Consider the following 69,994-nt stretch of genomic DNA (forward strand, 5'->3'; position numbering starts at 1 on the left):
TACGAGCCTCAGTTCGCTGCACAGTGTGAGTGCAGAGCTGAGAGCCGGCCCTTTAAGAGCCCCTCCCTTCTCTGCTCGCTCTCTGCCATCTGTGTAAGAGTGGAGAGCAGAGGAGGATTTGGCAGTTTGACTGTGAAACACAGTCACAACTCAGCATATGTTGGTCAAAAGTGTAATGTAAAGACATCAGTGCGTAGAGTTTTTTGTCAGGAATTCAATGGCGTACTTTCTGAAGGTGTGAGTGTTTTAGTTTAGAAGCTACAAGTGTTTGTTTGAGAGTATGTACATGAGGGCAGAGACCCTCCAATTGTGGTTTCCATGACTACAGTAAACAAATCTCTGCCATCTGTGCCTGAGTGGAGAGCAGCTGAAAAGTGTACATTTTTAGTGTGTAAAAAGGAAATAACTCTGCATTTGTTGCTTGGAAGTGGAATATAATACCATATTTTTGTAGAGATTTTTCTCAGGAATTGACTGGTGTGTTTTGTGAAGCTGTGAGAGTTTTAGTTTAGACGTGAGAAGCATTTGTTCGAGAGTTTGTACCATGAGAGGACACGGCCACCCCATTGACTTCCATTGTAAGCGTGAAACGTGTCTCCCCGACTTTGACGGCTTATAAAATCCAAACCGAGCGCGTAGTATATTAGCCTTTAAAGATTTTTGAAGAGCAGTGTTGGGAGAGTAATGTGTGAAAGTCTGGAAGCTGTGCCATTTACGGTTTAGGAGGAGATAGATTTTGTTCGGGGAGGAGCAAAAGTCCTCTTTTTGACAGTTTTGTCCAATTTGTGGACATTGTGTTGTAGATAGGCGAGAGGTCAGAGCGTATGAAATTTTTGTCTTGATGAGACGAGTGCAACGGTGTTGGTCCCGTGTCTGTGGGACATTCGTACAAGCAGTTATAGCGCTCCAAATTTTTTGCGAGTTTTTTGGCTCCCTAGGTGGCGCTATTGAGTTTTTGCGAAAATTTTTTTTAAAATATAAAATTTTTCGCCAGACCGGACGTGTGTGCAAAATTTCAGCGAATTTCATGCATGTTCAGGGGGTCAAATTAAGCCTCAAAGTGGCGGGAGAAGAAAGAAACAATAATAAGTCAAGAAATTTTACAATTTCAGATAAAATTTTTGCCACCATAGGTTTCAATGGGGGACCTCACCCCCCGGTCCCCCCCCGGACCCCCCTGTGATGTTTTTAGAGGCCTGTGATGCTCCTAAGTGTGTTTTTTTACTGCTTTTAGCGCTGACTTCGTGTCTCTCTGACTTCGAAACATAATAGGGTCTTCGCCCAGAAGTACCTTCTGGCTCAGGCCCTAATAAGAAGAAGAAAAAAACGCAGCAATTTCAGATATAATTTTTGCCACCATAGGTTTCAATGGGGGACCTCACCCCCCGTCCCCCCCCGGACCCCCCTGTGATGTTTTTAGAGGCCTGTGATGCTCCTAAGTGTGTGTTTTTACTGCTTTTAGCGCTGACTTCGTGTCTCTCTGACTTCGAAACATAATAGGGTCTTCGCCCAGAAGTACCTTCTGGCTCAGGCCCTAATTAAAGCTGCAAGCAGCGTTGTTAGGGCCTGAGCCCCCGCGCGGCCTACGGCCGCGTCCTTGACACCGGCCCCAATCCAACGGTGTAATCGGCAAATCCCTAGGCCTTGTAGTTTAGGAGATACGAGCCTCAGTGCGCTGCACAGTGTGAGTGCAGAGCTGAGAGCCGGCCCTTTAAGAGCCCCTCCCTTCTCTGCTCGCTCTCTGCCATCTCTGTCAGAGCTGAGAGCAGAGCTGAGAGCAGAGCTGCCAGCTGGCCCTTTAAGAACCCCTCCCCCGCTGCACTGTGTCTGATCTGTGCTGGACTGGAGAGAGTGGAGGATTAAGAGAAATGTAGTGTGTAAAAGCTGAATAAGTCGGCATTCGTTGGTCAAAAGTCACACAAAATACCATATTTTTGTAGGGATTTTTGTCAGGAATACAGTGGTGTGTTTTTAAAAGCTGTGGAATGTATGGTGTAGATGTGAGAAGCATTTGTTTGAGAGTATGTACCCTGAGAGGACACGCTCTCCCCATAGACTTCCATTGTAAGGCGAAAAGTGTCTCCCCCACTTTGACGGCTCATAAAATCCAAACCGAGCGCGTAGTATATTAACCTTGAACAACTTTTAATCAGCACAGTTGGGAGAGTAATGTGTGAAAGTTTGGTAGCCCTGGCATTTACGGTTTAGGAGGAGATAGATTTTGTTCGGGGCACAAAATTGTCCAAAATTAGACATTCGTGTCCAAATTGTGGACATCCTGTTACAGTTAGGTCAGGGGTGTGAGTGTATGATTTATCCGTCTTGATGAGACGAGTTCAAAGGTGTTGGTCCCATGTCTGTAGGACATTCCTACAGTCTGTGGCGTGGTTTTTTGTGTATGTAGGTGGCGCTATTGAGTAGAGCGCCTCTTTTTTTTTAAATTATTGAATTTTTCGCTTCACCCGATGTGCGTACCAAATTTGGTGAGTTTTCATGCATGTTTAGGGGGTCAAATTTACTTTTGAAGTGGCGAGTGTGACTTCGAAACATAATAGGGTCTTCGCCAGGGACTGGCTCAGGCCCTAATAAAACGTTACAATTTCAGATAAAATTTTTGCCACCATTGGTTTCAATGGGGGACCTCACCCCCCGTCCCCCCCCCGGACCCCCCTGTGATGTTTTTAGAGGCCTGTGATGTTCCTAAGTGTGTGTTTTTACTGCTTTTAGCGCTGACTTCGTGTCTCTCTGACTTCGAAACATAATAGGGTCTTCGCCCAGAAGTACCTTCTGGCTCAGGCCCTAATAATAATAATAATAATTAAAGCTGCAAGCAGCGTTGTTAGGGCCTGAGCCCCTGCGCGGCCTACGGCCGCGTCCTTGACACCGGCCCGAATCCAACGGTGTAATCGGCAAATCCCTAGGCCTTGTAGTTTAGGAGATACGAGCCTCAGTTCGCTGCACAGTGTGAGTGCAGAGCTGAGAGCTGGCCCTTTAAGAGCCCCTCCCTTCTCTGCTCGCTCTCTGCCATCTGTGTCAGAGTGGAGAGCAGAGCTGCCAGCTGGCCCATTAAAAACCCCTCCCCCGCTGCACTTTCTTTGATCTGTGCTAGAGTGAAGAGAGCGGAAGATTAAGAGAAATGTAGTTTGTAAAAGCTGAATAAGTCGGCATACGTTGGTCAAAAGTAACACAAAATACCAAATTTTGTTAGGGATTTTTGTCAGGAATACAGTGGTGTGTTTTCTGAAGCTGTGCAATGTATGGTATAGACGTGAGAAGCATTTGTTTGACACTATGTACCTGAGAGGACACGCTCTCCCCATAGACTTCCATTATAACGTGAATTTTTGTCGCAACTTTGACGGCTTATAAAATCCAAACCGAGCGCGTAGTATATTATTCTTACTGAACTTTTAATCAGCACAGTCGGGAGAGTAATGTGTGAAAGTTTGGAAGCGATACCATTTACGGTTCAGGAGGAGATAGATTTTGTTCGGAGGGTGCGATGGCGAAAAATTGGACGTTTGTGTCCAAATTGTGGACATCCTGTTGGAGTTAGGTCAGGGGTCAGAGTGTACGAATTTTTCGTCTTGATGAGACGAATCCAGCGGTGTTGGTCCCATGTCTGTGGGACATTCCTCGGGGAAGTTATTGATGTAAACGTGTTTTTGGCTTGCTAGGTGGCGCTGTTGAGTTTTGCGTTAAATTTTTTTTTTAAATATAAAATTTTTCGCCGGACCGGATGTGCGTGCAAAAATTCAGCGAATTTCATGCATGTTCAGGGGGTGTAATTAAGGGTTTTTTTGGCGGCGGAACCGGAAAGAATAATAAAGAAGAAAAAAACGAAGCAATTTCAGATATAATTTTGCCACCATTGGTTTCAATGGGGGACCTCACCCCCCTGTCCCCCCCCGGACCCTCCTGTGATGTTTTTAGAGGCCTGTGATGCTCCTAAGTGTGTGTTTTTACTGCTTTTAGCGCTGACTTCGTGTCTCTCTGACTTCGAAACATAATAGGGTCTTCGCCCAGAAGTACCTTCTGGCTCAGGCCCTAATTAAAGCTGCAAGCAGCGTTGTTAGGGCCTGAGCCCCCGCCTAACCGCGGCCGGATCGCCGGCCCGAATCCAACGGTGTAATCGGCAAATCCCTAGGCCTTGTAGTTTAGGAGATACGAGCCTCAGTGCGCTGCACAGTGTGAGAGCAGAGCTGAGAGCCGGCCCTTTAAGAGCCCCTCCCTTCTCTGCTCGCTCTCTGCCATCTCTGTCAGAGCTGAGAGCAGAGCTGAGAGCAGAGCTGCCAGCTGGCCCTTGAAGAACCCCTCCCCCGCTGCACTGTGTCTGATCTGTGCTGGAGTGGAGAGAGTGGAGGATTAAGAGAAATGTAGTGTGTAAAAGGTGAATAAGTCGGCATACGTTGGTCAAAAGTCACACAAAATACCATATTTTTGTAGGGATTTTTGTCAGGAATACAGTGGTGTGTTTTTAAAAGCTGTGGAATGTATGGTGTAGATGTGAGAAGCATTTGTTTGAGAGTATGTACCCTGAGAGGACACGCTCTCCCCATAGACTTCCATTGTAAGGCGAAAAGTGTCTCCCCCACTTTGACGGCTCATAAAATCCAAACCGAGCGCGTAGTATATTAACCTTGAACAACTTTTAATCAGCACAGTTGGGAGAGTAATGTGTGAAAGTTTGGAAGCCCTGGCATTTACGGTTTAGGAGGAGATAGATTTTGTTCGGGGAGCAAAATTGTCCAAAATTAGACATTCGTGTCCAAATTGTGGACATCCTGTTACAGTTAGGTCAGGGGTGTGAGTGTATGATTTATCCGTCTTGATGAGACGAGTTCAATGGTGTTTGTCCCATGTCTGTAGGACATTCCTACAGTCTGGGGCGTGGTTTTTTGTGTATGTAGGTGGCGCTATTGAGTAGAGCGCCTCTTTTTTTTTAAATTATCGAATTTTTCGCCGCACCCGATGTGCTTACCAAATTTGGTGAGTTTTCATGCATGTTTAGGGGGTCAAATTTACTTTTGAAGTGGCGAGTGTGACTTCGAAACATAATAGGGTCTTCGCCAGGGACTGGCTCAGGCCCTAATAATAATTAAAGCTGCAAGCAGCGTTGTTAGGGCCTGAGCCCCCGCCTAACCGCGGCCGGATCGCCGGCCCGAATCCAACGGTGTAATCGGCAAATCCCTAGGCCTTGTAGTTTAGGAGATACGAGCCTCAGTGCGCTGCCCAGTGTGACTGCAGAGCTGAGAGCTGGCCCTTTAAGAGCCCCTCCCTTCTCTGCTCGCTCTCTGCCATCTCTGTCAGAGCTGAGAGCAGAGCTGAGAGCAGAGCTGCCAGCTGGCCCTTTAAGAACCCCTCCCCCGCTGCACTGTGTCTGATCTGTGCTGGAGTGGAGAGAGTGGAGGATTCAGAGAAATGTAGTGTGTAAAAGCTGAATAAGTCGTCATACGTTGGTCAAAAGTCACACAAAATACCATATTTTTGTAGGGATTTTTGTCAGGAATACAGTGGTGTGTTTGTAAAAGCTGTGGAATGTATGGTGTAGATGTGAGAAGCATTTGTTTGAGAGTATGTACCCTGAGAGGACACGCTCTCCCCATAGACTTCCATTGTAAGGCGAAAAGTGTCTCCCCCACTTTGACGGCTCATAAAATCCAAACCGAGCGCGTAGTATATTAGCCTTTAAAGATTTTTGAAGAGCACAGTTGGGAGAGTAATGTGTGAAAGTTTGGAAGCCCTGGCATTTACGGTTTAGGAGGAGATAGATTTTGTTCGGGGCGCAAAATTGTCCAAAATTAGACATTCGTGTCCAAATTGTGGACATCCTGTTACAGTTAGGTCAGAGGTGTGAGTGTATGATTTATCCGTCTTGATGAGACGAGTTCAATGGTGTTTGTCCCATGTCTGTAGGACATTCCTACAGTCTGTGGCGTGGTTTTTTGTGTATGTAGGTGGCGCTATTGAGTAGAGCGCCTCTTTTTTTTTTAATTATCGAATTTTTTGCCGCACCCGATGTGCTTACCAAATTTGGTGAGTTTTCATGCATGTTTAGGGGGTCAAATTTACTTTTGAAGTGGCGAGTGTGACTTCGAAACATAATAGGGTCTTCGCCAGGGACTGGCTCAGGCCCTAATAATTAAAGCTGCAAGCAGCGTTGTTAGGGCCTGAGCCCCCACGCGGCCTACGGCCGCGTCCTTGACACCGGCCCGAATCCAACGGTGTAATCGGCAAATCCCTAGGCCTTGTAGTTTAGGAGATACGAGCCTCAGTTCGCTGCACAGTGTGAGTGCAGAGCTGAGAGCCGGCCCTTTAAGAGCCCCTCCCTTCTCTGCTCGCTCTCTGCCATCTCTGTCAGAGTGGAGAGCAGAGGAGGATTTGGCAGTTTTACTGTGAAACACAGTCATAACTCAGCATATGTTGGTCAAAAGTTGAAAGTAAAGACATCAGTGCGTAGAGTTTTTTGTCAGGAATTCAATGGTGTGCTTTTTGAAGGTGTGAGTGTTTTAGTTTAGAAGCTACAAGTGTTTGTTTGAGAGTATGTACATGAGGGCAGAGACCCTCCAATTGTGGTTTCCATGACTACAGTAAACAAATCTCTGCCATCTGTGCCTGAGTGGAGAGCAGCTTAAAAGTGTACATTTTTAGTGTGTGAAAAGCAAATAACTCTGCATATGTTACTTGGAAGTGGGATATAATACCATATTTTTGTAGAGATTTTTTTGAGGAATCCAGTGGTGTGTTTCGTGAAGCTGTGAGAGTTTCAGTGTAGACGTGAGAAGCATTTGTTTGAGAGTATGTACCATGAGAGGACACAGCCTCCCCATTGACTTCCATTGTAACGTGAAACGTGTCTCCCCGACTTTGACAGCTTATAAAATGGGAACCGATTGGATTTTGAAAAAACCTTTAAAGATTTTTTAAGAGCAGTGTTGGGAGAGTCATGTGTGAAAGTCTGGAAGCAATACCATTAACGGCCTAGGAGGAGATAGATTTTGTTCGGGGAGTAAAAAATTCCTTTTTTTGACAGTTTTGTCCAATTTGTGGACATTGTGTTGTAGATAGGTGAGAGGTCAGAGTGTATGAATTTTTCGTCTTAATGAGACGATTCCAACGGTGTTGGTCCCATGTCTGTGGGACATTCGTGCAAGCAGTTATAACTATTTTAATTTTTGTGTACTTTTGTAGCTCTGTAGGTGGCGCTATTGAGTTTTTCCGGATTTTTTTTTTTAAATATCGAATTTTTCGCCGGACCGGACGTGCGTGCAAAATTTCAGCGAATTTCATGCATGTTCAGGGGGTCAAATTAAGCGTTTAAGATGTCGCGGAAGAAAGAAAGAATAATAATTAAAGCTGCAAGCAGCGTTGTTAGGGCCTGAGCCCCCGCCTAACCGCGGCCGGATCGCCGGCCCGAATCCAACGGTGTAATCGGCAAATCCCTAGGCCTTGTAGTTTAGGAGATACGAGCCTCAGTTCGCTGCACAGCGTGACTGCAGAGCTGAGAGCCGGCCCTTTAAGAGCCCCTCCCTTCTCTGCTCGCTCTCTGCCATCTCTGTCAGAGTGGAGAGCAGAGGAGGATTTGACAGTTTTACTGTGAAACACAGTCATAACTCAGCATATGTTGGTCAAAAGTTGAAAGTAAAGACATCAGTGCGTAGAGTTTTTTGTCAGGAATTCAATGGTGTGCTTTTTGAAGGTGTGAGTGTTTTAGTTTAGAAGCTACAAGTGTTTGTTTGAGAGTATGTACATGAGGGCAGAGACCCTCCAATTGTGGTTTCCATGACTACAGTAAACAAATCTCTGCCATCTGTGCCTGAGTGGAGAGCAGCTTAAAAGTGTACATTTTTAGTGTGTGAAAAGCAAATAACTCTGCATATGTTACTTGGAAGTGGGATATAATACCATATTTTTGTAGAGATTTTTTTGAGGAATCCAGTGGTGTGTTTCGTGAAGCTGTGAGAGTTTCAGTGTAGACGTGAGAAGCATTTGTTTGAGAGTATGTACCATGAGAGGACACAGCCTCCCCATTGACTTCCATTGTAACGTGAAACGTGTCTCCCCGACTTTGACAGCTTATAAAATGGGAACCGATTGGATTTTGAAAAAACCTTTAAAGATTTTTTAAGAGCAGTGTTGGGAGAGTCATGTGTGAAAGTCTGGAAGCAATACCATTAACGGCCTAGGAGGAGATAGATTTTGTTCGGGGAGTAAAAAATTCCTTTTTTTGACAGTTTTGTCCAATTTGTGGACATTGTGTTGTAGATAGGTGAGAGGTCAGAGTGTATGAATTTTTCGTCTTAATGAGACGATTCCAACGGTGTTGGTCCCATGTCTGTGGGACATTCGTGCAAGCAGTTATAACTATTTTAATTTTTGTGTACTTTTGTAGCTCTGTAGGTGGCGCTATTGAGTTTTTCCGGATTTTTTTTTTTAAATATCGAATTTTTCGCCGGACCGGACGTGCGTGCAAAATTTCAGCGAATTTCATGCATGTTCAGGGGGTCAAATTAAGCGTTTAAGATGTCGCGGAAGAAAGAAAGAATAATAATAATAATTAAAGCTGCAAGCAGCGTTGTTAGGGCCTGAGCCCCCGCGCGGCCTACGGCCGCGTCCTTGACACTGGCCCGAATCCAACGGTGTAATCGGCAAATCCCTAGGCCTTGTAGTTTAGGAGATACGAGCCTCAGTTCGCTGCACAGTGCGAGTGCAGAGTTGAGAGCCGGCCCTTTAAGAGCCCCTCCCTTCTCTGCTCGCTCTGTGCCATCTGTGTCAGAGTGGAGAGCAGAGGAGGATTTGGCAGTTTTACTGTGAAAACCAGTCATAACTCAGCATATGTGGGTCCAAAGTTGAAAGTAAAGACATCAGTGCGTAGAGTTTTTTCTCAGGAATTCAATGGTGTGTTTTCTGAAGGTGTGAGTGTTTCAGTTTAGAAGCTACAAGTGTTTGTTTGAGAGTATGTACATGAGGGCAGAGACCCTCCAATTGTGGTTTCCATGACTACAGTAAACAAATCTCTGCCATCTGTGCCTGAGTGGAGAGCAGCTGAAAAGTGTACATTTTTAGTGTGTGAAAAGCAAATAACTCTGCATATGTTGCTTGGAAGTGGAATATAATACCATATTTTTGTAGGGATTTTTCTGAGGAATCCAGTAGTGTGTTTTGTGAAGCTGTGAGAGTTTTAGTTTAGACGTGAGAAGCATTTGTTCGAGAGTTTGTACCATGAGAGGACACGGCCACCCCATTGACTTCCATTGTAAGCGTGAAACGTGTCTCCCCGACTTTGACGGCTTATAAAATGGGAACCGAGCGCGTAGTATATTAGCCTTTAAAGATTTTTGAAGAGCAGTGTTGGGAGAGTAGTGTGTGAAAGTCTGGAAGCGGTGCCATTTACGGTTTAGGAGGAGATAGATTTTGTTCGGGGAGGAGCAAAAGTCCTCATTTTGACAGTTTTGTCCAATTTGTGGACATTGTGTTGTAGATAGGTGAGAGGTCAGAGCGTATGAAATTTTCGTCTTGATGAGACGAGTGCAACGGTGTTGGTCCCGTGTCTCTGGGACATTCGTACAAGCAGTTAGAGCGCTCCAAATTTTTTGCGAGTTTTTTGGCTCCCTAGGTGGCGCTATTGAGTTTTTGCAAAATTTTTTTTTTAAATATCAAATTTTTCGCCGGACCGGACGTGCGTGCCAAATTTCAGCGAATTTCACATATGTTCAGGGGGTCAAATTAAGCGTTAAAGATTCCCGGATGAAACAAAGAATAATAATAAGAAATTAAAGCTGCAAGCAGCGTTGTTAGGGCCTGAGCCCCCGCCTAACCGCGGCCGGATCGCCGGTCCGAATCCAACGGTGTAATCGGCAAATCCCTAGGCCTTGTAGTTTAGGAGATACGAGCCTCAGTTCGCTGCACAGTGCGACTGCAGAGCTGAGAGCCGGCCATTTTAGAGCCCCTCCCTTCTCTGCTCGCTCTCTGCCATCTGTGTCAGAGTGGAGAGCAGAGGAGGATTTGGCAGTTTAACTGTGAAACACAGTCATAACTCAGCATATGTTGGTTAAAAGTTGAATGTAAAGACATCAGTGCGTAGAGTTTTTTCTCAGGAATTCAATGGTGTGCTTTTTGAAGGTGTGAGTGTTTTAGTTTAGAAGATACAAGTGTTTGTTTGAGAGTATGTACATGAGGGCAGAGAAGCTCCAATTGTGGTTTCCATGACTACAGTAAACAAATCTCTGCCATCTGTGCAGGAGTGGAGAGCAGCTGAAAAGTGTACATTTTTAGTGTGTGAAAAGCAAATAACTCCGCATTTGTTGCTTGGAAGTGGAATATAATACCATATTTTTGTAGAGATTTTTCTGAGGAATCCAGTGGTGTGTTTTGTGAAGCTGTGAGAGTTTTAGTTTAGACGTGAGAAGCATTTGTTCGAGAGTTTGTACCATGAGAAGACACGGCCACCCCATTGACTTCCATTGTAAGTGTGAAAGGTGTCTCCCCCACTTTGACGGCTTATAAAATCCAAACCGAACGCGTAGTATATTAGCCTTTAAAGATTTTTGAAGAGCACAGTTGGGAGAGAAATGTGTGAAAGTTTGGAAGCGATGCCATTTACGGTTTAGGAGGAGATAGATTTTGTTCGGGGAGTAAAAAATTCCTTTTTTTGACAGTTTTGTCCAATTTGTGGACATTGTGTTGTAGATAGGTGAGAGGTCAGAGTGTATGAATTTTTCGTCTTAATGAGACGATTCCAACGGTGTTGGTCCCATGTCTGTGGGACATTCGTGGAAGCAGTTATAGCGCTCCCAATTTTTTTTTAGTTTTTTTGCTCCCTAGGTGGCGCTATTGAGTTTTGGTGAAATTTTTTTTTAAAATATAAAATTTTTTGCCAGACCGGACGTGCGTGCCAAAATTCAGCGAATTTCATGCATGTTCAGTGGGTGTAATTAAGGGTTTTTTTGGCGGCGGAACCGGAAAGAATAATAATAAGAAGAAGAAGAAAAAAACGCAGCAATTTCAGATATAATTTTTGCCACCATAGGTTTCAATGGGGGACCTCACCCCCCGTCCCCCCCCGGACCCCCCTGTGATGTTTTTAGAGGCCTGTGATGCTCCTAAGTGTGTGTTTTTACTGCTTTTAGCGCTGACTTCGTGTCTCTCTGACTTCGAAACATAATAGGGTCTTCGCCCAGAAGTACCTTCTGGCTCAGGCCCTAAAAAACGAAGCAATTTTAGATATAATTTTTGCCACCATTGGTTTCAATGGGGGACCTCACCCCCCTGTCCCCCCCCGGACCCCCCTGTGATGTTTTTAGAGGCCTGTGATGCTCCTAAGTGTGTGTTTTTACTGCTTTTAGCGCTGACTTCGTGTCTCTCTGACTTCGAAACATAATAGGGTCTTCGCCCAGAAGTACCTTCTGGCTCAGGCCCTAATTAAAGCTGCAAGCAGCGTTGTTAGGGCCTGAGCCCCCGCGCGGCCTACGGCCGCGTCCTTGACACCGGCCCGAATCCAACGGTGTAATCGGCAAATCCCTAGGCCTTGTAGTTTAGGAGATACGAGCCTCAGTGCACTGCACAGTGTGAGTGCAGAGCTGAGACCCGGCCCTTTAAGAGCCCCTCCCTTCTCTGCTCGCTCTCTGCCATCTCTGTCAGAGCTGAGAGCAGAGCTGAGAGCAGAGCTGCCAGCTGTCCCTTTAAGAACCCCTCCCCCGCTGCACTGTGTCTGATCTGTGCTGGAGTGGAGAGAGTGGAGGATTCAGAGAAATGTAGTGTGTAAAAGCTGAATAAGTCGGCATACGTTGGTCAAAAGTCACACAAAATACGATATTTTTTTAGGGATTTTTGTCAGGAATACAGTGGTGTGTTTTTAAAAGCTGTGGAATGTATGGTGTAGATGTGAGAAGCATTTGTTTGAGAGTATGTACCCTGAGAGGACACGCTCTCCCCATAGACTTCCATTGTAAGGCGAAAAGTGTCTCCCCCACTTTGACGGCTCATAAAATCCAAACCGAGCGCGTAGTATATTAGCCTTTAAAGATTTTTGAAGAGCACAGTTGGGAGAGTAATGTGTGAAAGTTTGGAAGCCCTGGCATTTACGGTTTAGGAGGAGATAGATTTAGTTGGGGGCGCAAAATTGTCCAAAATTAGACATTTGTGTCCAAATTGTGGACATCCTGTTACAGTTAGGTCAGGGGTGTGAGTGTATGATTTATCCGTCTTGATGAGACGAGTTCAATGGTGTTTGTCCCATGTCTGTAGGACATTCCTACAGTCTGTGGCGTGGTTTTTTGTGTATGTAGGTGGCGCTATTGAGTAGAGCGCCTCTTTTTTTTTTAATTATCGAATTTTTCGCCGCACCCTATGTGCTTACCAAATTTGGTGAGTTTTCATGCATGTTTAGGGGGTCAAATTTACTTTTGAAGTGGCGAGTGTGACTTCGAAACATAATAGGGTCTTCGCCAGGGACTGGCTCAGGCCCTAATTAAAGCTGCAAGCAGCGTTGTTAGGGCCTGAGCCCCCGCCTAACCGCGGCCGGATCGCCGGCCCCAATCCAACGGTGTAATCGGCAAATCCCTAGGCCTTGTAGTTTAGGAGATACGAGCCTCAGCGCGCTGCACAGTGTGACTGCAGAGCTGAGAGCCGGCCCTTTAAGAGCCCCTCCCTTCTCTGCTCGCTCTCTGCCATCTGTGTCAGAGTGGAGAGCAGAGGAGGATTTGGCGGTTTAACTGTGAAACACAGTCATAACTCTGCATATGTGGGTCAAAAGTTGAAAGTAAAGACATCAGTGCGTAGAGTTTTTTCTCAGGAATTCAATGGTGTGTTTTCTGAAGGTGTGAGTGTTTTAGTTTAGAAGCTACAAGTGGTTGTTTGAGAGTATGTACATGAGGGCAGAGAAGCTCCAATTGTGGTTTCCATGACTACAGTAAACAAATCTCTGCCATCTGTGCCTGAGTCTAGAGCAGCTGAAAAGTGTACATTTTTAGTGTGTGAAAAGCAAATAACTCTGCATATGTTGCTTGGAAGTGGAATATAATACCATATTTTTGTAGAGATTTTTCTGAGGAATCGACTGATATGTTTTGTGAAGCTGTGAGAGTTTTAGTTTAGACGTGAGAAGCATTTGTTCGAGAGTTTGTACCATGAGAAGACACGGCCACCCCATTGACTTCCATTGTAAGCGTGAAACGTGTCTCCCCGACTTTGACGGCTTATAAAACGGAATCGGAGCGATTCATATAAAAACCTTTGAAGATTTGTGAAGAGCACAGTTGTGTGATTGAGGTGTGAAAGTTTGGAAGCGATACAATTAATGCCCGAGGACAAGATCGATTTTGTTTGGGGAGAAAAAAAGTCCTTTTTTTGACAGTTTTGTCCAATTTGTGGACATTCTGTTGTAGATAGGTGAGAGGTCAGAGCATATGAAATTTTCGTCTTGATGAGACGAGTCCAATGGTGTTGGTCCCATGTCTGTGGGACATTCGTGCAAGAAGTTATAGCACTCCAATTGTTGTGATGTGGTTTTTTGGCTCCCTAGGTGGCGCTATACAGTTTTTGTAATTTTTTTTTTTAAAAGATCGAATTTTTTGCCGGACCGGACGTGCGTGCCAAATTTCATCGAATTTCATGTATGTTCAGGGGGTCAAATTAAGCGTCAAAGTGGCGGGAGAAGAAAGAAAGAATAATAATAATAATATTAAAACGCAGCAATTTCAGATATAATTCTGCCACCATTGTTTTCAATGGGAGACCTCACCCCCCTGTCCCCCCCCGGACCCCCCTGTGATGTTTTTAGAGGCCTGCGATGCTCCTAAGTGTGTGTTTTTACTGCTTTTAGCGCTGACTTCGTGTCTCTCTGACTTCGAAACATAATAGGGTCTTCGCCCAGAAGTACCTTCTGGCTCAGGCCCTAATAATAATAATAATAATAATAATAAAACTTTGCAATTTCAGATAAAATTTTTGCCACCATTGGTTTCAATGGGGGACCTCACCCCCCTGTCCCCCCCCGGACCCCCCTGTGATGTTTTTAGAGGCCTGTGATGCTCCTAAGTGTGTTTTTTTACTGCTTTTAGTGCTGACTTCGTGTCTCTCTGACTTCGAAACATAATAGGGTCTTCGCCCAGAAGTACCTTCTGGCTCAGGCCCTAATTAAAGCTGCAAGCAGCGTTGTTAGGGCCTGAGCCCCCGCCTAACCGCGGCCGGATCGCCGGCCCGAATCCAACGGTGTAATCGGCAAATCCCTAGGCCTTGTAGTTTAGGAGATACGAGCCTCAGCGCGCTGCACAGTGTGACTGCAGAGCTGAGAGCCGGCCCTTTAAGAGCCCCTCCCTTCTCTGCTCGCTCTCTGCCATCTGTGTCAGAGTGGAGAGCAGAGGAGGATTTGGCGGTTTAACTGTGAAACACAGTCATAACTCTGCATATGTGGGTCAAAAGTTGAAAGTAAAGACATCAGTGCGTAGAGTTTTTTCTCAGGAATTCAATGGTGTGTTTTCTGAAGGTGTGAGTGTTTTAGTTTAGAAGCTACAAGTGTTTGTTTGAGAGTATGTACATGAGGGCAGAGAAGCTCCAATTGTGGTTTCCATGACTACAGTAAACAAATCTCTGCCATCTGTGCCTGAGTCTAGAGCAGCTGAAAAGTGTACATTTTTAGTGTGTGAAAAGCAAATAACTCTGCATATGTTGCTTGGAAGTGGAATATAATACCATATTTTTGTAGAGATTTTTCTGAGGAATCGACTGATATGTTTTGTGAAGCTGTGAGAGTTTTAGTTTAGACGTGAGAAGCATTTGTTCGAGAGTTTGTACCATGAGAAGACACGGCCACCCCATTGACTTCCATTGTAAGCGTGAAACGTGTCTCCCCGACTTTGACGGCTTATAAAACGGAATCGGAGCGATTCATATAAAAACCTTTGAAGATTTGTGAAGAGCACAGTTGTGTGATTGAGGTGTGAAAGTTTGGAAGCGATACAATTAATGCCCGAGGACAAGATCGATTTTGTTTGGGGAGAAAAAAAGTCCTTTTTTTGACAGTTTTGTCCAATTTGTGGACATTCTGTTGTAGATAGGTGAGAGGTCAGAGCATATGAAATTTTCGTCTTGATGAGACGAGTCCAATGGTGTTGGTCCCATGTCTGTGGGACATTCGTGCAAGAAGTTATAGCACTCCAATTGTTGTGATGTGGTTTTTTGGCTCCCTAGGTGGCGCTATACAGTTTTTGTAATTTTTTTTTTTAAAAGATCGAATTTTTTGCCGGACCGGACGTGCGTGCCAAATTTCATCGAATTTCATGCATGTTCAGGGGGTCAAATTAAGCGTCAAAGTGGCGGGAGAAGAAAGAAAGAATAATAATAATTAAAGCTGCAAGCAGCGTTGTTAGGGCCTGAGCCCCCGCCTAACCGCGGCCGGATCGCCGGCCCGAATCCAACGGTGTAATCGGCAAATCCCTAGGCCTTGTAGTTTAGGAGATACGAGCCTCAGTTCGCTGCACAGCGTGACTGCAGAGCTGAGAGCCGGCCCTTTAAGAGCCCCTCCCTTCTCTGCTCGCTCTCTGCCATCTCTGTCAGAGTGGAGAGCAGAGGAGGATTTGACAGTTTTACTGTGAAACACAGTCATAACTCAGCATATGTTGGTCAAAAGTTGAAAGTAAAGACATCAGTGCGTAGAGTTTTTTGTCAGGAATTCAATGGTGTGCTTTTTGAAGGTGTGAGTGTTTTAGTTTAGAAGCTACAAGTGTTTGTTTGAGAGTATGTACATGAGGGCAGAGACCCTCCAATTGTGGTTTCCATGACTACAGTAAACAAATCTCTGCCATCTGTGCCTGAGTGGAGAGCAGCTTAAAAGTGTACATTTTTAGTGTGTGAAAAGCAAATAACTCTGCATATGTTACTTGGAAGTGGGATATAATACCATATTTTTGTAGAGATTTTTTTGAGGAATCCAGTGGTGTGTTTCGTGAAGCTGTGAGAGTTTCAGTGTAGACGTGAGAAGCATTTGTTTGAGAGTATGTACCATGAGAGGACACAGCCTCCCCATTGACTTCCATTGTAACGTGAAACGTGTCTCCCCGACTTTGACAGCTTATAAAATGGGAACCGATTGGATTTTGAAAAAACCTTTAAAGATTTTTTAAGAGCAGTGTTGGGAGAGTCATGTGTGAAAGTCTGGAAGCAATACCATTAACGGCCTAGGAGGAGATAGATTTTGTTCGGGGAGTAAAAAATTCCTTTTTTTGACAGTTTTGTCCAATTTGTGGACATTGTGTTGTAGATAGGTGAGAGGTCAGAGTGTATGAATTTTTCGTCTTAATGAGACGATTCCAACGGTGTTGGTCCCATGTCTGTGGGACATTCGTGCAAGCAGTTATAACTATTTTAATTTTTGTGTACTTTTGTAGCTCTGTAGGTGGCGCTATTGAGTTTTTCCGGATTTTTTTTTTTAAATATCGAATTTTTCGCCGGACCGGACGTGCGTGCAAAATTTCAGCGAATTTCATGCATGTTCAGGGGGTCAAATTAAGCGTTTAAGATGTCGCGGAAGAAAGAAAGAATAATAATAATAATTAAAGCTGCAAGCAGCGTTGTTAGGGCCTGAGCCCCCGCGCGGCCTACGGCCGCGTCCTTGACACCGGCCCCAATCCAACGGTGTAATCGGCAAATCCCTAGGCCTTGTAGTTTAGGAGATACGAGCCTCAGTGCGCTGCACAGTGTGACTGCAGAGCTGAGAGCCGGCCCTTTAAGAGCCCCTCCCTTCTCTGCTCGCTCTCTGCCATCTCTGTCAGAGCTGAGAGCAGAGCTGCCAGCTGGCCCTTTAAGAACCCCTCCCCCGCTGCACTGTGTCTGATCTGTGCTGGAGTGGAGAGAGTGGAGGATTCAGAGAAATGTAGTGTGTAAAAGCTGAACAAGTCGGCATACGTTGGTCAAAAGTCACACAAAATACCATATTTTTGTAGGGATTTTTGTCAGGAATACAGTGGTGTGTTTTTAAAAGCTGTAGAATGTATGGTGTAGATGTGAGAAGCATTTGTTTGAGAGTATGTACCCTGAGAGGACACGCTCTCCCCATAGACTTCCATTGTAAGGCGAAAAGTGTCTCCCCCACTTTGACGGCTCATAAAATCCAAACCGAGCGCGTAGTATATTAGCCTTTAAAGATTTTTGAAGAGCACAGTTGGGAGAGTAATGTGTAAAAGTTTGGAAGCCCTGGCATTTACGGTTTAGGAGGAGATAGATTTTGTTCGGGGCGCAAAATTGTCCAAAATTAGACATTCGTGTCCAAATTGTGGACATCCTGTTACAGTTAGGTCAGGGGTGTGAGTGTATGATTTATCCGTCTTGATGAGATGAGTTCAATGGTGTTTGTCCCATGTCTGTAGGACATTCCTACAGTCTGTGGCGTGGTTTTTTGTGTATGTAGGTGGCGCTATTGAGTAGAGCGCCTCTTTTTTTTTTAATTATCGAATTTTTCGCCGCACCCGATGTGCTTACCAAATTTGGTGAGTTTTCATGAATGTTTAGGGGGTCAAATTTACTTTTGAAGTGGCGGTGTGACTTCGAAACATAATAGGGTCTTCGCCAGGGACTGGCTCAGGCCCTAATTAAAGCTGCAAGCAGCGTTGTTAGGGCCTGAGCCCCCGCCTAACCGCGGCCGGATCGCCGGCCCCAATCCAACGGTGTAATCGGCAAATCCCTAGGCCTTGTAGTTTAGGAGATACGAGCCTCAGTTCGCTGCACAGTGGGAGTGCAGAGTTGAGAGCCGGCCATTTAAGAGCCCCTCCCTTCTCTGCTCGCTCTCTGCCATCTGTGTCAGAGTGGAGAGCAGAGGAGGATTTGGCAGTTTTACTGACAAACACAGTCATAACTCAGCATATATGGGTCAAAAGTGGAATGTAAAGACATCAGTGCGTAGAGTTTTTTCTCAGGAATTCAATGGTGTGTTTTTTGAAGGTGTGGGTCTTTTAATTTAGAAGCTAGAAGTGTTTGTCTGATAGTATGTACCATGAGAGCAGAGATGCTCCCCTTTCTGTTTCCATGACAACAGATAACAAATCTCTACCATCTGTATTAGACTGAAGGGCAGAGGAGGATTCTGCCAGTTTTACTGTTAAAAACAGTCATTAACTCTCCATATGTTGGCCAATAGTAATATTTTAGACCATCTTTTCCAGTTGTGACTCCAAGTGCTGAGCTGACAGCATTGATCTGTCTGCCTGTCATCTTCTGTCCTACCTTTGTCTAAGTTTGATGTGCTTCTCCTAGTGAAGGTGTTGAATGACATCATCAATCCCAGGGTGATGGAGAAGTGCTCCTCCATCCATGTTGGTATCAAAGTGGTGAGAGTTGAAGTTGAGGAGGTAGAAGCTCCAGTTGGACCCAAAGTGTGACTGCAGATGTGACAGCTTCATATTGACCCTTGTGTTCATCATTGTCTGTGCTACCTGTTAGCTGTCACTTTACTGTGGTTCTTCCAGTTAAGTTGCTGAATATCATCAAGCATGAATGTGGCAAAATCCAGCATTGAAAACAGGACATTTGACTGTGTGGATTAGAAAGTTCAACATTCATTGTCCATGTACAGTTATTGTGACAATAAAAGACAGACATCAGCTGTGGTGAACATGGGAATTTATTAACTGATTAATTTGAACAAAAGGTCAATTAGAGACAGTCACTGCATGTGTAACAAAATGGAAATTATAAATCTGAAGTCAAACAAAAATGCTTTTAGAACATACAGTTAACATAATTAATGAAAGTAATTTAGAACTTAAATGAAATTAAAGCTGCAAGCAGCGTTGTTAGGGCCTGAGCCCCCACGCGGCCTACGGCCGCGTCCTTGACACCGGCCCCAATCCAACGGTGTAATCGGCAAATCCCTAGGCCTTGTAGTTTAGGAGATACGAGCCTCAGTGCGCTGCACAGTGTGAGTGCAGAGCTGAGAGCCGGCCCTTTAAGAGCCCCTCCCTTCTCTGCTCGCTCTCTGCCATCTCTGTCAGAGTGGAGAGCAGAGGAGGATTTGGCAGTTTTACTGACAAACACAGTCATAACTCTGCATATGTTGGTCAAAAGTGTAATGTAAAGACATCAGTTCGTAGAGTTTTTTCTCAGGAATTCAATGGTGTGTTTTCTGAAGGTGTGAGTGTTTTAATTTAGAAGCGACAAGTGTTTGTTTGAGAGTATGTACATGAGGGCAGAGAAGTGCCAATTGTGGTTTCCATGACTACAGTAAACAAATCTCTGCCATCTCTGTCAGAGCTGAGAGCAGAGCTGAGAGCAGAGCTGCCAGCTGGCCCATTAAGAACCCCTCCCCCGCTGCACTTTCTTTGATCTGTGCTAGAGTGGAGAGAGTGGAGGATTAAGAGAAATGTAGTGTGTAAAAGCTGAATAACTCGGCCTACGTTGGTGGAAAGTAACACAAAATACCATATTTTTGTAGGGATTTTTGTCAGGAATACAGTGATATGTTTTTAAAAGCTGTGCGATGTATGGTATAGACGTGAGAAGCATTTGTTCGAGAGTATGTACCATGAGAGGACACGGCCTCCCCATTGACTTCCATTGTAAGCGTGAAACGTGTCTCCCCCACTTTGAGGGCTTATAAAATCCAAACCGAGCGCGTAGTATATTAGCCTTTAAAGATTTTTGAAGAGCACAGTTGGGAGAGTAATGTGTGAAAGTTTGGAAGCCCTGGCATTTACGGTTTAGGAGGAGATAGATTTTGTTCGGGGAGTAAAAAAAGTCCTGATTTTGACAGTTTTGTCCAATTTGTGGACATTCTGTTGGAGATAGGTGAGGGGTCAGAGTGTAAGAATTGTTCGTCTTGATGAGACGAGTCCAACGGTGTTGGTCCCATGTCTGTGGGAGTTTTGTGTGAGGAGTTATAGCGCGCGAAATTAAAAAAAATTATCTTTTTTTTGTGTGGCTCCCTAGGTGGCGCTAGAGACTTTTGTGGCGTTTTTGTTTTTGATTAGTGAATGTTGAGACATACCGAACGATTGTGCCGAAATTCAGCGAATTTCATGCATGTTCAGGGGGTCAAATTAGATTATGCGCGTTATGCGCATTATGCGCATATAGCGCGCACTCATTGAGAGCAAGAACAGTATAATACCAGGTTTTGAATGGGTGTGTATGTGAAAACTGGCTCCGGGCCGTCTGGCCCAGTTGCCTCATGGGTGTTGGGGGGGCCTGGGACACTGTTTAGTGTGGGTTTTTAGTGTTTTTAGTGCTGCTAATGTGTTGCTCTGCCGAGCAAACATAATAGGGTCTTCGCCAGAAGTACCTTCTGGCTCAGGCCCTAATTTCTCCCTGTTGGGGTTCAATAAACCAACTATTTACAAGTTTAGTGAAAGAAACCCAACATTCCCACATGAGCAAGCACTTGGCGACGGTGGTGAGGAAAAACTCCCTTTTACAGGAAGAAACCTCAGGCAGAACCAGGCTCAAAGTGGGCGGCCACCTGCCTGGACCGGTTGGGGTTGAGAGGGAGAGGGAGAGAGATGGGGCTGGGGTGGAGAGGGGAGATAGACTTGGGGGTGAGGGGCGGGGGCAGTGGGAGAAGAGGAGAGATACAGAGAGAGAGAGAGAGACAAAGAGGGAGGGGGCTGAGAGGAGAGACAACAGGCAAAAATATACATGCATGATACATTGATAAAACATTCATAAGAGACCAACAGCAATAATGTGACAGACAGTGACTCACAACAACTATAAATGACCAACAACAACTATAAATAACAACAACAACAACAACGTGCTGTGACCCATGATTGTCACGCAGCACCAGTGGAACCATGATTCGTGGAGCTAAACTACCAACTCATAGTCACTACAAAACTGCAGTAAGTGCAGTGCGTGACAGTGGAATAAGTTAATAATAAATACATGAATAAATACCTTAAAAACCGCGCATGTCAAGACATGCACAGAATAAATAGCCAAAGTTAAAAAGGTTAAAAAGTTAAAAGATTAAAAAGGGCACAGAGAGGTGGAGTGGGACTTTCTACACTAACAAATGCCAACAATCATGCCAGGCTTCCTATCAACAACAGGTCCGAGTCAACTTGTCCTACCAGCACACAGAGCCAACTGAGCTGACATGAGGCTAGTATTTGACCTGGGACAGCCATGTAGCTTTGACACTCAGTCATCCTGGTGGTCAGAATCGCCCTGGAAATCCTCCAAGTCATCCAAGCTAAACAAACTGGCGAGGTCATCTAACTCCCCCTGATCATCTGAAACAGAAAACCTACACAGGATCCCTTCGTGATCGCTGAAGTAGGCTGGCCAGACTGCACATTCCACGTCGTACTGTGACGTTTTGACGTAAACGTGGTCAATTAGCGTCCCCTTTTCTGTGGTCTCTTGTGTCACGTGTTGGGTGAACCCTTTTTCTTCCATAAATTTACAAATTGATGACCCTTTCAAAATATTCTCATTAAAGTCTCCCATGACTACAACAGTGTTACTTGTCGGAGTTAACCAGTCAAGCAACCTCCCCACATTGCCTTTGAACAGCAAATTTGGATACGCTGGTGGACGGTAAATGACGGCCAGGGAAATGCTCAATTTTTTGTGCAGGCACACCAAGCACTCCAGATTGAAATCGGGTACCTGCAGAATGTCGACATCCGAATGGGCTAAACTATACAGGCCGACGCCACCGCGTTCTAACTGCTGGAATTTGGAGAATGTGGGGTCAGCGGCGCTGTAACACAGAGACCGAGGACGACTGTGGAAATCGTAGCCAGAGATTTGCACACAGTCCAATGAGGACTGTGCAGTGAGCCATGTTTCTGTGACAGCAATGCAGTTAAGCTGCAAATGCTGCGTGCAGGACACCAAGTCTAGCAGGTGGCGACTTAAACTTTGTACGTTCATCAAATACACCGCGAACTGTGTATTTGATGAAGGCTGCTCAATCAAAAATGGAGGCATGCTAGCTATGGCCTCCTTAATGGTGTCCTTGCAGTAAATGGCCTTTTCTTCAAAGTCTTTGATGATCAGTCCCGACAAGGCCCTAACACGACTGAGAGCTACATACGCCTGCCCAGGTGCAAATACCTTCTTTAAACACACAACAGCCTGGTCTACAGTCAACCCCTGCACTTTGTGGACTGTACAAGCCCACGCTAGCCTGAGGGGAAACTGCACCCGCACACAACCGCGCTTCCTGGTCTTCTCCCTGTCTGGTTCAATAGCAGTAGAATGCCTGTATTCTACTGCTGCGTGTGGACGCTCTGTCCTCCTCTGTCTGCCAATGTTGTCGTCATCGAACTTGACGTAAATTCTCAGAGGAAATGTGGGGTCGGGGCCAAATTCAATGTAGCTGACAGTGCCACACGCGCCATTGACCAGACCGTCCTGGACGTCGACGTTACGACAGAGCATGACTCTGGCGTTTTGGGCCAAACACAATTTAGATTCCAAACACGTGCCCTGCCCCTTGCTAATGATTCCAGGTTCCAATTTGCCGGTTTTGCGGTTCGGCGTAAAGTCTTTAGCGTCAATCTCAACATAATCTGGGCACGTGCGGAACAACTGGTTCAAATTAAATTCTTCCACTTGCACATTTGTGGTGAAAATATGCAAGGCCGAGCTATCTTCCCCTGTCTCTCGCGATTTCAAAATTTGGACGTCGCCGTCTAACATGGGGGTTTTCTTTGAACGCACCCGAAGCCTGTTCAACATCTCAGCAAAGGAGCTGTCCTTCTGTCTGACGACAGTAGTCAGCTCCACCACGCTAAAGTGGCACCACAGGTCCACACCAACCTGACCAGCGTACAGCGGCTTCCCTTTAACGGGAGGCAACTGGTAGAAGTCACCGACGGCTATGATGCTAACATTACCGAATGGGGAAAAGTCACCGGTCTGTTTTAACTGCCTCAACCTGCCGTGAACGTATGCCAACAGATTGTGATCAACCATGCTAATCTCATCAATGATGACAATTTGGAGGTCTCTAAATGTGGCCCTTAGAGAGTTCAGTTTGTCTTCTCCCAAGGGTGTGTAGGGCAAGCTGGAGTGTGTGCCAATACTCAGCGAGTGATGAATTGTTGCTGCATTTAAAGTGTATGCAGCTATGCCCGTGGAGGCCATTAACAGAACCGAAATGCTATCTGGTTGATGACAAAGTGTTGCCAGCAGTCTCCCGGCCTCGTACTGAATGGCCCTAATTAAGTGACTTTTCCCCGTCCCTGCACCGCCTGTCAAAAACACATGCAGAGGCTCTGGGTTCTTACCCATGGCCTTCTGCAGACACCACTGTCTAACTTTGTTGAAGACAGCCATTTGCGTCTCGTTCAGAGACCTAACTAAGGCCAAGCCGTCACTTCTGGGCAAAATGCTCCTGTTCCTCTCCAAAAACACATCTGTTTTTGGTTTGGCAGCCGCCAAATCGGGAACATTTTGTAAGGCGTCGGCCAAATGCTCATCAGCATTTTCGCCTTGCCTTTGCTCCTTCATCTCCTCTAAACACTCGAGGCGTTCCGCTTCCAGCTCAGGACAGAGCTCCCCCCAAACATCCTCATCCACCTGACCTTGCTGAGCAATCTCCTCAGCGTGATCCAACTCAGGACAATCGACCTCAAACCTGGCCCTGTTCTCATCGACGACGCTTTGAACCGACTTCATCGAACCGTCCCTAAACCTAACCTCTCCATCCTTATAGAACTGACTGAACAGATGAAACCCCTCAGGTTTCAGATCTGCGTCAATTCTGTAATGGAGATACATCTGAAGCAGACTCTGATAGTGTGCTTCCTCTTGCTTCTCTAAATCAAACCGCATGTAGCGCACAACAGCGAACTGAGACCGCGTTCTCCTCGAGATGAAGCCAAGTCCATTCTTCAGTTGAATCATGTTCTTGGACTTTTCATTCTTGCTGAGAAGACGATACTCAGACGCAAACGTAGCCATACACATGTCGTCAAACACCTGGTCATCTGGCCTGCTCCTATACCTATCGACTATATTTGGCATCCACATATCCTCTGACCTCATGTCACCACAAGCGGCTTTCTGCCTCAACACACTGAGGGGTAAACTCATCCTAACTACATTTGCCCCCGTTGGCACAAACACGACCTTCCTGGAACACTCCCTCAGATGCATGTTCGTTAGCCTGTACACCGACTCCTGGGCACAAACGTCCCTGTTGTGCAAATACACACTTCCTAATTTTTTCAAAGCCTCTCTAGCAGAGAGATTTGATTGTTTGGATGCTTCTTTTTGTGCGTTGGCCAATAAAAGCCCAATTTCTCTCTCGGCTTTGGTTATATACGAAATGATGTAAATGATTACTGCATAGGCATCGGTGACAAAGCTAATGTCCATGTTAGCATTCCAGCACTGCAACAATTTCTTATTGTACTGGTTCACCCAGACATCCTTTACCCCTCTTTTATAGACTACCCTAGTCTTTGTGTGCAAGCGCTTATAAGCCAGCTCAAAAATGTCCTGATTAATGCCCAGAGTCTGGAACAAGTGGTCCACGCTAGCGTAGGCCACTTCTCCTGCGTCCGCTTTTTTAACAGCCTTCTTCACAGCTTTCAAAATGGCGTGTGCCGTCTCCTTATTAATGGGATTCGTGTCTTGAAAACAATTACAGACCGGCACGCTTGTTGACTGAGGATTCTCTCTGGCCTTCGGATCACAGGTACAGGTTTTAATTTCCGTTTTACAAACAAAAGTTCGTGCCGAAACAACTTTTGGGAAATGGAAGCGACACGTTCCGTGTTTCAAGCAGGATTTGGTGTGTCGCCTTGAGTGGGCTTGAACCGATGCCACGATAGCCGATAACGTGTCATCGTCAGGGTTTAAGTCGCAGGTGACATATTGGTCAATAAATGCCACCACTTCCTCATCTGTGTTCTTATCAATTTGGGGAGCCCCCTCAATCCAAAACAGACAGTGGACATGAGGGGAGCCACGCTGCTGAAATTCTACCCTATAAAAGTAATCTGTGATTTTGCCAATCGGTTGTGAAGGAGACTTGAGAACCTCATTCAAGAAGCAATGCCACCTGTAATCAAACATCCTCGCGGCTGTCACGGGGTTCCTGCGCAACAGCTCGCACCTGTCTGCCCACTCCAAATCCTCTACCGTCTGCGTTCTGCCCTCCTGCTTCAGGATACTGGTCAGAAGATTCTGCCAGCGCAGATCAGCAGACGAAAACGAACAGAACCACGTCGGAATCCCCAGCTGACGGACGCATGCTAACAGGTCCTTCTGAACCGACTGCCAAAAGGCAGGCGTTCCTCGAATGGGCTTCAGAAATCTGAAGCCCTCGTCGACCTGCAACATCTGCTTCAAAGTGTCCTCGTTCATCAGCATCGCTGCGCTAACCTTCTGGGACTTGTGACCTGCCCTACCCTTACGCCCTGCCACGGAAACTTTAGAGGACACTTGCTCAGCCTCAGACATGTACTGACTGAAGAAAATGTACTCAACGTTGCCGGAATAGCGGCCATCCGCATGCATAATCCGGTTGTTGAAGTACCGCGTCAGAGTCAACGCTTGCGAGCGCCCGTCGTGAAATGTTTTCCTACCCAGAGGAAACAAGACGGGGAAACACTTGGCCTCGTTCGTGTGGTCAGAAAGCAGCCTAACTGGACTATTCCCTTCCGCAGGCGCCACGTTGATTATGTCCTCGAAATACTGGTCTAATGCTTCCTGACCAATATCAACAGGCATAAGACAAGTGTCCTGAAACATGCAGTGCTGCTGTCTGTCATGCAACAGTTCATCTTGAATTATTTCTGTTGAATCATCTATCACGTCGTCTTGACCACCTGACGGAGCTGTCACCGCACCCTCTGAAACGACCTGCTTCTGCTCACAAGACTCTGCCCCCTCTACGACAGCTCCGTCCTCACCGTCAGACTGAACCTCCTCAGTCTCGCCATCGTCCTGGCGACAAAAGTCATTGACCCAATCCTCATTGAAGTCAATGTTCTGGTAAAAAGGATTATTCCTTTTCAAAAAGTGTAGCGCCTGTCTTACTCGTGTACTATCGACAAACTGATATCGATAATGTCCTTTGTAGGTCAACTTGCGTTTAAGTTTGACCTGCATCATGGACCCTTCCACGCTAGTCCTAGGCAACACATTGGTTGTCTGCACGACATTAGCCGGAACGCATGTTACCGGCCCATGTACTCCGTTCTGCCCCCCTTTGGGCAATGCCAACAATTTCATGAACGGAATATGCAGCGCAATCAAGTGTTGCTCCAAGCTATTTAAGCATCCCAGTTCCGGCGGAATGGGATCTGGTGTCAGGTTGTTGACCCAACACTCAGCTGGAATCTGCCCTTTGGAAATTTTACTGTGACACGTATGGCAGATCCAAAGTTCCCCTCTACAAGCTGCCAACACACAAGGAACAACACAATCACTACAACACCTATGCAAATACGTGTCACTAATGCATCGGTTAGCAACGGCAACTCTAGCAGAATTTCCAGCGTACATTTCATAGCTACAACCCAGCACCTGAGTTCTGAACAACAACCGATGACAGACACAACAAATGAACTCAGGGCCGTCGCTAACCTTTTCCAAGAATCGTTCCATAACAAAATTGAAGTCTTGACACTTTTCAGCTGCGCTTTTTCTACTTAATTGAGCAGTGGAAATAACTTGCTGTTTAAATTTGGAGCTTTCATGATACTTCCTTTTCCCAATTTCCTTATTTTTGGCTCTGACTTGCATTCTATGTTTGACATTTGTTTGATATTTAAGGAGTTTTGTGTTTTTAAGTTTCTGTTGATGCTGTAAATTATTTTTAAACTTCAATAAACTTCTTGTTTTAATGTTTTCTCGATGGTGGATATTGTGTTTGTATTTAGCAACACTTTTGGATTTAACACTTTGTCTGTACTGGATGTTTAGTTTATACTTTATCATGCTGTTTACTTTACTTTTGTCCTTTACTTTCTGTCTGTGATCAGTGTTGTGATGGTAGTTTTTCAGACTCCTCGCTTTACTGTTTGCTTTTACATGCTGTTTATGTGCCAATACTGCATGATATTTAATCCGAGTCTGTAATTTTTTCCTTTCCCTATAGTGGATATTTTCTGAATACATATGTCTGTAAGACAATCTATGTTGCTTTCTGATCAACATATTCAATTTTTCACGTGTCCTTTTCTTTTGCGTCAAATATCGTGATGTACGAGAAGTAACATTAACTTTTACCTGATTATCATTTTGCACAACCTTATCAGTGTCAAGACCCTTGTCAGAAACCACAAATGGAAAGTTATATTCTACAGATTCTATGTCAACATCCTTCATTGTAGTCCTCAAGGTGTAAATTGGCACATCCACAAGTTTACAACAACCATAACATGTCTGTTGTCCAGGCTTAGACACACAGACCACATTCTCAAAATGCCTGTCCAGGATGTTTTGTACATAAATGCACTCAGGGTAAAAAAGGTCACTGGCACTGCTATATTTAATCCAACGTCCATGCAGAAAAGTGCAAACACTAACTCCTAACAAATCTGCCGTGACCTGTATTTCCACCTCAGTGGCCCAAGTATTAACATATTTCATCCTGGACTGCTGGAGGTACTGTGACACAGAGGAATATGGTCTTCTCAAAAGAGAGACATATTTCTGAGCATTTCTCTCCAGCTCTTTACAAACAGCTGATCTAATCGTCCGATGGTGCTTCTGAGAGCCACTCACTGCCTGAGAGATGGCTCTGAAGAAGCAGTTCCCATCAGCAACGATCCTCTCATTCTTACATGGAGGACCGATCAATCCAACTTCTGTGGAGAGTGGAGGATTGAACTTGTCAAAGTCAATGTTGAACTTTTGACACAAAACCTGACAAGTACGTACACCGAGAGGACAAAACAGCGTGTCATTTGTGACAGCGCTAAGAAATTCTACATCTGTTTTAAGCATACAGTCTTCAAGCGTCTTTAATTTCTTTGACACATGGGTGTCAGGAGAAATTGTGCGCTTTGTGTCATGAGTACCGTGTGGTCCTTCCTGTGACGCAGTGCTGACATTAAAAGATGACGCAATGTTAAACATGGCCAGACTTGTAGGTACAGTAGGAAGACATTCCGAGATGGTGGAGTCATCATGTACGGTTTTGTCAATAAAGATGGACTGTCTCGCTTCACTGGCCTCAACCATACAGCTCTCTCCAGATGGAACTGCATTCACATCTGAACACACAACAACACCACAGAGTTCGAAAAGCTTCTGGTTTGAACTGAGACTCTCAGCCAAACAGCAGATGTAGTGGTGCAGGTCATCAATACCTGCAAAATGCAGAACCACACTCGTACCACGGCAATGTGACAAGCCACTATAATTCCGTGAGTGACTGTCGACAACAGCAAACTGTCCATCCTGATGGATGATAGAAGTGGTGTTTCCACACAGTGTCATAAGACATGTGCTGTACTCACTGAAGATCCTGGCCAGTCCATCACGCAGACTGATAAAGACACCAAAGTCCACCAGCTCACCTTCAGTCACACCAACTTCACCCAACAGTACATCCCCAAAATGGAAGCTGCATATCTGTCCATCAACTTCCAAGTGGTGTGGCAGATCAGGAACAGATAGCAGATTTGAGGGATGTGTAAAAGAGCCACTGTCACGCAGGAAGGTGTATAACTCGTCACCTTCATACAAGACACGATCTACATCACACCTCTTCCAGGAGAACACACTGCTGAAAGTGTGTTTGGCTATGCTGACCAAAGCAACAGCCATACACTGCAGTCCTCCATACTTAAACTGCTCATGTCCCTGGTGAAATGAGCCCTTCACAACCTTGCCTACCTTAATCCCTCTGCTATTAGGAGCCACCATTGCCACATCATTGCCATTGGAATCTCCATTAGCTGCTTTAACGTCATGCAAAGAGAACATAGAAAAGTTGGTCTTAGCTTTGGTGGTTGTCTGCGCTGGCTCCTGGACAGTCGATTCCGTCAGCAAGGCCGGGCAAGCTGCGGCAACCTCTCTCCTCCGACCCTCTGGCACCACGGCAGCAGTCAGTGGCACCGCAGACTCCTCCACGCACGCCTTGGCTGCCGCCTCCACCTGATAGAAGATGAAAAGAGAATGTTAAATGTAAATGAAGTAGGAGAGGAAATGTTGGTGATTTGAATGAGCCACAAGAAGTAAAGTGTATGTAATTAAAGCAAGGCGAACCTGCTGCGCTGCTGGACGGGGCTTGGAGGCGGACACGGTCAGATGGGCAGGTGGTGTTGCCAGCACCTAAAGAAAGAAAAGGAGTGTAAGTACAAAATAAGTGGATTTACATGTATAAGTCAAAATGCAGGTGTAAGTTTTATTGCAGTTATTGGAGGAAAAGATCCAAATACCAACCTGTCGCTTTCCTCCTTTGAGCTTTGAGGCAACACGTTGGCGCTGGCGCTTCCCGTGCCCAGGGGAAGGCTGAAGGAAGGAGAGAATTTTTTTTTACAACATCTGATATGAATGTAGGCTTGAAACAGTACATGTGATGAGTGGTATAGTTACCTGGCCAGCTGGTGGAACAGCAGTGCAGCCAGAGCCAGAAGAAGGTGAAACCTTCTCCATGGCATCCAGCATGTCACTGCTGAACCACACCGGGTTGGAGGGGATGGCAGACCGTCGGGCCGGAGGTGTACCAGTCTTTCAAATAGAAAGCAAAGAGGGGAAGGAGGATATATATTAGATGTTGCTTATGACAAAAAGCGTAAGGAAATGTGCATTTGGATAATACAATAGTGAAATACATTACCGCGCATGCCCGTCCAACGAGGGTCCACTCCCGGGGGTCACGACGACGAGGCACAGGAACGTGTCCCGTCACGATCACCCTGGGAGACACCCTGACACGTGGCGATGTGCGGGGTGACACGGTGGGCTGTGGTGGAGGGGGGGCGAGCTGACGGACCGCGGCGTTCCACAGCAGGTCCACCACAACCGGCATGCCATCGGAGTCGCTGAGATGCACCTGAAAGATAGGAAAACAAAGCAGACTTTAATGGCGTAAGGTCACGTAGCATGGAAAGAGAGGGAAGGTAAAGCACACGACATATGTAAATGATAACATTAAGCTGTACTTACACCGTCGTGGCACCACAGCTCCAACCGATGGACTGGGAGGTGCTCCGCCATAGACACGTATGGGATACCTGAGAGATGTGGAAAGCAGAAATACCTAGTATAATGGTGTACTCTACATTAAATAGAAGTATGCAATTGATTGGACAAGAAAATGTGTAAAAGTTTAACGTACCCATGCGCGCTGCGACACGGCGGTATTCCTGACGCAGCAGGTCCTGCAAGGCCGGATCGATGGTTAAGCGTGGAGGGAAATCCATCACTAACACCTTGAAGGGCGAAATGAAACAAATGTTAAGTGTGAATGTAAATAATGACATAAGTAACAAGTGTGACTGTATAGGAGGGAAGACATAATAGTAACAGTATATAACGAACAGAAGCTCACCGTCGGCCAGAGGCTGCTGACTGTGGTCAGGAGAGCACTGAAGTCCAACGCCGCCTCACCAACAGTCCTGCTGGCTGTGAGGTTGTTGCTGGGGGCCCCCACGCACACCAAGTCCGGGGTCCAGGGGAGGGCGGCATGCATGACCTCGGTCCTGAGGTCAGAGGCGGCTCCACCTGGAACAGACAAGAAGCCGAAAGAGAGAGAACCCTGCGGCATACTCACAAAGCCGTCGACGATGGCGCGCAGGTGGGAGTCTCCGAGGACGAACACCATCTGTCACAAAAGCAATTTTTTAGAACACACACCAGCATGAGAGCATAGATGCATGCAATGATGTAGAATGAAAAAGATCAGTACCTTCTGGCCGGTGGTCTGTGCAGGAGTGACCAACTTCACGGAGTGGTTGGTGTAGAGTGAAGTTGGCCATCTCCGCACGCGGTGGCGGCGTCCGGTACCGCGCCCTGTTAGGATGGAGATATGTTAGAATGAGAGGCAAAGGCAGACATGGTTTTTGTAGCACATGTTAGAGTAGCAGGAGTTTGGTATTTAAAAAAGTGTTGATGCATACGAGCAACAAACTCGGGGACAGGTGGCCCAGGGGTCCAAGGCTCCCGCTGCGCCATCCTCCGCTTGGCCGCCTGGGCAAGCCGGTGGGACTTGGAACGGGGCATCTACTAAAGAGAAATTTTGAAACTAAGTGTTCACAGACAAAGCGTACAAGTATAGAATGGTAGTTGTACTCACAAACGGGAGGGCCGTGATCGTCAGAAGTGGGGGAATTAAAGAAGTGCAACTTACCTTGGTTGTGGGAGATGAGCAATCAGTAAATGTAGAGTGAGTGTGAGTGAGTGAGTGAGTGTGTGTGTGTGTGTGTGTCTGTGAGTTCGTGAGCGTGTGTGAACAAATGCAAAAGTGGTGAATGAGACAAAAGATGTGTTCAACAAATGTAAGTAACTATGTGTATGTGTGTATTTTTCAAAGTAGAGTTTTCCTGAAGACGAGTTGTAGATGTAGTAGCACAAAGCAGCAGAGCAGCAAGGGACAAGTGAAGATCTGTAAAGTAAACATGAAGGTGTTTTTACAACATAATAGTAGCACGAATGCAATGAATAATATTGTGACATATACTGTTAAGTATTAAAAGAAGAAATATGATGTAGATATAGAAAAGATGTGCAATACAAACATGTATACACACATACATGTAGGCACATACATGCAATCATACACATATATACATACTTACACAAATAAAAATACACAAAACCATATATGTAGATAGATTATGTAAAATGGTCGAAGAAGAGCTAGCGGCCGAGTCGCGGTGATGCGAAATGGCCGACGAGGAGCTAGCGGCCGAGTCGCGGTGATGCGAAATGGCCCACGAGGAGCTAGCGGCCGAGTCGCGGTGATGCGAAATGGCCGACGAGGAGCTAGCGGCCGAGTCGCGGTGATGCGAAATGGCCGACGAGGAGCTAGCGGCCGAGTCGCGGTGATGCGAAATGGCCGACGAGGAGCTAGCGGCCGAGTCGCGGTGATGCGAAATGGCCGACGAGGAGCTAGCGGCCGAGTCGCGGTGATGCGAAATGGCCGACGAGGAGCTAGCGGCCGAGTCGCAGTGATGCGAAATGGTCGGAGAGGAGCTAGCGGCCGAGTCGCGGTGATGCTAAATGGTGGAAGAGGAGCAAGCTTCATTGTAGTTAAGACGGCGGAGATAGGGGTTGTAAGTGCATGATAACATTACTGTATTAACGGAGCACATGTAAGTAGCGGAAATAGTGTCGAATAACCAAATGAAAATACTGAATTAATGGCAACATGGCTGAAGCTAACAATAAGTCTTGCAACAAAGAAGACAGTACTTACCTCCAGCCGAGAGAGCAAGAGAAAATGGTGACCGCAGCCCTCAGCTTTTATCAGCTCCTGTGAGGAGACGTCACTGAGTGCTCTGTGGCACAGCAACTGATTGGCAGAGAGGTGGCATGATGACACGTCATGAGTTGCATTGCAGCACAGCTACTGATTGGTAGAGAGCTGTCAGATCTGACCATAGAGGGGAGAGCTGAGACTTCACAGAGCCTTGTTGCTAGGGTTTGAGAGCCCCTCCCTTCTCTGCTCGCTCTCTGCCGTCTGTCAGAGTGGAGAGCAGAGGAGGATTTGGCAGTTTTACTGTGAAACACAGTCATAACTCAGCATATGTTGGTCAAAAGTGTAATGTAAAGACATCAGTGCGTAGAGTTTTTTCTCAGGAATTCAATGGTGTGTTTTTTAAAGATGTGAGTGTTTTAGTTTAGAAGCTACAAGTGTTTGTTTGAGAGTATGTACATGAGTGCAGAGAAGCTCCAATTGTGGTTTCCATGACTACAGTAAACAAATCTCTGCCATCTGTGGCAGAGTGGAGAGCAGCTGAAAAATGCACATTTTTAGTGTGTGAAAAGCAAATAACTCTGCATTTGTTGCTTGGAAGTGGAATATCATACCATATTTTTGTAGAGATTTTTCTGAGGAATCGACTGATGTGTTTTGTGAAGCTGTGAGACTTTCAGTGTAGACGTGACAGGCGTTTGTTCGAGAGAATGTACCATGAGAGGACACGGCCTCCCCATTGACTTCCATTGTAAGCGTAAAACGTGTCTGCCCGACTTTGACGGCTTATAAAATCCAAACCGAGCGCGTAGTATATTAGCCTTTAAAGATTTTTGAAGAGCACAGTTGTGTGATTAATGTGTGAAAGTTTGGAAGCGATGCTATTTACGGTTTATGAGGAGATAGATTTTGTTCGGGGAGGAGCAAAAGTCCTCATTTTGACAGTTTTGTCCAATTTGTGGACATTGTGTTGTAGATAGGTCAGAGGTCAGAGCATATGAATTTTTCGTCTTGATGAGACGAGTGCAACGGTGTTGGTCCCGTGTGTGTGGGACATTTGTGCAAGCAGTTATAGCGCTCCAAATTTTTTGTGAGTTTTTTGGCTCCCTAGGTGGCGCTATTGACTTTTGGTGAAATTTTTTTTTAAAATATAAAATTTTTCGCCGGACCGGACGTGTGTGCAAAAATTCAGCGAATTTCATGCATGTTCAGGGGGTCAAATTCAGCGTTAAAGTCGCGGCGGAAGAAAGAAAGAATAATAGCCAAAAAAACGCAGCAATTTCAGATATAATTTTTGCCACCATAGGTTTCAATGGGAGACCTCACCCCCCGTCCCCCCCCGGACCCCCCTGTGATGTTTTTAGAGGCCTGTGATGTTCCTAAGTGTGTGTTTTTACTGCTTTTAGCGCTGACTTCGTGTCTCTCTGACTTCGAAACATAATAGGGTCTTCGCCCAGAAGTACCTTCTGGCTCAGGCCCTAATAATAAAACTTAACAATTTCAGATATAATTTTTGCCACCATAGGTTTCAATGGGGGACCTCACCCCCCGTCCCCCCCCGGACCCCCCTGTGATGTTTTTAGAGGCCTGTGATGTTCCTAAGTGTGTGTTTTTACTGCTTTTAGCGCTGACTTCGTGTCTCTCTGACTTCGAAACATAATAGGGTCTTCGCCCAGAAGTACCTTCTGGCTCAGGCCCTAATTAAAGCTGCAAGCAGCGTTGTTAGGGCCTGAGCCCCCGCCTAACCACGGCCGGATCGCCGGCCCGAATCCAACGGTGTAATCGGCAAATCCCTAGGCCTTGTAGTTTAGGAGATACGAGCCTCAGTTCGCTGCACAGCGCGAGTGCAGAGTTGAGAGCCGGCCATTTAAGAGCCCCTCCCTTCTCTGCTCGCTCTCTGCCATTTGTGTCAGAGTGGAGAGCAGAGGAGGATTTGGCAGTTTTACTGTGAAACACAGTCATAACTCAGCATATGTGGGTCAAAAGTGGAATGTAAAGACATCAGTGCGTAGATTTTTTTCTCAGGAATTCAATGGTGTGCTTTTTGAAGGTGTGAGTGTTTTAGTTTAGAAGCTACAAGTGTTTGTTTGAGAGTATGTACATGAGGGCAGAGACCCTCCAATTGTGGTTTCCATGACTACAGTAAACAAATCTCTGCCATCTGTGCAGGAGTTGAGAGCAGCCGAAAAGTGTACATTTATAGTGTGTGAAAAGCAAATAACTCCGCATATGTTGCTTGTAAGTGGAATATAATACCATATTTTTGTAGAGATTTTTCTGAGGAATCCAGTGGTGTGTTTTGTGAAGCTGTGAGAGTTTCAGTGTTGACGTGAGAAGCATTTGTTTGAGAGTATGTACCATGAGAGGACACAGCCTCCCCATTGACTTCCATTGTAACGTAAAACGTGTCTCCCCGACTTTGACGGCTTATAAAATGGGAACCGATTGGATTTTGAAAAAACCTTTAAAGATTTTTGAAGAGCAGTGTTGGGAGAGTCATGTGTGAAAGTCTGGAAGCAATACCATTAACGGCCTAGGAGGAGATAGATTTTGTTCGGGGAGTAAAAAATTCCTTTTTTTGACAGTTTTGTCCAATTTGTGGACATTGTGTTGTAGATAGGTGAGAGGTCAGAGTGTATGAATTTTTCGTCTTAATGAGACGATTCCAACGGTGTTGGTCCCATGTCTGTGGGACATTCGTGCAAGCAGTTATAACTATTTTAATTTTTGTGTACTTTTGTAGCTCTGTAGGTGGCGCTATTGAGTTTTTCCGGATTTTTTTTTTTAAATATCGAATTTTTCGCCGGACCGGACGTGCGTGCAAAATTTCAGCGAATTTCATGCATGTTCAGGGGGTCAAATTAAGCGTTTAAGATGTCGCGGAAGAAAGAAAGAATAATAATAATAATAATAATAATAATTAAAGCTGCAAGCAGCGTTGTTAGGGCCTGAGCCCCCGCCTAACCGCGGCCGGATCGCCGGCCCCAATCCAACGGTGTAATCGGCAAATCCCTAGGCCTTGTAGTTTAGGAGATACGAGCCTCAGTGCGCTGCACAGTGCGAGTGCAGAGCTGAGAGCCGGCCCTTTAAGAGCCCCTCCCTTCTCTGCTCGCTCTCTGCCATCTGTGTCAGAGTGGAGAGCAGAGGAGGATTTGGCAGTTTTACTGTGAAAACCAGTCATAACTCAGCATATGTGGGTCAAAAGTGGAAAGTAAAGACATCAGTGCGTAGAGTTTTTTCTCAGGAATTCAATGGTGTGTTTTCTGAAGGTGTGAGTGTTTTAGTGTAGAAGCCACAAGTGTTTGTTTGAGAGTATGTACATGAGGGCACAGAAGCTCCAATTGTGGTTTCCATGACTACAGTAAACAAATCTCTGCCATCTCTGTCAGAGCTGAGAGCAGAGCTGAGAGCAGAGCTGCCAGCTGGCCCATTAAGAACCCTTCCCCCGCTGCACTGTGTCTGATCTGTGCTGGAGTGGAGAGAGTGGAGGATTCAGAGAAATGTAGTGTGTAAAAGCTGAATAAGTCGTCATACGTTGGTCAAAAGTCACACAAAATACCATATTTTTGTAGGGATTTTTGTCAGGAATACAGTGGTGTGTTTGTAAAAGCTGTGGAATGTATGGTGTAGATGTGAGAAGCATTTGTTTGAGAGTATGTACCCTGAGAGGACAGGCTCTCCCCATAGACTTCCATTGTAAGGCGAAAAGTGTCTCCCCCACTTTGACGGCTCATAAAATCCAAACCGAGCGCGTAGTATATTAGCCTTTAAAGATTTTTGAAGAGCACAGTTGGGAGAGTAATGTGTGAAAGTTTGGAAGCCCTGGCATTTACGGTTTAGGAGGAGATAGATTTTGTTCGGGGCGCAAAATTGTCCAAAATTAGACATTCGTGTCCAAATTGTGGACATCCTGTTACAGTTAGGTCAGGGGTGTGAGTGTATGATTTATCCGTCTTGATGAGACGAGTTCAATGGTGTTTGTCCCATGTCTGTAGGACATTCCTACAGGCTGTGGCGTGGTTTTTTGTGTATGTAGGTGGCGCTATTGAGTAGAGCGCCTCTTTTTTTTTTAATTATCAAATTTTTCGCCGCACCCGATGTGCTTACCAAATTTGGTGAGTTTTCATGCATGTTGAGGGGGTCAAATTTACTTTTGAAGTGGCGAGTGTGACTTCGAAACATAATAGGGTCTTCGCCAGGGACTGGCTCAGGCCCTAATTAAAGCTGCAAGCAGCGTTGTTAGGGCCTGAGCCCCCGCCTAACCGCGGCCGGATCGCCGGCCCCAATCCAACGGTGCAATCGGCAAATCCCTAGGCCTTGTAGTTTAGGAGATACGAGCCTCAGTGCGCTGCACAGTGTGAGTGCAGAGTTGAGAGCCGGCCCTTTAAGAGCCCCTCCCTTCTCTGCTCGCTCTCTGCCATCTCTGTCAGAGTGGAGAGCAGAGGAGGATTTGGCAGTTTAACTGTGAAACACAGTCATAACTCAGCATATGTTGGTCAAAAGTTGAAAGTAAAGACATCAGTGCGTAGAGTTTTTTCTCAGGAATTCAATGGTGTGTTTTCTGAAGGTGTGAGTCTTTTAGTTTAGAAGATACAAGTGTTTGTTTGAGAGTATGTACCTGAGGGCAAAGATCCTCCAATTGTGGTTTCCATGACTACAGTAAACAAATCTCTGCCATCTGTGCAGGAGTGGAGAGCAGCTGAAAAATCCACATTTTCAGTGTGTGAAAGTCAAATAACTCTGCATATGTTGCTTCAAAGTGCAATGTAATCCCATATTTTCGTAGGGATTTTTCTGAGGAATCCAGTGGTGTGTTTTGTGAAGCTGTGAGAGTTTCAGTGTAGACGTGAGAAGCATTTGTTCGAGAGTATGTACCATGAGAGGACACGGCCTCCCCATTGACTTCCATTGTAACGTAAAACGTGTCTCCCCGACTTTGACGGCTTATAAAACGGAATCTGAGCGATTCATATAAAAACCTTTGAAGATTTGTGAAGAGCACAGTTGTGTGATTGAGGTGTGAAAGTTTGGAAGCGATACAATTAATGCCCGAGGACTAGATCGATTTTGTTTGGGGAGTAAAAAAAGTCCTTTTTTGACAGTTTTGTCCAATTTGTGGACATTCTGTTGGAGATAGGTGAGAGGTCAGAGTGTATGAAATTTTCGTCTTGATGAGACGAGTCCAACAGTGTTGGTCCCATGTCTGTGGGACATTCGTGTAAGAAGTTATAGCACTCCAATTGTTGTGATGTGGTTTTTTGGCTCCCTAGGTGGCGCTATACAGTTTTTGCAATTTTTTTTTTTAAAAGATCGAATTTTTTGCCGGACCGGATGTGCGTGCCAAATTTCATCGAATTTCATGCATGTTCAGGGGGTCAAATTAAGCGTCAAAGTGGCGGGAGAAGAAAGAAAGAATAATAATAATTAAAGCTGCAAGCAGCGTTGTTAGGGCCTGAGCCCCCGCCTAACCGCGGCCGGATCGCCGGCCCCAATCCAACGGTGTAATCGGCAAATCCCTAGGCCTTGTAGTTTAGGAGATACGAGCCTCAGTTCGCTGCACAGTGTGACTGCAGAGCTGAGAGCCGGCCCTTTAAGAGCCCCTCCCTTCTCTGCTCGCTCTCTGCCATCTCTGTCAGAGTGGAGAGCAGAGGAGGATTTGGCAGTTTAACTGACAAACACAGTCATAACTCAGCATATGTTGGTCAAAAGTTGAAAGTAAAGACATCAGTGCGTAGAGTTTTTTGTCAGGAATTCAATGGTGTGTTTTCTGAAGGTGTGAGTCTTTTAGTTTAGAAGCTACAAGTGTTTGTTTGAGAGTGTGTACATGAGGGCAGAGACCCTCCAATTGTGGTTTCCATGACTACAGTAAACAAATCTCAGCCATCTGTGCTTGAGTGGAGAGCAGCTGAAAAGTGTACATTTTTAGTGTGTGAAAAGCAAATAACTCTGCATATGTTGCTTGGAAGTGGAATATAATTCCATATTTTTGTAGAGATTTTTCTGAGGAATCCAGTGGTGTGTTTTGTGAAGCTGTGAGAGTTTTAGTTTAGACGTGAGAAGCATTTGTTTGAGAGTTTGTACCATGAGAGGACACGGCCACCCCATTGACTTCCATTGTAAGCGTGAAACGTGTCTCCCCGACTTTGACGGCTTATAAAATCCAAACCGAGCGCGTAGTATATTAGCCTTTAAAGATTTTTGAAGAGCAGTGTTGGGAGAGTAATGTGTGAAAGTCTGGAAGCGGTGCCATTTACGGTTTAGGAGGAGATAGATTTTGTTCGGGGAGGAGCAAAAGTCCTTATTTTGACAGTTTTGTCCAATTTGTGGACATTCTGTTGTAGATAGGTGAGAGGTCAGAGCGTATGAATTTTTCGTCTTGATGAGACGAGTGCAACGGTGTTGGTCCCGTGTGTGTGGGACATTCGTGCAAGAAGTTATAGCGCTCCAAAGTTTTTTGTTTGTTTTTTTGCTCCCTAGGTGGCGCTATAGAGTTTTTCTGAAATTTTTTTTTAAAATATAAAATTTTTCGCCAGACCGGAGGTGTGTGCAAAAATTCAGCGAATTTCATGCATGTTCAGGGGGTGAAATTAAGCGTCAAAGAGGCGGCGGAAGAATGAAAGAATAATAATAACCCAAAAAACGAAGCAATTTCAGATATAATTTTGCCACCATTGGTTTCAATGGGGGACCTCACCCCCCGTCCCCCCCCGGACCCCCCTGTGATGTTTTTAGAGGCCTGTGATGCTCCTAAGTGTGTATTTTTACTGCTTTTAGCGCTGACTTCGTGTCTCTCTGACTTCGAAACATAATAGGGTCTTCGCCCAGAAGTACCTTCTGGCTCAGGCCCTAATAATAATTAAAGCTGCAAGCAGCGTTGTTAGGGCCTGAGCCCCCGCGCGGCCTACGGCCGCGTCCTTGACACCGGCCCCAATCCAATGGTGTAATCGGCAAATCCCTAGGCCTTGTAGTTTAGGAGATACGAGCCTCAGTGCGCTGCACAGTGTGAGTGCAGAGCTGAGAGCCGGCCCTTTAAGAGCCCCTCCCTTCTCTGCTCGCTCTCTGCCATCTCTGTCAGAGCTGAGAGCAGAGCTGAGAGCAGAGCTGCCAGCTGGCCCTTTAAGAACCCCTCCCCCGCTGCACTGTGTCTGATCTGTGCTGGAGTGGAGAGAGTGGAGGATTAAGAGAAATGTAGTGTGTAAAAGCTGAATAAGTCGGCATTCGTTGGTCAAAAGTCACACAAAATACCATATTTTTGTAGGGATTTTTGTCAGGAATACAGTGGTGTGTTTTTAAAAGCTGTGGAATGTATGGTGTAGATGTGAGAAGCATTTGTTTGAGAGTATGTACCCTGAGAGGACACGCTCTCCCCATAGACTTCCATTGTAAGGCGAAAAGTGTCTCCCCCACTTTGACGGCTCATAAAATCCAAACCGAGCGCGTAGTATATTAACCTTGAACAACTTTTAATCAGCACAGTTGGGAGAGTAATGTGTGAAAGTTTGGTAGCCCTGGCATTTACGGTTTAGGAGGAGATAGATTTTGTTCGGGGCGCAAAATTGTCCAAAATTAGACATTCGTGTCCAAATTGTGGACATCCTGTTACAGTTAGGTCAGGGGTGTGAGTGTATGATTTATCCGTCTTGATGAGACGAGTTCAAAGGTGTTGGTCCCATGTCTGTAGGACATTCCTACAGTCTGTGGCGTGGTTTTTTGTGTATGTAGGTGGCGCTATTGAGTAGAGCGCCTCTTTTTTTTTAAATTATTGAATTTTTCGCTTCACCCGATGTGCGTACCAAATTTGGTGAGTTTTCATGCATGTTTAGGGGGTCAAATTTACTTTTGAAGTGGCGAGTGTGACTTCGAAACATAATAGGGTCTTCGCCAGGGACTGGCTCAGGCCCTAATTAAAGCTGCAAGCAGCGTTGTTAGGGCCTGAGCCCCCGCCTAACCGCGGCCGGATTGCCGGCCCGAATCCAACGGTGTAATCGGCAAATCCCTAGGCCTTGTAGTTTAGGAGATACGAGCCTCAGTTCGCTGCACAGTGTGAGTGCAGAGCTGAGAGCCGGCCCTTTAAGAGCCCCTCCCTTCTCTGCTCGCTCTCTGCCATCTGTGTCAGAGTGGAGAGCAGAGGAGGATTTGGCAGTTTTACTGTGAAACACAGTCATAACTCAGCATATGTTGGTCAAAAGTTGAAAGTAAAGACATCAGTGCGTAGAGTTTTTTGTCAGCAATTCAATGGTGTGTTTTCTGAAGGTGTGAGTGTTTTAGTTTCGAAGCTACAAGTGTTTGTTTGAGAGTATGTACATGAGGGCAGAGACCCTCCAATTGTGGTTTCCATGACTACAGTAAACAAATGTCTGCCATCTGTGCCTGAGTGGAGAGAAGCTTAAAAGTGTACATTTTTAGTGTGTGAAAAGCAAATAACTCTGCATTTGTTGCTTGGAAGTGGAATATAATACCATATTTTTGTAGAGATTTTTCTGAGGAATCGACTGGTGTGTTTTGTGAAGCTGTGAGAGTTTTAGTTTAGACGTGAGAAGCATTTGTTCGAGAGTTTGTACCATGAGAGGACACGGCCACCCCATTGACTTCCATTGTAAGCGTGAAACGTGTCTCCCCGACTTTGACGGCTTATAAAATGGGAACCGAGCGCGTAGTATATTAGCCTTTAAAGATTTTTGAAGAGCAGTGTTGGGAGAGTAGTGTGTGAAAGTCTGGAAGCGGTGCCATTTACGGTTTAGGAGGAGATAGATTTTGTTCGGGGAGTAAAAAATTCCTTTTTTTGACAGTTTTGTCCAATTTGTGGACATTGTGTTGTAGATAGGTGAGAGGTCAGAGTGTATGAAATTTTTGTCTTAATGAGACGATTCCAACGGTGTCGGTCCCATGTCTGTGGGACATTCGTGCAAGCAGTTATAGCGCTCCAAATTTTTTGCGAGTTTTTTGGCTCCCTAGGTGGCGCTATTGAGTTTTTGCGAAATTTTTTTTTAAAATATAAAATTTTTCGCCAGACCGGACGTTCGTGCCAAAATTCAGCGAATTTCATATATGTTCAGGGGGTGAAATTAAGGTTTAAACTGCAGCGGAAGAAAGAAAGAAAAAAAAGAATAATAAAACGCAGCAATTTCAGATATAATTTTTGCCACCATAGGTTTCAATGGGGGACCTCACCCCCCGTCCCCCCCCGGACCCCCCTGTGATGTTTTTAGAGGCCTGTGATGCTCCTAAGTGTGTGTTTTTACTGCTTTTAGCGCTGACTTCGTGTCTCTCTGACTTCGAAACATAATAGGGTCTTCGCCCAGAAGTACCTTCTGGCTCAGGCCCTAATAATATTAAAACTTTGCAATTTCAGATATAATTTGTGCCACCATTGTTTTCAATGGGAGACCTCACCCCCCGTCCCCCCCCGGACCCCCCTGTGATGTTTTTAGAGGCTTGTGATGCTCCTAAGTGTGTGTTTTTACTGCTTTTAGCGCTGACTTCGTGTCTCTCTGACTTCGAAACATAATAGGGTCTTCGCCCAGAAGTACCTTCTGGCTCAGGCCCTAATTAAAGCTGCAAGCAGCGTTGTTAGGGCCTGAGCCCCCGCCTAACCGCGGCCGGATCGCCGGCCCGAATCCAACGGTGTAATCGGCAAATCCCTAGGCCTTGTAGTTTAGGAGATACGAGCCTCAGCGCGCTGCACAGTGTGACTGCAGAGCTGAGAGCCGGCCCTTTAAGAGCCCCTCCCTTCTCTGCTCGCTCTCTGCCATCTGTGTCAGAGTGGAGAGCAGAGGAGGATTTGGCGGTTTAACTGTGAAACACAGTCATAACTCTGCATATGTGGGTCAAAAGTTGAAAGTAAAGACATCAGTGCGTAGAGTTTTTTCTCAGGAATTCAATGGTGTGTTTTCTGAAGGTGTGAGTGTTTTAGTTTAGAAGCTACAAGTGTTTGTTTGAGAGTATGTACATGAGGGCAGAGAAGCTCCAATTGTGGTTTCCATGACTACAGTAAACAAATCTCTGCCATCTGTGCCTGAGTCTAGAGCAGCTGAAAAGTGTACATTTTTAGTGTGTGAAAAGCAAATAACTCTGCATATGTTGCTTGGAAGTGGAATATAATACCATATTTTTGTAGAGATTTTTCTGAGGAATCGACTGATATGTTTTGTGAAGCTGTGAGAGTTTTAGTTTAGACGTGAGAAGCATTTGTTCGAGAGTTTGTACCATGAGAAGACACGGCCACCCCATTGACTTCCATTGTAAGCGTGAAACGTGTCTCCCCGACTTTGACGGCTTATAAAACGGAATCGGAGCGATTCATATAAAAACCTTTGAAGATTTGTGAAGAGCACAGTTGTGTGATTGAGGTGTGAAAGTTTGGAAGCGATACAATTAATGCCCGAGGACAAGATCGATTTTGTTTGGGGAGAAAAAAAGTCCTTTTTTTGACAGTTTTGTCCAATTTGTGGACATTCTGTTGTAGATAGGTGAGAGGTCAGAGCATATGAAATTTTCGTCTTGATGAGACGAGTCCAATGGTGTTGGTCCCATGTCTGTGGGACATTCGTGCAAGAAGTTATAGCACTCCAATTGTTGTGATGTGGTTTTTTGGCTCCCTAGGTGGCGCTATACAGTTTTTGTAATTTTTTTTTTTAAAAGATCGAATTTTTTGCCGGACCGGACGTGCGTGCCAAATTTCATCGAATTTCATGCATGTTCAGGGGGTCAAATTAAGCGTCAAAGTGGCGGGAGAAGAAAGAAAGAATAATAATAATTAAAGCTGCAAGCAGCGTTGTTAGGGCCTGAGCCCCCGCCTAACCGCGGCCGGATCGCCGGCCCGAATCCAACGGTGTAATCGGCAAATCCCTAGGCCTTGTAGTTTAGGAGATACGAGCCTCAGTTCGCTGCACAGTGTGAGTGCAGAGTTGAGAGCCGGCCCTTTAAGAGCCCCTCCCTTCTCTGCTCGCTCTCTGCCATCTCTGTCAGAGTGGAGAGCAGAGGAGGATTTGGCAGTTTAACTGTGAAACACAGTCATAACTCAGCATATGTGGGTCAAAAGTGTAATGTAAAGACATCAGTGCGTAGAGTTTTTTGTCAGGAATTCAATGGTGTGTTTTCTGAAGGTGTGAGTGTTTTAGTTTAGAAGCTACAAGTGTTTGTTTGAGAGTATGTACATGAGGGCAGAGACCCTCCAATTGTGGTTTCCATGACTACAGTAAACAAATCTCTGCCATCTGTGCCTGAGTGGAGAGCAGCTGAAATGTGTACATTTTTAGTGTGTAAAAAGCAAATAACTCTGCATTTGTTGCTTGGAAGTGGAATATAATACCATATTTTTGTAGAGATTTTTCTCAGGAATTGACTGGTGTGTTTTGTGAAGCTGTGAGAGTTTTAGTTTAGACGTGAGAAGCATTTGTTCGACAGTTTGTACCATGAGAGGACACGGCCACCCCATTGACTTCCATTGTAAGCGTGGAACGTGTCTCCCCGACTTTGACGGCTTATAAAATCCAAACCGAGCGCGTAGTATATTAGCCTTTAAAGATTTTTGAAGAGCAGTGTTGGGAGAGTAATGTGTGAAAGTCTGGAAGCGGTGCCATTTACGGTTTAGGAGGAGATAGATTTTGTTCGGGGAGGAGCAAAAGTCCTCTTTTTGACAGTTTTGTCCAATTTGTGGACATTGTGTTGTAGATAGGTGAGAGGTCAGAGCGTATGAAATTTTTGTCTTGATGAGACGAGTGCAACGGTGTTGGTCCCGTGTCTGTGGGAGTTTTGTGTGAGGAGTTATAGCGCTCCAAATTTTTTGCGAGTTTTTTGGCTCCCTAGGTGGCGCTATTGAGTTTTTGCGAAATTTTTTTTTTAAATATAAAATTTTTCGCCAGACCGGACGTGTGTGCAAAATTTCAGCGAATTTCATGCATGTTCAGGGGGTCAAATTAAGCCTCAAAGTGGCGGGAGAAGAAAGAAACAATAATTAAAGCTGCAAGCAGCGTTGTTAGGGCCTGAGCCCCCGCGCAGCCGCGGCCGGATCGCCGGCACGAATCCAACGGTGTAATCGGCAAATCCCTAGGCCTTGTAGTTTAGGAGATACGAGCCTCAGTGCGCTGCACAGTGTGACTGCAGAGCTGAGAGCCGGCCCTTTAAGAGCCCCTCCGTTCTCTGCTCGCTCTCTGCCATCTGTGTCAGAGTGGAGAGCAGAGCTGAGAGCAGAGCTGAGAGCTGGCCCTTTAAGAACCCCCTCCCCCACTGCTCTGTCTCTGATCTGTGCTAGAGTGGAGAGCAGAGCTGAGAGCTGGCCCTTTAAGAACCCCTCCCCCACTGCTCTGTCTTTGATCTGTGCTAGAGCTGAGAGCAGAGCTGAGAGCTGGCCCATTAAGAACCCCTCCCCCACTGCTCTGTCTTTGATCTGTGCTAGAGTGAGAGCAGAGCTGAGAGCTGGCCCTTTAAGAACCCCTCCCCCACTGCTCTGTCTCTGATCTGTGCTAGAGTGAGCGCAGAGCTGAGAGCTGGCCCTTTAAGAACCCCTCCCCCACTGCTCTGTCTCTGATCTGTGCTAGAGTGAGAGCAGAGCTGAGAGCTGGCCCTTTAAGAACCCCTCCCCCACTGCTCTGTCTCTGATCTGTGCTAGAGTGGAGAGAGTGGAGGATTAAGAGAAATGTAGTGTGGAAAAGCTGAATAAGTCGGCATACGTTGGTCAAAAGTAACACAAAATACCATATTTTTGTAGGGATTTTTGTCAGGAATACAGTGGTGTGTTTTTAAAAGCTGTGCGATGTATGGTGTAGATGTGAGAAGCATTTGTTCGAGAGTATGTACCCTGAGAGGACACGCTCTCCCCATAGACTTCCATTGTAAGGTGAAATGTGTCTCCCCCACTTTGACGGCTCATAAAATTCAAACCGAGCGCGTAGTATATTAGCCTTTAATGATTTTTGAAGAGCACAGTTGGGAGAGCAATGTGTGAAAGTTTGGAAGCCCTGGCATTTACGGTTTAGGAGGAGATAGATTTTGTTTGGGGCGCAAAATTGTCCAAAATTAGACATTCGTGTCCAAATTGTGGACATCCTGTTACAGTTAGGTCAGGGGTGTGAGTGTATGATTTATCCGTCTTGATGAGACGAGTTCAATGGTGTTTGTCCCATGTCTGTCGGACATTCCTACAGGTTGTGGCGTGGTTTTTTGTGTATGTAGGTGGCGCTATTGAGTAGAGCGCCTTTTTTTTTTTAATTATCGAATTTTTCGCCGCACCCGATGTGCGTACCAAATTTGGTGAGTTTTCAAGCATGTTTAGGGGGTCAAATTAACGTTTGAAGTGGCGAGTGTGACTTTGAAACATAACAGGGTCTTCGCCAGGGACTGGCTCAGGCCCTAATTAAAGCTGCAAGCAGCGTTGTTAGGGCCTGAGCCCCCGCGTGGCCTACGGCCGCGTCCTTGACACTGGCCCCAATCCAACGGTGTAATCGGCAAATCCCTAGGCCTTGTAGTTTAGGAGATACGAGCCTCAGTGCGCTGCACAGTGTGAGAGCAGAGCTGAGAGCCGGCCCTTTAAGAACCCCTCCCCCGCTGCACTGTGTCTGATCTGTGCTGGAGTGGAGAGAGTGGAGGATTCAGAGAAATGTAGTGTGTAAAAGCTGAATAAGTCGGCATACGTTGGTCAAAAGTCACACAAAATACCATATTTTTGTAGGGATTTTTGTCAGGAATACAGTGGTGTGTTTTTAAAAGCTGTGGAATGTATGGTGTAGATGTGAGAAGCATTTGTTTGAGAGTATGTACCCTGAGAGGACACGCTCTCCCCATAGACTACCATTGTAAGGCGAAAAGTGTCTCCCCCACTTTGACGGCTCATAAAATCCAAACCGAGCGTGTAGTATATTAACCTTGAACAACTTTTAATCAGCACAGTTGGGAGAGTAATGTGTGAAAGTTTGGAAGCCCTGGCATTTACGGTTTAGGAGGAGATAGATTTTGTTCGGGGCGCAAAATTGTCCAAAATTAGACATTCGTGTCCAAATTGTGGACATCCTGTTACAGTTAGGTCAGGGGTGTGAGTGTATGATTTATCCGTCTTGATGAGACGAGTTCAATGGTGTTTGTCCCATGTCTGTAGGACATTCCTACAGTCTGTGGCGTGGTTTTTTGTGTATGTAGGTGGCGCTATTGAGTAGAGCGCCTCTTTTTTTTTTAATTATCGAATTTTTTGCCGCACCCGATGTGCTTACCAAATTTGGTGAGTTTTCATGCATGTTTAGGGGGTCAAATTTACTTTTGAAGTGGCGAATGTGACTTCGAAACATAATAGGGTCTTCGCCAGGGACTGGCTCAGGCCCTAATAATTAAAGCTGCAAGCAGCGTTGTTAGGGCCTGAGCCCCCGCCTAACCGCGGCCGGATCGCCGGCCCCAATCCAACGGTGTAATCGGCAAATCCCTAGGCCTTGTAGTTTAGGAGATACGAGCCTCAGTTCGCTGCACAGTGCGAGTGCAGAGCTGAGACCCGGCCCTTTAAGAGCCCCTCCCTTCTCTGCTCGCTCTCTGCCATCTCTGTCAGAGCTGAGAGCAGAGCTGAGAGCAGAGCTGCCAGCTGGCCCTTTAAGAACCCCTCCCCCGCTGCACTGTGTCTGATCTGTGCTGGAGTGGAGAGAGTGGAGGATTCAGAGAAATGTAGTGTGTAAAAGCTGAATAAGTCGGCATACGTTGGTCAAAAGTCACACAAAATACCATATTTTTGTAGGGATTTTTGTCAGGAATACAGTGGTGTGTTTTTAAAAGCTGTGGAATGTATGGTGTAGATGTGAGAAGCATTTGTTTGAGAGTATGGACCCTGAGAGGACACGCTCTCCCCATAGACTTCCATTGTAAGGCGAAAAGTGTCTCCCCCACTTTGACGGCTCATAAAATCCAAACCGAGCGCGTAGTATATTAGCCTTTAAAGATTTTTGAAGAGCACAGTTGGGAGAGTAATGTGTGAAAGTTTGGAAGCCCTGGCATTTACGGTTCAGGAGGAGATAGATTTTGTTCGGGGCGCAAAATTGTCCAAAATTAGACATTCGTGTCCAAATTGTGGACATCCTGTTACAGTTAGGTCAGGGGTGTGAGTGTATGATTTATCCGTCTTGATGAGACGAGTTCAATGGTGTTCGTCCCATGTCTGTAGGACATTCCTACAGTCTGTGGCGTGGATTTTTGTGTATGTAGGTGGCGCTATTGAGTAGAGCGCCTCTTTTTTTTTTAATTATCGAATTTTTCGCCGCACCTGATGTGCTTACCAAATTTGGTGAGTTTTCATGCATGTTTAGGGGGTCAAATTTACTTTTGAAGTGGCGAGTGTGACTTCGAAACATAATAGGGTCTTCGCCAGGGACTGGCTCAGGCCCTAATTAAAGCTGCAAGCAGCGTTGTTAGGGCCTGAGCCCCCGCCTAACCGCGGCCGGATCGCCGGCCCCAATCCAACGGTGTAATCGGCAAATCCCTAGGCCTTGTAGTTTAGGAGATACGAGCCTCAGTTCGCTGCACAGTGTGACTGCAGAGTTGAGAGCCGGCCCTTTAAGAGCCCCTCCCTTCTCTGCTCGCTCTCTGCCATCTGTGTCAGAGGGGAGAGCAGAGGAGGATTTGACAGTTTTACTGACAAACACAGTCATAACTCAGCATATGTTGGTCAAAAGTTGAAAGTAAAGACATCAGTGCGTAGAGTTTTTTCTCAGGAATTCAATGGTGTGCTTTTTGAAGGTGTGAGTCTTTTAGTTTAGAAGCTACAAGTGTTTGTTTGAGAGTATGTACATGAGGGCAGAGACCCTCCAATTGTGGTTTCCATGACTACAGTAAACAAATCTCTGCCATCTGCCTGAGTGGAGAGCAGCCGAAAAGTGTACATTTTTAGTGTGTGAAAAGCAAATAACTCTGCATATGTTGCTTGGAAGTGGAATATAATACCATATTTTTGTAGAGATTTTTCTGAGGAATCGACTGGTGTGTTTTGTGAAGCTGTGAGAGTTTTAGTTTAGACGTGAGAAGCGTTTGTTCGAGAGTTTGTACCATGAGAGGACACGGCCACCCCATTGACTTCCATTGTAAGCGTGACACGTGTCTCCCCGACTTTGACGGCTTATAAAATCGAAACCGAGCGCGTAGTATATTAGCCTTTAAAGATTTTTGAAGAGCAGTGTTGGGAGAGTAATGTGTGAAAGTCTGGAAGCGGTGACATTTACGGTTTAGGAGGAGATAGATTTTGTTCGGGGAGGAGCAAAAGTCCTCATTTTGACAGTTTTGTCCAATTTGTGGACATTGTGTTGTAGATAGGTCAGAGGTCAGAGCGTATGAAATTTTCGTCTTGATGAGACGAGTGCAACGGTGTTGGTCCCGTGTCTGTGGGACATTCGTACAAGCAGTTAGAGCGCTCCAAATTTTTTTTGAGTTTTTTTGCTCCCTAGGTGGCGCTATTGAGTTTTTGCGAATTTTTTTTTTTAAATATCAAATTTTTCGCCGGACCGGACGTACGTGCCAAATTTCAGCGAATTTCATATATGTTCAGGGGGTCAAATTAAGCGTTAAAGATTCCCGGATGAAAGAAAGAATAATAAGAAAATTAAAGCTGCAAGCAGCGTTGTTAGGGCCTGAGCCCCCGCCTAACCGCGGCCGGATCGCCGGCCCGAATCCAACGGTGTAATCGGCAAATCCCTAGGCCTTGTAGTTTAGGAGATACGAGCCTCAGTGCGCTGCCCAGTGTGACTGCAGAGCTGAGAGCTGGCCCTTTAAGAGCCCCTCCCTTCTCTGCTCGCTCTCTGCCATCTCTGTCAGAGCTGAGAGCAGAGCTGAGAGCAGAGCTGCCAGCTGGCCCTTTAAGAACCCCTCCCCCGCTGCACTGTGTCTGATCTGTGCTGGAGTGGAGAGAGTGGAGGATTCAGAGAAATGTAGTGTGTAAAAGCTGAATAAGTCGTCATACGTTGGTCAAAAGTCACACAAAATACCATATTTTTGTAGGGATTTTTGTCAGGAATACAGTGGTGTGTTTGTAAAAGCTGTGGAATGTATGGTGTAGATGTGAGAAGCATTTGTTTGAGAGTATGTACCCTGAGAGGACACGCTCTCCCCATAGACTTCCATTGTAAGGCGAAAAGTGTCTCCCCCACTTTGACGGCTCATAAAATCCAAACCGAGCGCGTAGTATATTAGCCTTTAAAGATTTTTGAAGAGCACAGTTGGGAGAGTAATGTGTGAAAGTTTGGAAGCCCTGGCATTTACGGTTTAGGAGGAGATAGATTTTGTTCGGGGCGCAAAATTGTCCAAAATTAGACATTCGTGTCCAAATTGTGGACATCCTGTTACAGTTAGGTCAGAGGTGTGAGTGTATGATTTATCCGTCTTGATGAGACGAGTTCAATGGTGTTTGTCCCATGTCTGTAGGACATTCCTACAGTCTGTGGCGTGGTTTTTTGTGTATGTAGGTGGCGCTATTGAGTAGAGCGCCTCTTTTTTTTTTAATTATCGAATTTTTTGCCGCACCCGATGTGCTTACCAAATTTGGTGAGTTTTCATGCATGTTTAGGGGGTCAAATTTACTTTTGAAGTGGCGAGTGTGACTTCGAAACATAATAGGGTCTTCGCCAGGGACTGGCTCAGGCCCTAATTAAAGCTGCAAGCAGCGTTGTTAGGGCCTGAGCCCCCACGCGGCCTACGGCCGCGTCCTTGACACCGGCCCCAATCCAACGGTGTAATCGGCAAATCCCTAGGCCTTGTAGTTTAGGAGATACGAGCCTCAGTGCGCTGCACAGTGTGAGTGCAGAGCTGAGAGCCGGCCCTTTAAGAGCCCCTCCCTTCTCTGCTCGCTCTCTGCCATCTCTGTCAGAGTGGAGAGCAGAGGAGGATTTGGCAGTTTTACTGACAAACACAGTCATAACTCTGCATATGTTGGTCAAAAGTGTAATGTAAAGACATCAGTTCGTAGAGTTTTTTCTCAGGAATTCAATGGTGTGTTTTCTGAAGGTGTGAGTGTTTTAATTTAGAAGCGACAAGTGTTTGTTTGAGAGTATGTACATGAGGGCAGAGAAGTGCCAATTGTGGTTTCCATGACTACAGTAAACAAATCTCTGCCATCTCTGTCAGAGCTGAGAGCAGAGCTGAGAGCAGAGCTGCCAGCTGGCCCATTAAGAACCCCTCCCCCGCTGCACTTTCTTTGATCTGTGCTAGAGTGGAGAGAGTGGAGGATTAAGAGAAATGTAGTGTGTAAAAGCTGAATAACTCGGCCTACGTTGGTGGAAAGTAACACAAAATACCATATTTTTGTAGGGATTTTTGTCAGGAATACAGTGATATGTTTTTAAAAGCTGTGCGATGTATGGTATAGACGTGAGAAGCATTTGTTCGAGAGTATGTACCATGAGAGGACACGGCCTCCCCATTGACTTCCATTGTAAGCGTGAAACGTGTCTCCCCCACTTTGAGGGCTTATAAAATCCAAACCGAGCGCGTAGTATATTAGCCTTTAAAGATTTTTGAAGAGCACAGTTGGGAGAGTAATGTGTGAAAGTTTGGAAGCCCTGGCATTTACGGTTTAGGAGGAGATAGATTTTGTTCGGGGAGTAAAAAAAGTCCTGATTTTGACAGTTTTGTCCAATTTGTGGACATTCTGTTGGAGATAGGTGAGGGGTCAGAGTGTAAGAATTGTTCGTCTTGATGAGACGAGTCCAACGGTGTTGGTCCCATGTCTGTGGGAGTTTTGTGTGAGGAGTTATAGCGCGCGAAATTAAAAAAAATTATCTTTTTTTTGTGTGGCTCCCTAGGTGGCGCTAGAGACTTTTGTGGCGTTTTTGTTTTTGATTAGTGAATGTTGAGACATACCGAACGATTGTGCCGAAATTCAGCGAATTTCATGCATGTTCAGGGGGTCAAATTAGATTATGCGCGTTATGCGCATTATGCGCATATAGCGCGCACTCATTGAGAGCAAGAACAGTATAATACCAGGTTTTGAATGGGTGTGTATGTGAAAACTGGCTCCGGGCCGTCTGGCCCAGTTGCCTCATGGGTGTTGGGGGGGCCTGGGACACTGTTTAGTGTGGGTTTTTAGTGTTTTTAGTGCTGCTAATGTGTTGCTCTGCCGAGCAAACATAATAGGGTCTTCGCCAGAAGTACCTTCTGGCTCAGGCCCTAATTAAAGCTGCAAGCAGCGTTGTTAGGGCCTGAGCCCCCACGCGGCCTACGGCCGCGTCCTTGACACCGGCCCCAATCCAACGGTGTAATCGGCAAATCCCTAGGCCTTGTAGTTTAGGAGATACGAGCCTCAGTGCGCTGCACAGTGTGAGTGCAGAGCTGAGAGCCGGCCCTTTAAGAGCCCCTCCCTTCTCTGCTCGCTCTCTGCCATCTCTGTCAGAGTGGAGAGCAGAGGAGGATTTGGCAGTTTTACTGACAAACACAGTCATAACTCTGCATATGTTGGTCAAAAGTGTAATGTAAAGACATCAGTTCGTAGAGTTTTTTCTCAGGAATTCAATGGTGTGTTTTCTGAAGGTGTGAGTGTTTTAATTTAGAAGCGACAAGTGTTTGTTTGAGAGTATGTACATGAGGGCAGAGAAGTGCCAATTGTGGTTTCCATGACTACAGTAAACAAATCTCTGCCATCTCTGTCAGAGCTGAGAGCAGAGCTGAGAGCAGAGCTGCCAGCTGGCCCATTAAGAACCCCTCCCCCGCTGCACTTTCTTTGATCTGTGCTAGAGTGGAGAGAGTGGAGGATTAAGAGAAATGTAGTGTGTAAAAGCTGAATAACTCGGCCTACGTTGGTGGAAAGTAACACAAAATACCATATTTTTGTAGGGATTTTTGTCAGGAATACAGTGATATGTTTTTAAAAGCTGTGCGATGTATGGTATAGACGTGAGAAGCATTTGTTCGAGAGTATGTACCATGAGAGGACACGGCCTCCCCATTGACTTCCATTGTAAGCGTGAAACGTGTCTCCCCCACTTTGAGGGCTTATAAAATCCAAACCGAGCGCGTAGTATATTAGCCTTTAAAGATTTTTGAAGAGCACAGTTGGGAGAGTAATGTGTGAAAGTTTGGAAGCCCTGGCATTTACGGTTTAGGAGGAGATAGATTTTGTTCGGGGAGTAAAAAAAGTCCTGATTTTGACAGTTTTGTCCAATTTGTGGACATTCTGTTGGAGATAGGTGAGGGGTCAGAGTGTAAGAATTGTTCGTCTTGATGAGACGAGTCCAACGGTGTTGGTCCCATGTCTGTGGGAGTTTTGTGTGAGGAGTTATAGCGCGCGAAATTAAAAAAAATTATCTTTTTTTTGTGTGGCTCCCTAGGTGGCGCTAGAGACTTTTGTGGCGTTTTTGTTTTTGATTAGTGAATGTTGAGACATACCGAACGATTGTGCCGAAATTCAGCGAATTTCATGCATGTTCAGGGGGTCAAATTAGATTATGCGCGTTATGCGCATTATGCGCATATAGCGCGCACTCATTGAGAGCAAGAACAGTATAATACCAGGTTTTGAATGGGTGTGTATGTGAAAACTGGCTCCGGGCCGTCTGGCCCAGTTGCCTCATGGGTGTTGGGGGGGCCTGGGACACTGTTTAGTGTGGGTTTTTAGTGTTTTTAGTGCTGCTAATGTGTTGCTCTGCCGAGCAAACATAATAGGGTCTTCGCCAGAAGTACCTTCTGGCTCAGGCCCTAATTAAAGCTGCAAGCAGCGTTGTTAGGGCCTGAGCCCCCGCCTAACCGCGGCCGGATCGCCGGCCCGAATCCAACGGTGTAATCGGCAAATCCCTAGGCCTTGTAGTTTAGGAGATACGAGCCTCAGTGCGCTGCACAGTGTGAGAGCAGAGCTGAGAGCTGGCCCTTTAAGAGCCCCTCCCTTCTCTGCTCGCTCTCTGCCATCTCTGTCAGAGCTGAGAGCAGAGCTGAGAGCAGAGCTGCTAGCTGGCCCTTTAAGAACCCCTCCCCCGCTGCACTGTGTCTGATCTGTGCTGGAGTGGAGAGAGTGGAGGATTCAGAGAAATGTAGTGTGTAAAAGCTGAATAAGTCGGCATACGTTGGTCAATAGTCACACAAAATACCATATTTTTGTAGGGATTTTTGTCAGGAATACAGTGGTGTGTTTTTAAAAGCTGTGGAATGTATGGTGTAGATGTGAGAAGCATTTGTTTGAGAGTATGTACCCTGAGAGGACACGCTCTCCCCATAGACTTCCATTGTAAGGCGAAAAGTGTCTCCCCCACTTTGACGGCTCATAAAATCCAAACCGAGCGCGTAGTATATTAACCTTGAACAACTTTTAATCAGCACAGTTGGGAGAGTAATGTGTGAAAGTTTGGAAGCCCTGGCATTTACGGTTTAGGAGGAGATAGATTTTGTTCGGGGCGCAAAATTGTCCAAAATTAGACATTCGTGTCCAAATTGTGGACATCCTGTTACAGTTAGGTCAGAGGTGTGAGTGTATGATTTATCCGTCTTGATGAGACGAGTTCAATGGTGTTTGTCCCATGTCTGTAGGACATTCCTACAGTCTGTGGCGTGGTTTTTTGTGTATGTAGGTGGCGCTATTGAGTAGAGCGCCTCTTTTTTTTTTAATTATCGAATTTTTTGCCGCACCCGATGTGCTTACCAAATTTGGTGAGTTTTCATGCATGTTTAGGGGGTCAAATTTACTTTTGAAGTGGCGAGTGTGACTTCGAAACATAATAGGGTCTTCGCCAGGGACTGGCTCAGGCCCTAATTAAAGCTGCAAGCAGCGTTGTTAGGGCCTGAGCCCCCACGCGGCCTACGGCCGCGTCCTTGACACCGGCCCCAATCCAACGGTGTAATCGGCAAATCCCTAGGCCTTGTAGTTTAGGAGATACGAGCCTCAGTGCGCTGCACAGTGTGAGTGCAGAGCTGAGAGCCGGCCCTTTAAGAGCCCCTCCCTTCTCTGCTCGCTCTCTGCCATCTCTGTCAGAGTGGAGAGCAGAGGAGGATTTGGCAGTTTTACTGACAAACACAGTCATAACTCTGCATATGTTGGTCAAAAGTGTAATGTAAAGACATCAGTTCGTAGAGTTTTTTCTCAGGAATTCAATGGTGTGTTTTCTGAAGGTGTGAGTGTTTTAATTTAGAAGCGACAAGTGTTTGTTTGAGAGTATGTACATGAGGGCAGAGAAGTGCCAATTGTGGTTTCCATGACTACAGTAAACAAATCTCTGCCATCTCTGTCAGAGCTGAGAGCAGAGCTGAGAGCAGAGCTGCCAGCTGGCCCATTAAGAACCCCTCCCCCGCTGCACTTTCTTTGATCTGTGCTAGAGTGGAGAGAGTGGAGGATTAAGAGAAATGTAGTGTGTAAAAGCTGAATAACTCGGCCTACGTTGGTGGAAAGTAACACAAAATACCATATTTTTGTAGGGATTTTTGTCAGGAATACAGTGATATGTTTTTAAAAGCTGTGCGATGTATGGTATAGACGTGAGAAGCATTTGTTCGAGAGTATGTACCATGAGAGGACACGGCCTCCCCATTGACTTCCATTGTAAGCGTGAAACGTGTCTCCCCCACTTTGAGGGCTTATAAAATCCAAACCGAGCGCGTAGTATATTAGCCTTTAAAGATTTTTGAAGAGCACAGTTGGGAGAGTAATGTGTGAAAGTTTGGAAGCCCTGGCATTTACGGTTTAGGAGGAGATAGATTTTGTTCGGGGAGTAAAAAAAGTCCTGATTTTGACAGTTTTGTCCAATTTGTGGACATTCTGTTGGAGATAGGTGAGGGGTCAGAGTGTAAGAATTGTTCGTCTTGATGAGACGAGTCCAACGGTGTTGGTCCCATGTCTGTGGGAGTTTTGTGTGAGGAGTTATAGCGCGCGAAATTAAAAAAAATTATCTTTTTTTTGTGTGGCTCCCTAGGTGGCGCTAGAGACTTTTGTGGCGTTTTTGTTTTTGATTAGTGAATGTTGAGACATACCGAACGATTGTGCCGAAATTCAGCGAATTTCATGCATGTTCAGGGGGTCAAATTAGATTATGCGCGTTATGCGCATTATGCGCATATAGCGCGCACTCATTGAGAGCAAGAACAGTATAATACCAGGTTTTGAATGGGTGTGTATGTGAAAACTGGCTCCGGGCCGTCTGGCCCAGTTGCCTCATGGGTGTTGGGGGGGCCTGGGACACTGTTTAGTGTGGGTTTTTAGTGTTTTTAGTGCTGCTAATGTGTTGCTCTGCCGAGCAAACATAATAGGGTCTTCGCCAGAAGTACCTTCTGGCTCAGGCCCTAATTAAAGCTGCAAGCAGCGTTGTTAGGGCCTGAGCCCCCACGCGGCCTACGGCCGCGTCCTTGACACCGGCCCCAATCCAACGGTGTAATCGGCAAATCCCTAGGCCTTGTAGTTTAGGAGATACGAGCCTCAGTGCGCTGCACAGTGTGAGTGCAGAGCTGAGAGCCGGCCCTTTAAGAGCCCCTCCCTTCTCTGCTCGCTCTCTGCCATCTCTGTCAGAGTGGAGAGCAGAGGAGGATTTGGCAGTTTTACTGACAAACACAGTCATAACTCTGCATATGTTGGTCAAAAGTGTAATGTAAAGACATCAGTTCGTAGAGTTTTTTCTCAGGAATTCAATGGTGTGTTTTCTGAAGGTGTGAGTGTTTTAATTTAGAAGCGACAAGTGTTTGTTTGAGAGTATGTACATGAGGGCAGAGAAGTGCCAATTGTGGTTTCCATGACTACAGTAAACAAATCTCTGCCATCTCTGTCAGAGCTGAGAGCAGAGCTGAGAGCAGAGCTGCCAGCTGGCCCATTAAGAACCCCTCCCCCGCTGCACTTTCTTTGATCTGTGCTAGAGTGGAGAGAGTGGAGGATTAAGAGAAATGTAGTGTGTAAAAGCTGAATAACTCGGCCTACGTTGGTGGAAAGTAACACAAAATACCATATTTTTGTAGGGATTTTTGTCAGGAATACAGTGATATGTTTTTAAAAGCTGTGCGATGTATGGTATAGACGTGAGAAGCATTTGTTCGAGAGTATGTACCATGAGAGGACACGGCCTCCCCATTGACTTCCATTGTAAGCGTGAAACGTGTCTCCCCCACTTTGAGGGCTTATAAAATCCAAACCGAGCGCGTAGTATATTAGCCTTTAAAGATTTTTGAAGAGCACAGTTGGGAGAGTAATGTGTGAAAGTTTGGAAGCCCTGGCATTTACGGTTTAGGAGGAGATAGATTTTGTTCGGGGAGTAAAAAAAGTCCTGATTTTGACAGTTTTGTCCAATTTGTGGACATTCTGTTGGAGATAGGTGAGGGGTCAGAGTGTAAGAATTGTTCGTCTTGATGAGACGAGTCCAACGGTGTTGGTCCCATGTCTGTGGGAGTTTTGTGTGAGGAGTTATAGCGCGCGAAATTAAAAAAAATTATCTTTTTTTTGTGTGGCTCCCTAGGTGGCGCTAGAGACTTTTGTGGCGTTTTTGTTTTTGATTAGTGAATGTTGAGACATACCGAACGATTGTGCCGAAATTCAGCGAATTTCATGCATGTTCAGGGGGTCAAATTAGATTATGCGCGTTATGCGCATTATGCGCATATAGCGCGCACTCATTGAGAGCAAGAACAGTATAATACCAGGTTTTGAATGGGTGTGTATGTGAAAACTGGCTCCGGGCCGTCTGGCCCAGTTGCCTCATGGGTGTTGGGGGGGCCTGGGACACTGTTTAGTGTGGGTTTTTAGTGTTTTTAGTGCTGCTAATGTGTTGCTCTGCCGAGCAAACATAATAGGGTCTTCGCCAGAAGTACCTTCTGGCTCAGGCCCTAATTAAAGCTGCAAGCAGCGTTGTTAGGGCCTGAGCCCCCGCCTAACCGCGGCCGGATCGCCGGCCCGAATCCAACGGTGTAATCGGCAAATCCCTAGGCCTTGTAGTTTAGGAGATACGAGCCTCAGTGCGCTGCACAGTGTGAGAGCAGAGCTGAGAGCTGGCCCTTTAAGAGCCCCTCCCTTCTCTGCTCGCTCTCTGCCATCTCTGTCAGAGCTGAGAGCAGAGCTGAGAGCAGAGCTGCTAGCTGGCCCTTTAAGAACCCCTCCCCCGCTGCACTGTGTCTGATCTGTGCTGGAGTGGAGAGAGTGGAGGATTCAGAGAAATGTAGTGTGTAAAAGCTGAATAAGTCGGCATACGTTGGTCAATAGTCACACAAAATACCATATTTTTGTAGGGATTTTTGTCAGGAATACAGTGGTGTGTTTTTAAAAGCTGTGGAATGTATGGTGTAGATGTGAGAAGCATTTGTTTGAGAGTATGTACCCTGAGAGGACACGCTCTCCCCATAGACTTCCATTGTAAGGCGAAAAGTGTCTCCCCCACTTTGACGGCTCATAAAATCCAAACCGAGCGCGTAGTATATTAACCTTGAACAACTTTTAATCAGCACAGTTGGGAGAGTAATGTGTGAAAGTTTGGAAGCCCTGGCATTTACGGTTTAGGAGGAGATAGATTTTGTTCGGGCCGCAAAATTGTCCAAAATTAGACATTCGTGTCCAAATTGTGGACATCCTGTTACAGTTAGGTCAGGGGTGTGAGTGTATGATTTATCCGTCTTGATGAGACGAGTTCAATGGTGTTTGTCCCATGTCTGTAGGACATTCCTACAGTCTGTGGCGTGGTTTTTTGTGTATGTAGGTGGCGCTATTGAGTAGAGCGCCTCTTTTTTTTTTAATTATCGAATTTTTCGCCGCACCCGATGTGCTTACCAAATTTGGTGAGTTTTCATGCATGTTTAGGGGGTCAAATTTACTTTTGAAGTGGCGAGTGTGACTTCGAAACATAATAGGGTCTTCGCCAGGGACTGGCTCAGGCCCTAATTAAAGCTGCAAGCAGCGTTGTTAGGGCCTGAGCCCCCGCCTAACCGCGGCCGGATCGCCGGCCCGAATCCAACGGTGTAATCGGCAAATCCCTAGGCCTTGTAGTTTAGGAGATACGAGCCTCAGTGCGCTGCCCAGTGTGACTGCAGAGCTGAGAGCTGGCCCTTTAAGAGCCCCTCCCTTCTCTGCTCGCTCTCTGCCATCTCTGTCAGAGCTGAGAGCAGAGCTGAGAGCAGAGCTGCCAGCTGGCCCTTTAAGAACCCCTCCCCCGCTGCACTGTGTCTGATCTGTGCTGGAGTGGAGAGAGTGGAGGATTCAGAGAAATGTAGTGTGTAAAAGCTGAATAAGTCGTCATACGTTGGTCAAAAGTCACACAAAATACCATATTTTTGTAGGGATTTTTGTCAGGAATACAGTGGTGTGTTTGTAAAAGCTGTGGAATGTATGGTGTAGATGTGAGAAGCATTTGTTTGAGAGTATGTACCCTGAGAGGACACGCTCTCCCCATAGACTTCCATTGTAAGGCGAAAAGTGTCTCCCCCACTTTGACGGCTCATAAAATCCAAACCGAGCGCGTAGTATATTAGCCTTTAAAGATTTTTGAAGAGCACAGTTGGGAGAGTAATGTGTGAAAGTTTGGAAGCCCTGGCATTTACGGTTTAGGAGGAGATAGATTTTGTTCGGGGCGCAAAATTGTCCAAAATTAGACATTCGTGTCCAAATTGTGGACATCCTGTTACAGTTAGGTCAGAGGTGTGAGTGTATGATTTATCCGTCTTGATGAGACGAGTTCAATGGTGTTTGTCCCATGTCTGTAGGACATTCCTACAGTCTGTGGCGTGGTTTTTTGTGTATGTAGGTGGCGCTATTGAGTAGAGCGCCTCTTTTTTTTTTAATTATCGAATTTTTTGCCGCACCCGATGTGCTTACCAAATTTGGTGAGTTTTCATGCATGTTTAGGGGGTCAAATTTACTTTTGAAGTGGCGAGTGTGACTTCGAAACATAATAGGGTCTTCGCCAGGGACTGGCTCAGGCCCTAATTAAAGCTGCAAGCAGCGTTGTTAGGGCCTGAGCCCCCACGCGGCCTACGGCCGCGTCCTTGACACCGGCCCCAATCCAACGGTGTAATCGGCAAATCCCTAGGCCTTGTAGTTTAGGAGATACGAGCCTCAGTGCGCTGCACAGTGTGAGTGCAGAGCTGAGAGCCGGCCCTTTAAGAGCCCCTCCCTTCTCTGCTCGCTCTCTGCCATCTCTGTCAGAGTGGAGAGCAGAGGAGGATTTGGCAGTTTTACTGACAAACACAGTCATAACTCTGCATATGTTGGTCAAAAGTGTAATGTAAAGACATCAGTTCGTAGAGTTTTTTCTCAGGAATTCAATGGTGTGTTTTCTGAAGGTGTGAGTGTTTTAATTTAGAAGCGACAAGTGTTTGTTTGAGAGTATGTACATGAGGGCAGAGAAGTGCCAATTGTGGTTTCCATGACTACAGTAAACAAATCTCTGCCATCTCTGTCAGAGCTGAGAGCAGAGCTGAGAGCAGAGCTGCCAGCTGGCCCATTAAGAACCCCTCCCCCGCTGCACTTTCTTTGATCTGTGCTAGAGTGGAGAGAGTGGAGGATTAAGAGAAATGTAGTGTGTAAAAGCTGAATAACTCGGCCTACGTTGGTGGAAAGTAACACAAAATACCATATTTTTGTAGGGATTTTTGTCAGGAATACAGTGATATGTTTTTAAAAGCTGTGCGATGTATGGTATAGACGTGAGAAGCATTTGTTCGAGAGTATGTACCATGAGAGGACACGGCCTCCCCATTGACTTCCATTGTAAGCGTGAAACGTGTCTCCCCCACTTTGAGGGCTTATAAAATCCAAACCGAGCGCGTAGTATATTAGCCTTTAAAGATTTTTGAAGAGCACAGTTGGGAGAGTAATGTGTGAAAGTTTGGAAGCCCTGGCATTTACGGTTTAGGAGGAGATAGATTTTGTTCGGGGAGTAAAAAAAGTCCTGATTTTGACAGTTTTGTCCAATTTGTGGACATTCTGTTGGAGATAGGTGAGGGGTCAGAGTGTAAGAATTGTTCGTCTTGATGAGACGAGTCCAACGGTGTTGGTCCCATGTCTGTGGGAGTTTTGTGTGAGGAGTTATAGCGCGCGAAATTAAAAAAAATTATCTTTTTTTTGTGTGGCTCCCTAGGTGGCGCTAGAGACTTTTGTGGCGTTTTTGTTTTTGATTAGTGAATGTTGAGACATACCGAACGATTGTGCCGAAATTCAGCGAATTTCATGCATGTTCAGGGGGTCAAATTAGATTATGCGCGTTATGCGCATTATGCGCATATAGCGCGCACTCATTGAGAGCAAGAACAGTATAATACCAGGTTTTGAATGGGTGTGTATGTGAAAACTGGCTCCGGGCCGTCTGGCCCAGTTGCCTCATGGGTGTTGGGGGGGCCTGGGACACTGTTTAGTGTGGGTTTTTAGTGTTTTTAGTGCTGCTAATGTGTTGCTCTGCCGAGCAAACATAATAGGGTCTTCGCCAGAAGTACCTTCTGGCTCAGGCCCTAATTAAAGCTGCAAGCAGCGTTGTTAGGGCCTGAGCCCCCACGCGGCCTACGGCCGCGTCCTTGACACCGGCCCCAATCCAACGGTGTAATCGGCAAATCCCTAGGCCTTGTAGTTTAGGAGATACGAGCCTCAGTGCGCTGCACAGTGTGAGTGCAGAGCTGAGAGCCGGCCCTTTAAGAGCCCCTCCCTTCTCTGCTCGCTCTCTGCCATCTCTGTCAGAGTGGAGAGCAGAGGAGGATTTGGCAGTTTTACTGACAAACACAGTCATAACTCTGCATATGTTGGTCAAAAGTGTAATGTAAAGACATCAGTTCGTAGAGTTTTTTCTCAGGAATTCAATGGTGTGTTTTCTGAAGGTGTGAGTGTTTTAATTTAGAAGCGACAAGTGTTTGTTTGAGAGTATGTACATGAGGGCAGAGAAGTGCCAATTGTGGTTTCCATGACTACAGTAAACAAATCTCTGCCATCTCTGTCAGAGCTGAGAGCAGAGCTGAGAGCAGAGCTGCCAGCTGGCCCATTAAGAACCCCTCCCCCGCTGCACTTTCTTTGATCTGTGCTAGAGTGGAGAGAGTGGAGGATTAAGAGAAATGTAGTGTGTAAAAGCTGAATAACTCGGCCTACGTTGGTGGAAAGTAACACAAAATACCATATTTTTGTAGGGATTTTTGTCAGGAATACAGTGATATGTTTTTAAAAGCTGTGCGATGTATGGTATAGACGTGAGAAGCATTTGTTCGAGAGTATGTACCATGAGAGGACACGGCCTCCCCATTGACTTCCATTGTAAGCGTGAAACGTGTCTCCCCCACTTTGAGGGCTTATAAAATCCAAACCGAGCGCGTAGTATATTAGCCTTTAAAGATTTTTGAAGAGCACAGTTGGGAGAGTAATGTGTGAAAGTTTGGAAGCCCTGGCATTTACGGTTTAGGAGGAGATAGATTTTGTTCGGGGAGTAAAAAAAGTCCTGATTTTGACAGTTTTGTCCAATTTGTGGACATTCTGTTGGAGATAGGTGAGGGGTCAGAGTGTAAGAATTGTTCGTCTTGATGAGACGAGTCCAACGGTGTTGGTCCCATGTCTGTGGGAGTTTTGTGTGAGGAGTTATAGCGCGCGAAATTAAAAAAAATTATCTTTTTTTTGTGTGGCTCCCTAGGTGGCGCTAGAGACTTTTGTGGCGTTTTTGTTTTTGATTAGTGAATGTTGAGACATACCGAACGATTGTGCCGAAATTCAGCGAATTTCATGCATGTTCAGGGGGTCAAATTAGATTATGCGCGTTATGCGCATTATGCGCATATAGCGCGCACTCATTGAGAGCAAGAACAGTATAATACCAGGTTTTGAATGGGTGTGTATGTGAAAACTGGCTCCGGGCCGTCTGGCCCAGTTGCCTCATGGGTGTTGGGGGGGCCTGGGACACTGTTTAGTGTGGGTTTTTAGTGTTTTTAGTGCTGCTAATGTGTTGCTCTGCCGAGCAAACATAATAGGGTCTTCGCCAGAAGTACCTTCTGGCTCAGGCCCTAATAATACCAAAAAACTTTACAATTTCAGATAAAATTTTTGCCACCATTGGTTTCAATGGGGGACCTCACCCCCCGGTCCCCCCCCGGACCCTCCTGTGATGTTTTTAGAGGCCTGTGATGCTCCTAAGTGTGTTTTTTTACTGCTTTTAGCGCTGACTTCGTGTCTCTCTGACTTCGAAACATAATAGGGTCTTCGCCCAGAAGTACCTTCTGGCTCAGGCCCTAATTAAAGCTGCAAGCAGCGTTGTTAGGGCCTGAGCCCCCGCCTAACCGCGGCCGGATCGCCGGCCCGAATCCAACGGTGTAATCGGCAAATCCCTAGGCCTTGTAGTTTAGGAGATACGAGCCTCAGCGCGCTGCACAGCGTGACTGCAGAGCTGAGAGCCGGCAATTTTAGAGCCCCTCCCTTCTCTGCTCGCTCTCTGCCATCTCTGTCAGAGCTGAGAGCAGAGGAGGATTTGGCAGTTTTACTGTGAAACAGAGTCATAACTCAGCATATGTGGGTCAAAAGTGGAATGTAAAGACATCAGTGCGTAGAGTTTTTTGTCAGGAATTCAATGGTGTGCTTTTTGAAGGTGTGAGTGTTTTAGTTTAGAAGCTACAAGTGTTTGTTTGAGAGTATGTACATGAGGGCAGAGAAGCTCCAATTGTGGTTTCCATGACTACAGTAAACAAATCTCTGCCATCTGTGCTAGAGTGGAGAGCAGCTAAAAAATGCACATTTTTAGTGTGTGAAAAGCAAATAACTCTGCATTTGTTGCTTGGAAGTGGAATATAATTCCATATTTTTGTAGAGATTTTTCTGAGGAATCCATTGTGTGTTTTGTGAAGGTGTGTGAGTTTCAGTGTAGATGTGAGAAGCGTTTCTTTGAAAGTATGTACCATGAGAGGACACGGCCTCCCCATTGACTTCCATTGTAACGTAAAACGTGTCTCCCCGACTTTGACAGCTTATAAAATCCAAACCGAGCGCGTAGTATATTATTCTTACTGAACTTTTAATCAGCACAGTTGGGAGAGTAATGTGTGAAAGTCTGGAAGCGATGCCATTTACGGTTTAGGAGGAGATAGATTTTGTTCGGGGAGGAGCAAAAGTCCTCATTTTGACAGTTTTGTCCAATTTGTGGACATTGTGTTGTAGATAGGTGAGAGGTCAGAGCGTATGAATTTTTCGTCTTGATGAGACGAGTGCAACGGTGATGGTCCCGTGTGTGTGGGACATTCGTGCAAGCAGTTATAGGTCTCTAAATTTTTTGCGAGTTTTTTTGCTCCCTAGGTGGCGCTATTGAGTTTTTGCGAAATTTTTTTTTTAAATATAAAATTTTTCGCCAGACCGGACGTGTGTGCAAAATTTCAGCGAATTTCATGCATGTTCAGGGGGTCAAATTAAGCATTAAAGTGGCGGCGGAAGAAAGAAAGAATAATAATAATAAAACGTTACAATTTCAGATAAAATTTTTGCCACCATTGGTTTCAATGGGGGACCTCACCCCCCGTCCCCCCCCCGGACCCCCCTGTGATGTTTTTAGAGGCCTGTGATGTTCCTAAGTGTGTGTTTTTACTGCTTTTAGCGCTGACTTCGTGTCTCTCTGACTTCGAAACATAATAGGGTCTTCGCCCAGAAGTACCTTCTGGCTCAGGCCCTAATAATAATTAAAGCTGCAAGCAGCGTTGTTAGGGCCTGAGCCCCCGCCTAACCGCGGCCGGATCGCCGGCCCCAATCCAACGGTGTAATCGGCAAATCCCTAGGCCTTGTAGTTTAGGAGATACGAGCCTCAGTTCGCTGCACAGTGTGACTGCAGAGCTGAGAGCCGGCCCTTTAAGAGCCCCTCCCTTCTCTGCTCGCTCTCTGCCATCTCTGTCAGAGCTGAGAGCAGAGGAGGATTTGGCAGTTTTACTGATAAACACAGTCATAACTCTGCATATGTTGGTCAAAAGTGGAATGTAAAGACATCAGTGCGTAGAGTTTTTTCTCAGGAATTCAATGGTGTGTTTTCTGAAGGTGTGAGTGTTTTAGTTTAGAAGCTACAAGTGTTTGTTTGAGAGTATGTACATGAGGGCAGAGAAGCTGCCTTTTGGTTTCCATGACAACAGATAACAAATCTCTACCATCTTTTTTAGACTGAAGGGCAGAGGAGGATTCTGCCAGTTTTACTGTTAAAAACAGTCATTAACTCTCCATATGTTGGCCAATAGTAATATTTTAGACCATCTTTTTCAGTTGTGACTCCAAGTGCTGAGCTGACAGCATTGATCCGTCTGCCTGTCATCTTCTGTCCTACCTTTGTCTAAGTTTGATGTGCTTCTCCTAGTGAAGGTGTTGAATGACATCATCAATCCCAGGGTGATGGAGAAGTGCTCCTCCATCCATGTTGGTATCAAAGTGGTGAGAGTTGAAGTTGAGGAGGTAGAAGCTCCAGTTGGACCCAAAGTGTGACTGCAGATGTGACAGCTTCATATTGACCCTTGTGTTCATCATTGTCTGTGCTACCTGTTGGCTGTCACTTTACTGTGGTTCTTCCAGTTAAGTTGCTGAATATCATCAAGCATGAATGTGGCAAAATACAGCATTGAAAACAGGACATTTGACTGGATTAGAAAGTTCAACATTCATTGTCCATGTACAGTTATTGTGACAATAAAAGACAGACATCAGCTGTGGTGAACATGGGAATTTATTTACTGATTAGTTTGAACAAAAGGTCAATTAGAGACAGTCACTGCATGTGTAACAAAATGGAAATTATAAATCTGAAGTCAAATAAAAATGCATTTAGAACATACAGTGAACATAATGAAAGTAATTTAGAACTGAAATGAAATTTCTCCCCGTTGGGGTTCAATGAACAAACTATTTACAAGTTTAGTGAAAGAAACCCAACATTCCCACATGAGCAAGCACTTGGCAACGGTGGTGAGGAAAAACTCCCTTTTACAGGAAGAAACCTCAGGCAGAACCAGGCTCAAAGTGGGCGGCCACCTGCCTGGACCGGTTGGGGTTGAGAGGGAGAGGGAGAGAGATGGGGCTGGGGTGGAGAGGGGAGATAGACTTGGGGGTGAGGGGCGGGGGCAGTGGGAGAAGAGGAGAGATACAGAGAGAGAGAGAGAGACAAAGAGGGAGGGGGCTGAGAGGAGAGACAACAGGCAAAAATACATACAGAATACATTGATAAAACATTTATAAGAGACCAACAGCAATAATGTGACAGACAGTGACTCACAACAACTATAAATGACCAACAACAACTATAAATAACAACTACAACAACGTGCTGTGACCCATGATTGTCACGCAGCACCAGTGGAACCATGATTCGTGGAGCTAAACTACCAACTCATAGTCACTACAAAACTGCAGTAAGTGCAGTGCGTGACAGTGGAATAAGTTAATAAATACATGAATAAATACCTTAAAAACCGTGCATGTCAAGACATGCACAGAATAAATAGCCAAAGTTAAAAAGGTTAAAAAAGTTAAAAAGATTAAAAAGGGCACAGAGAGGTGGAGTGGGACTTTCTATACTAACAAATGCCAACAATCATGCCAGGCTTCCTATCAACAACAGGTCCGAGTCAACTTGTCCTACCAGCACACACAGAGCCAACTGAGCTGACATGAGGCTAGTATTTGACCTGGGACAGCCATGTAGCTTTGACACTCAGTCATCCTGGTGGTCAGAATCGCCCTGGAAATCCTCAAAGTCATCCAAGCTAAACAAACTGGCGAGGTCATCTAACTCCCCCTGATCATCTGAAACAGAAAACCTACACAGGATCCCTTCGTGATCGCTGAAGTAGGCTGGCCAGACTGCACATTCCACGTCGTACTGTGACGTTTTAACGTAAACGTGGTCAATTAGCGTCCCCTTTTCTGTGGTCTCTTGTGTCACGTGTTGGGTGAACCCTTTTTCTTCCATAAATTTACAAATTGATGACCCTTTCAAAATGTTCTCGTTAAAGTCTCCCATGACTACAACAGTGTTACTTGTCGGAGTTAACCAGTCAAGCAACCTCCCCACATTGCCTTTGAACAGCAAATTTGGATACGCTGGTGGACGGTAAATGACGGCCAGGGAAATGCTCAATTTTTTGTGCAGGCACACCAAGCACTCCAGATTGAAATCGGGTACCTGCAGAATGTCGACGTCCGAATGGGTTAAACTATACAGGCCGACGCCACCGCGTTCTAACTGCTGGAATTTGGAGAATGTGGGGTCAGCGGCGCTGTAACACAGAGACCGAGGACGACTGTGGAAATCGTAGCCAGAGATTTGCACACAGTCCAATGAGGACTGTGCAGTGAGCCATGTTTCTGTGACAGCAATGCAGTTAAGCTGCAAATGCTGCGTGCAGGACACCAAGTCTAGCAGGTGGCGACTTAAACTTTGTACGTTCATCAAATACACCGCGAACTGTGTATTTGATGAAGGCTGCTCAATCAAAAATGGAGGCATGCTAGCCATGGCCTCCTTAATGGTGTCCTTGCAGTAAATGGCCTTTTCTTCAAAGTCCTTGATGATCAGTCCCGACAAGGCCCTAACACGACTGAGAGCTACATACGCCTGCCCAGGTGCAAATACCTTCTTTAAACACACAACAGCCTGGTCTACAGTCAACCCCTGCACTTTGTGGACTGTACAAGCCCACGCTAGCCTGAGGGGAAACTGCACCCGCACACAACCGCGCTTCCTGGTCTTCTCCCTGTCTGGTTCAATAGCAGTAGAATGCCTGTATTCTACTGCTGCGTGTGGACGCTCTGTCCTCCTCTGTCTGCCAATGTTGTCGTCATCGAACTTGACGTAAATTCTCAGAGGAAATGTGGGGTCGGGGCCAAATTCAATGTAGCTGACAGTGCCACACGCGCCATTGACCAGACCGTCCTGGACGTCGACGTTACGACAGAGCATGACTCTGGCGTTTTTGGCCAAACACAATTTAGATTCCAAACACGTGCCCTGCCCCTTGCTAATGATTCCAGGTTCCAATTTGCCGGTTTTGCGGTTCGGCGTAAAGTCTTTAGCGTCAATTTCAACATAATCTGGGCACGTGCGGAACAACTGGTTCAAATTAAATTCTTCCACTTGCACATTTGTGGTGAAAATATGCAAGGCCGAGCTATCTTCCCCTGTCTCTCGCGATTTCAAAATTTGGACGTCGCCGTCTAACATGGGGGTTTTCTTGGAACGCACCCGAAGCCTGTTCAACATCTCAGCAAAGGAGCTGTCCTTCTGTCTGACGACAGTGGTCAGCTCCACCACGCTAAAGTGGCACCACAGGTCCACACCAACCTGACCAGCGTACAGCGGCTTCCCTTTAACGGGAGGCAACTGGTAGAAGTCACCGACGGCTATGACGCTAACATTACCGAATGGGGAAAAGTCACCGGTCTGTTTTAGCTGCCTCAACCTGCCGTGAACGTATGCCAACAGATTGTGATCAACCATGCTAATCTCATCAATGATGACAATTTGGAGGTCTCTAAATGTGGCCCTTAGAGAGTTCAGTTTGTCTTCTCCCAAGGGTGTGTAAGGCAAGCTGGAGTGTGTGCCAATACTCAGCGAGTGATGAATTGTTGCTGCATTTAAAGTGTATGCAGCTATGCCCGTGGAGGCCATTAACAGAACCGAAATGCTATCTGGTTGATGACAAAGTGTTGCCAGCAGTCTCCCGGCCTCGTACTGAATGGCCCTAATTAAGTGACTTTTCCCCGTCCCTGCACCGCCTGTCAAAAACACATGCAGAGGCTCTGGGTTCTTACCCATGGCCTTCTGCAGACACCACTGTCTAACTTTGTTGAAGACAGCCATTTGCGTCTCGTTCAGAGACCTAACTAAGGCCAAGCCGTCACTTCTGGGCAAAATGCTCCTGTTCCTCTCCAAAAACACATCTGTTTTTGGTTTGGCAGCCGCCAAATCGGGAACATTTTGTAAGGCGTCGGCCAAATGCTCATCAGCATTTTCGCCTTGCCTTTGCTCTTTCATCTCCTCTAAACACTCGATGCGTTCCGCTTCCAGCTCAGGACAGAGCTCCCCCCAAACATCCTCATCGACCTGACCTTGCTGAGCAATCTCCTCAGCGTGATCCAACTCAGGACAATCGACCTCAAACCTGGCCCTGTTCTCATCGACGACGCTTTGAACCGGCTTCAACGAACCGTCCCTGAACCTAACCTCTCCATCCTTATAGAACTGACTGAACAGATGAAACCCCTCAGGTTTCAGATCTGCGTCAATTCTGTAATGGAGATACATCTGAAGCAGACTCTGATAGTGTGCTTCCTCCTGTTTTTCTAAGTCGAAGCGCATGTAGCGCACAACAGCGAACTGAGACCGCGTTCTCCTCGAGATGAAGCCAAGTCCATTCTTCAGTTGAATCATGTTCTTGGACTTTTCATTCTTGCTGAGAAGACGATACTCAGACGCAAACGTAGCCATACACATGTCCTCGAACACCTGGTCATCTGGCCTGCTCCTATACCTATCGACTATATTCGGCATCCACATATCCTCTGACCTCATGTCACCACAAGCAGCTTTCTGCCTCAACACACTGAGGGGTAAACTCATCCTAACTACATTTGCCCCTGTTGGCACAAACACGACCTTTCTGGAACACTCCCTCAGATGCATGTTCGTTAGCCTGTACACCGACTCCTGGGCACAAACGTCCCTGTTGTGCAAATACACACTTCCTAATTTTTTCAAAGCCTCTCTAGCAGAGAGATTTGATTGTTTGGATGCTTCTTTTTGTGCGTTGGCCAATAAAAGCCCAATTTCTCTCTCGGCTTTGGTTATATACGAAATGATGTAAATGATTACTGCATAGGCATCGGTGACAAAGCTAATGTCCATGTTAGCATTCCAGCACTTCAACAAATTCTTACTATACTGGTTCACCCAGACATCCTTTACCCCTCTTTTATAGACTATTCTAGTCTTTGTGTGCAGGCGCTTAAAAGCCAGCTCAAAAATGTCCTGATTAATGCCCAGAGTCTGGAACAAGTGGTCCACGCTAGCGTAGGCCACTTCTCCTGCGTCCGCTTTTTTAACAGCCTTCTTCACGGCTTTCAAAATGGCGTGTGCCGTCTCCTTATTAATGGGATTCGTGTCTTGGAAACAATTACAGACCGGCACGCTTGTTGACTGAGGATTCTCTCTTGCCTTCGGATCACAGGTACAGGTTTTAATTTCCGTTTTACAAACAAAAGTTCGTGCCGAAACAACTTTTGGGAAATGGAAGCGACACGTTCCGTGTTTCAGACAGGATTTGGTGTGTCGCCTGGAGTGGGCTTGAACCGATGCCACGATAGCCGATAACGTGTCATCGTCAGGGTTTAAGTCGCAGGTGACATATTGGTCAATAAATGCCACCACCTCCTCATCTGTGTTCTTATCAATTTGGGGAGCCCCCTCAATCCAAAACAGACAGTGGACATGAGGGGAGCCGCGCTGCTGAAATTCTACCCTATAAAAGTAATCTGTGATTTTGCCAATCGGTTGTGAAGGAGACTTGAGAACCTCATTCAAGAAGCAATGCCACCTGTAGTCAAACATCCTCGCGGCTGTCACGGGGTTCCTCCGCAACAGCTCGCACCTGTCTGCCCACTCCAAATCCTCCACCGTCTGCGTTCTGCCCTCCTGCTTCAGGATACTGGTCAGGAGATTCTGCCAGCGCAGATCAGCAGACGAAAACGAACAGAACCACGTCGGAATCCCCAACTGACGGACGCATGCTAACAGGTCCTTTTGAACCGACTGCCAAAAGGCAGGCGTTCCTCGAATGGGCTTCAGAAATCTGAAG

General features: G+C 45.9%; 3 protein-coding genes across 3 annotated transcripts in view; all 3 read right to left on the reverse strand.

Annotated features, from left to right (window-relative positions):
* Nucleotides 1–19,588: 19,588 nt before the first annotated feature.
* On the reverse strand, nucleotides 19,589–30,135 carry LOC147270226 (uncharacterized). The gene is made up of 6 exons (XM_086211964.1): nucleotides 30,073–30,135; nucleotides 29,744–29,959; nucleotides 29,500–29,634; nucleotides 29,347–29,415; nucleotides 29,170–29,235; nucleotides 19,589–29,058 (listed from the first exon to the last, which is right to left on the reverse strand). Exons 1-6 carry the CDS (start codon nucleotides 30,121–30,123, stop codon nucleotides 21,130–21,132), a joined length of 8,466 nt encoding a protein of 2,821 aa, XP_086068090.1. The 5' UTR covers nucleotides 30,124–30,135; the 3' UTR covers nucleotides 19,589–21,129.
* A 31-nt stretch (nucleotides 30,136–30,166) lies between these two features.
* Nucleotides 30,167–32,395, reverse strand: LOC147270227 (uncharacterized). The gene is made up of 5 exons (XM_086205102.1): nucleotides 32,324–32,395; nucleotides 31,026–31,510; nucleotides 30,815–30,918; nucleotides 30,458–30,730; nucleotides 30,167–30,184 (listed from the first exon to the last, which is right to left on the reverse strand). Exons 2-5 carry the CDS (start codon nucleotides 31,126–31,128, stop codon nucleotides 30,167–30,169), a joined length of 498 nt encoding a protein of 165 aa, XP_086061228.1. The 5' UTR covers nucleotides 31,129–31,510; nucleotides 32,324–32,395.
* Nucleotides 32,396–64,858: 32,463 nt separating this feature from the next.
* The window catches only part of LOC147270228 (uncharacterized), a 12,701-nt gene continuing 7,565 nt past the window's right edge, over nucleotides 64,859–69,994 (reverse strand). Inside the window, exon 12 of the mRNA XM_086213022.1 lies at nucleotides 64,859–69,994. This exon is cut by the window's right edge and continues 4,010 nt beyond it. Coding sequence (XP_086069148.1) covers nucleotides 65,854–69,994 — 4,141 coding nt within the window. The 3' untranslated portion in view covers nucleotides 64,859–65,853.

The sequence above is a fragment of the Aulostomus chinensis genome, chromosome 1, assembly GCF_037954235.1.
Source record: "Aulostomus chinensis isolate RoL2024-O1b breed Wild chromosome 1, RoL_Achi_v1.0, whole genome shotgun sequence".
NCBI classification, from domain to species: domain Eukaryota; kingdom Metazoa; phylum Chordata; class Actinopteri; order Syngnathiformes; family Aulostomidae; genus Aulostomus; species Aulostomus chinensis.

What these genes read in the sequence shown, in the direction of transcription:
- LOC147270226 (XM_086211964.1), bottom strand. Translation starts at nt 30,123, where the DNA reads ATGGCGGAGCACCTCCCAGTCCATCGGTTGGAGCTGTGGTGCCACGAC. An exon ending in TCAAAGGAGGAAAGCGACAG is followed by an intron (nt 29,236 to 29,346) that starts GTTGGTATTTGG and finishes TTCTTTCTTTAG; the next exon opens with GTGCTGGCAACACCACCTGC. An exon ending in CCCGTCCAGCAGCGCAGCAG is followed by an intron (nt 29,059 to 29,169) that starts GTTCGCCTTGCT and finishes ATCTTCTATCAG; the next exon opens with GTGGAGGCGGCAGCCAAGGC.
- LOC147270227 (XM_086205102.1), bottom strand. Translation starts at nt 31,128, where the DNA reads ATGCCCCGTTCCAAGTCCCACCGGCTTGCCCAGGCGGCCAAGCGGAGG. An exon ending in TGTCCCCGAGTTTGTTGCTC is followed by an intron (nt 30,919 to 31,025) that starts GTATGCATCAAC and finishes CCATCCTAACAG; the next exon opens with GGCGCGGTACCGGACGCCGC. An exon ending in CACAGACCACCGGCCAGAAG is followed by an intron (nt 30,731 to 30,814) that starts GTACTGATCTTT and finishes CTTTTGTGACAG; the next exon opens with ATGGTGTTCGTCCTCGGAGA.